General features: G+C 46.2%; 2 protein-coding genes, 2 long non-coding RNA genes and 1 pseudogene across 5 annotated transcripts; 3 read left to right on the top strand and 2 right to left on the bottom strand.

The window, feature by feature from the left end:
• Window positions 1-5,716: 5,716 nt before the first annotated feature.
• LOC134476071 (uncharacterized) lies at window positions 5,717-9,407 on the bottom strand. 2 transcript variants are annotated; one of them, XR_010047516.1, is made up of 2 exons: window positions 8,011-9,407; window positions 5,717-7,258 (listed from the first exon to the last, which is right to left on the bottom strand). It is a non-coding gene; the product is annotated as an uncharacterized LOC134476071 (long non-coding RNA). The 2 variants fall into 2 exon arrangements; XR_010047517.1 differs by having other exon boundaries at window positions 8,108-9,407.
• On the bottom strand, window positions 8,853-8,953 carry LOC111753537 (U6 spliceosomal RNA; annotated as a pseudogene).
• A 23,671-nt stretch (window positions 9,408-33,078) lies between the features above and the next one.
• On the top strand, window positions 33,079-46,866 carry Prnp (prion protein (Kanno blood group)). Its single transcript, XM_003476602.5, has 3 exons — window positions 33,079-33,229; window positions 36,595-36,678; window positions 44,523-46,866. The coding sequence occupies exon 3, from the start codon at window positions 44,533-44,535 to the stop codon at window positions 45,265-45,267; it is 735 nt and encodes a 244-aa protein (XP_003476650.1). The 5' UTR covers window positions 33,079-33,229; window positions 36,595-36,678; window positions 44,523-44,532; the 3' UTR covers window positions 45,268-46,866.
• Window positions 46,867-52,635: 5,769 nt separating this feature from the next.
• LOC134476070 (uncharacterized) lies at window positions 52,636-56,322 on the top strand. The gene is made up of 2 exons (XR_010047515.1): window positions 52,636-53,298; window positions 54,779-56,322. It is a non-coding gene; the product is annotated as an uncharacterized LOC134476070 (long non-coding RNA).
• A 1,768-nt stretch (window positions 56,323-58,090) lies between these two features.
• On the top strand, window positions 58,091-65,324 carry Prnd (prion like protein doppel). The gene is made up of 3 exons (XM_013159573.3): window positions 58,091-58,423; window positions 59,481-60,254; window positions 62,651-65,324. Exon 3 carries the CDS (start codon window positions 62,662-62,664, stop codon window positions 63,190-63,192), a length of 531 nt encoding a protein of 176 aa, XP_013015027.1. The 5' UTR covers window positions 58,091-58,423; window positions 59,481-60,254; window positions 62,651-62,661; the 3' UTR covers window positions 63,193-65,324.
• The last annotated feature ends 5,948 nt before the right edge of the window (window positions 65,325-71,272 follow it).

The raw sequence follows: 71,272 nt of genomic DNA, 5'->3' as shown, positions 1-71,272 counted from the left end.
GAACTTACGGTTAGCATCAAGAAGTAGTCTTGTATAGCAATTGTAACCTCAAATTTTGTAGATTGGCTAAATCTAGAGAGTGAACTAAGCCAAGTTCCAGGCTGAGATGCACACTCTGCCTTTCCTAACATGGTTGCTTTATGTTGCCTAAAGCCAGTCCTGAAACTATGGGGAAAAGTGTGCCCCTAGGAGCTCTGTCTCAGCCCTTGTCATTTGTGTTAGAGGGGCCATCAGAGTCTCTTCTGCTTGCCAGGAGAGAGACCAGACTGCTGGCCCTTACCCCTTCTTTACCATTGTGGGATATATACCATTTCCAGCACATACTTCTTGAAACCTCTGGTGTGAAATTCAATCCACTTCTTGCTGAGATTATTTTTCCTTGCTTTTCATACTTACTTGACCATTTCAGAATCATAGGATCAATCATAGGGTGGTGATGGAGTCAGATGGCAGAGGAAATTATATTGAAGCTCTAACAAGAATACATGGAATACATCTAAAACCAGAGTTACCTAACTTATAAAGTAGCATGCACTGGGGGAGGGGAGCCACTGGAAAGCCAGACATTTATTTTAGGATTTTCCCCATCTATTGATTTTCTCCATATCGGCCTTGCCCCTTCATTTAAATATGCATCCACAGCCAATCCTCTTCCTTGCCTCTCCAAAGAACTGGTTCTAAGTATGAGCTCACCATAGAGACAGGAGTTGCCAACAATAGAACAGATGGTGTCCATGACACCCGGAAAAACCCAAGGTAGTGGCTGATTTTAGCCATCTGGTTCTAATCTTGTCCTTTATATTTCTCTTTTCCACATGGGTTTTGCTTATTGCCTTATTAAAGTGCTATCACACTGCCACACAGAAAGGCAGACAGGAAAACGTCTGTGCTGTCTTTGGGGAGAGGAGGCACAAGTATCTCTGTACAGTAGATGCTCTGTATAAAGTTGAGAGTAGAGATGACCATTTCCTGCTAAAGGTGTCAAAAGGGCTCCCTGGATTTTTCATTGCACTCAGCCTTCAGGATGATGACTGAGTTTTTCTGGGGGCCATTCCACAGTGGGCATTCCAGGATATCACCAGTATGCCAAAGTGGGAAACGGAGGAAAAGGGAAAGCATGGCCCTGAGGTGATGATAGGATCACACTGGATTTTTTTAAGGACAGTGTGAGGGGAGAAAAGCAAAAAATGGCTTCTTATTGTGGACCATTTTGAATGGTCAACTGAAGAGTCTGAATTTCAGAATCAACTTATAAAATAGAGTACAGACCCTCCCTCCACTCTGGATATCAAAATCCACAGATATTCAAATCCCTCATATAAAATGATGTAGCATTTACACATGATCAATGCAAAACCTCCTCTATCTACCACAGCATAACTATCCCTAGATTGTTTACAGTACCTAATACAGCATAAATGCTATTTAAATAGTTGCTAGAGTGAGGTTTTTGAAAATAATGACAAGAAAAAGTCTTCTCAATATAAACACAACTCTAAAAATAAATTTAAATCTGACTGCTTGAATTCATAGACGTGGAACCTGTACCTGTGGAGAGCCAGGCATAGTTGGGTATTTTGTCTCCTTGAGCTATCTGCTTACCTCCTCCAGAAGGCAGACGTGGTCATTTTCTGCATCACATCATCTAACACAATGACTTGCCTAGTGATAGTCCCAAAAGATGTTGAGTCTAGTGATACTGTTAGATAGTTAATGAGAGATCCGTGATTACTGAATTCAGGACAGAAAAATAGCTATTAAGAGAACCCAGGACCTACAACAGTTTGTCTTGCTTTTTCACCATCCCTCAGGCCCTGCTTTCCAAGCTTAGATTATGTGATTCACCTTAATAAACACTGCCCTGCATATACCATCAACTGTCTTCTCCCACTCAGCTGGCAAGATACCAACCCTGAGTTAACCCAACTCTCACCCAGGCAAGCATTCAGTGCTCACCTTGGAGGAAGCCGAAGGCAGAGCTAGTCTAGACAAACAAGTTAGGGCTGGATGCTAACTTACTCACCATCACTGGGATTCAACCCGAGGAGCACGTGCACAATGATCTCTAGCTTCGTGGTAAAGAAGGATTTATCCATCTGAGCAGTTTTGAGAAAACACCAAACACTAGGCTCCAGTATGTAAAGAGCTCGGAAATCCTATCCATAGGTACAAAAAAGTTGAACAAATTGAAGATAGTTACTTTTCTTGGAACCATCAGAGGCCCTGAAGTCATAGGGCAAACCACTCACCTGAGCTCTAGCGGATGAATACACCCTTAGAGAGGCAAGCCTTGGCCTTTATTTACCTGGACCAGAAGCCATTAGATTCCATGAGACGGCTGGAGCACTTACATTATTTTGTCGAGTTGCAGGAAACTGAGTGCAGGCTTGGGCGAAAATGAGATTCTCCGTGGGGCCTGCAGCAGTAAAGGAAGGGGCCAGGCTTACATGGCTACACTCCAGGAAGCCCATTAGGTTCCGGTGGAGATGGAGGAGAAGGATGGCCTCCTAGTCTGGATGGGCAGGGAGGAAAATACCATCCTCAAACCACTCATTCATCTCCTGGGGGGAGGAGCCCTGATTGAGGAAGAAGCAGGGATTACAGTGAGCGTCTCATCAGAAGCCATGCAAACAACAAGGCAGGAAAACGGACGGAACCACCAAAAGACTGAATTTCATATCCAGAGAAATCAGCCCTCCAGAGTAAAGAAGTAAATACTTTCTCGGGTGAGTAAATACTTTCTCAAGTTCTTCAAGCAGCAAGAACATTACTTATGCCAGAAACCTGGATCTACTTATGGAAAAAAAGACAATAGGAGAAGAAAACAATAAAAGTGGGGTCTTTTTATTCTTAACTGCTCCAAAGCTGTTTAAAATAGGAAGAGTAACAAGGTATTCTGTGCCTGTGGCCGATGGTGGAATAATTGGAATGAACGGAGGCAGTGTCACAAGGGTAAGGAGAGAGGAACTGGCACCTTCTGTGGCACCAGTACAGTAATTATCTTCAATTATCTAGTCATTATATCCAAGTCATCCGGCTCCCCCCCCATCTATGGATAGGATGATTTCTAAGCTCTTTATGTGTTGAAGCCTGGTGTTCAGTGTTTTCTTAAAATTACTTGGATGGATAAATCCTACTACACATGAAGGGATATAATCTTTAAAGGTGCAGACAGATGCTTTTTAAATGGATATTATAAACCCTAAAGACAATTACTAGACCCCTACCTCACATCCTACACAAAAACTCATTGAAAACTGGATCATAGAACTAAATTCAAGAGTTAAATATGTAAAATTCCTAAAATAAAAATTTTAAAAGAGAAATATTCAGGTTATGGGGACAATGCACAAAAATGAGGAAAAATAAATGTTAGACTTCATCAAAATTAAAAATTTTTTACTCCCATGAGCCAGAGGCAGTTGTGGGCCAGGAGGAGAACAAGAAGTCTGCTCACCCTTCGACAGCCATGTGGGCCGGGAGGACAACCAAGAAGCCCATCTGCATCCTCCTGTGAGCCAGCAGCAGTTGCGGACCAGGAGGAGAACCAAGAAGACAACCCGTGTCCTCCCATGAGCCAGCCAGCTCGTGGGCTGGGAGACAGGCAGGGTACAGTAAGCAACCAATGATTCAGAGTAACACAGAAGTGTTACTCACAACTAAAGCTAAAAAAAAAAAATTAATGCTTGTATTGTTCGATTAACTTTGCTGGCCTAAAACCAAAAGTCTTAGCTTCTATTTAGAGGATGACAATATGCAATATAGCAACTATGGGGAATTTCCTTCTGTCTTGTTTTTGTTGTTTTATTCCTTTTTTAAAAAATTAAAAATATTTGGCTTTCAAAGATATTATCAAAAGTTGAAAAGATAATTTAGAAAATATTTCAGAATCGTGGTACCTGTTAAGGGTCCAGTATCCAGAACAGAGGTGGAGAACCTTGGCACCCATGACTCCAATGGGTGTCTGTATCATGGAAAGCTCTAAAAACTATCACTGATCTAGAATATATAAGGAAACTTACAACACAATAGAAACATGAATAACCCAACTCAAAACTGAGCAAAAGGCTGGGCACAGTGCTGCCTGCCTGTGGTCTCAGTGCTCAGTGCTTAGGAGGCTGCGTCAGGAAGACCACTTGACCCCAAAGAATCCACCAAAATCTCCTAGAACCAGTCAATATAGCATGGTTGTGGTGCTAAGTACAATAATCACTTGTTTTCTTGTATGCCAGCAGTGAAAAACTGAAATGTGAAATTTTAAAAATAGCACTTAACAAGAGCACTAAAAAAAAAATGGAAAGACCCAAGTATAAATCTAACAAAATATGTACAAACTTGGTATTTGGAAAATTACAAAACACTAATGAAAGAAAACAAAGAAGACCTAAATAAAGGGAGAGATATTCCATATTCCATTTTCATAAACTGAAATAGTATTGTCACAAAATCAGTTCCTCTCAGTGTGACCTCTAGGGCCAACAAAATCTCATTTTAAATTCCCATGTCCTTTTTGTGAGTAGGTTCTAAAATTTATAAGTAAAACAAGGGACTTACAATAGAATACTGAAAAAGGACAGATTTAGAGAACTCACAGTACCGATTTCAGACTTATCTTATTGCTATTGTAGTCAGAATAGTGTGGTTTTGGAGAAAGAATAGATACAGTCAACAAAAGAACAGAAGAGAAAATGTAGGCCCTCTCAAGTCCAGAGAACTGGTTTCTGATAAGAGGGAAAGGTGATTCAAGGAGAAAGGGTAACCTTTTCTCACGAAAAACAAACAAAAGAACCTAGGCACAGCTATCACACTGTACATAAAAATTAGCTCAAAGTGGATCACAGACCTAAATGTAAAATAAAAACATTAACCTTCAGGAAGAGAACAGGAGAAAATCAGTATAATTTTGCTGAGCAGTCTCTGGCTCTAACACCAAAGTACAGCCCGTCAACCCTTGTTGGGAATACAGATTGATAGGGCTGTTTGGTGGGGACAAGAAGGCAATATTTATCAAATTTTAGAGTGTATAGTATGCTTTAATCAAACAACCTCATTCTGAAAAAGATATTCCAAAAGAAATACCTGCAGTGGGCAAAACAGTTCTGTTCGCACAACCCAGTCTGTAGAAAACAACTGTGGTAAGCCTGGGACCCCCCACCTTGACTTGTGTGGAGTTCAGGAGTCTGTGGTAACAACCTGAACTTGGAGTTCAACCAGTGTTGCAAGGACAGAAAATTGGGACACAGGGAGGAACCCCAGGGCCCTGGAGGTGGCTCACCAGGGAGACAGGCAGGACAGGAATAGACCCTGCAGAAGGGTCTGAACATCTGTGGTGCTTGTCAGTGTGAGCTGTCCTTGAAAGAGGCCTCCCCCTGGGGAACCATCGCGCTCAGGAACCAGTCATGTGGTACAGTAAAAGGGGTTCCTCTCTAAGGGGAGCCTCTCCAGAGGCTCTAGGAAATCTGTCAGGGAAGCTCCAGAGAGCAAAACCATGGCTGTGATGAGATCCCACTATGCAAGATCTAGTGACAAATAGAGAATGATCTTCGAACAGCCAGAGAAGGGAGCGCTCCCTAGAAACTTCAAGGAAGGTGACTGGTGAACATAGAGAAACAAAAGCTCGGTGGAGGGAGAAGAGGAGGGGCCACAGATCTGGGGAGCAACTCTCCCTCCCTCTTCATCAGCTCTGTGTGTCTGCCATACTTGTCCTGGGACTCCCTTTGCCCTCTGTGATCTCCCCCCTGAGGACTCTGTTGTCCACCTGTCCTGCCTGTCACCCTGTTGGGTCAGACTCATGGTTCAAGCTCAAGCAGTGGTCCCAGAAATCTGCAGGTGGAACACTGCCAGAATCTTAAATGTCATGAAATCCCACCCCCACTTCCCATCCTGCCACTAGACAGCATTCTGCTTCTCAAACTCTCCTCTAAATGGGTGTTTCCCACGATCCCATTTCCAGGAAGAGAACAGCTCATATTGGACACCAATATGAGAGGCAAAGCCCTCTCAGAATAAAGAGCAAAACAACAAAGAGACAAAAAAGATGAGAGAGGAGATGAGTGATTCACAAATATAAAGATCAGATTTCAAATCCCAACGGCAGAGTGTGTTTCCAAGGCAGAAGCAAAAACAATTAGGCTGGAACCCAGGATCAAAGTCATCATGAGGGAAACTGTTCCAAGATGGGAAAAAAGTCTGAAAATCTAGGTTAAGGAAGACTGTACATTGTAGGAAACACAAGTGAATAAAGTTTCGTAGGGTATCTTGACAGTATTATTTGCTTTGTTGAAAAAAAAATTCACTTTCCTATTACTAGAAAAAGGAACATTACACAAATGTTATCTTGAAAAATACAGACTAGCAAAAGGAAGAGAATAAAAAATCTTCCACTGTACCACTGCTCAAAGAAACTTGGCCAACATTTTCATACGTTTCTTTCAGTCCTATTAATGTACATGCTACTTTTGATGTGATCATAACTCATAGAATATACATATATTTAAATGTTCTGTCTTCTGAAACACTTTTTAAATCATTACATACATAAAGTTTAGAAAGTAAATAAATGAATGAAGTTTAGACTGGAGAAAAACTATAACTAAAAAAGTTACGCAGAACCCACTTACCCAGAGTTAACCACAGTTAATATCAGGGAGCACTTCCTCACAGCCTTGTTATTTGTGCATTTTACATAGCTGTAAGTAGGAACTCTGATCTGATTCTTGCGCACAGCTAACACAGAGGAGCCACAGAGCAGATGAGATAGCTTCATGTGAATAGGACAAGACAATTTCGTACAAGACGATTTAATAGTCTTTACAATCAGTTAAACTCCAATTATCCCATCACTCGGTATTAGTTTCAAAGATGCAAAAGTTCCTGAGAAAAATGTAGCATCTCTGTGGAGCCTCTCAGCAGCAAGGGGAGTCACAGCACACACTTTGTCTTAGATTCTGTGGAGCGAGGCAGCTTTCGTGACAAGCATGCTTTCTGGTTCTGCCAAAGCCACAGACGTCGAAGAGGAGGAAGCCAGAAGACCAGACCTCATTCCTACGACAGACCCGATATCTGAGTAGAATTTGGACTTAGGGGTCCAGGCTGAATGCATCCTTTCGTGCTGTGACATCTTTGTGGAGGAGGAGACAGAGCAGGAGCTGTCTCCACAGGAGATGCGTGACCTTAAACACTCTCATTGTTAAATGAGGAGGAGTGGAAAGGTTAGCCACGCACCAACCAACATCCTGAGGAAGATGGAGGGGAGAATCTAGCGTAAAGTAGAAAATAATGAGACAAATGAAAAATCCATGAAATGATAAGTCCACCAAAGAGCTGATTTCTGGGCTATGGGTCCCTTTAGTCCCTCTCTGGCCACGCAGCTTCGTGCCTTATCTCCACTTCAGGGAGAAAACGGAAGCCAAGGGAAGTCATCCACCTGCTCTTTCCTGGCCTGGTGCTCCAGCTCCACAATCCCAGCAGGGCTGGCCCTTGCTGCACTCTCTGCCCCAGCCCTCTCAGCTACTCAGGGCATCCCTCCCTTTCCACCATCTATGCACGCATCTATTGCTGAAAGAAACCCCTAGACCACGTCTTCCCCCAGCCCTATCCTCCACATCCTTCCCAGGTCCAGTCTGCCCAGAAGCCTGCCATGGCAGGGTGGGGGGAGCTGCACCAGCTCTACTGAGAAGACCACACACATAGACACACACACACACACACACACACACACACACACATATACACACAGAATCTCAATCCCGGAACAAAATCTCCATGAGGATCAAACCTTTATCTGTTTTGTTCTTCGCTCTTATTCTTAGGACCAAGAACAATGATCAATAACTAGTTTGTTGAATTAGTATGATCAAAGAATACAAAAAGAAATAGAACATATGGAGGCTGGGGGTTTAGCTCAGCAGCATAAGCGCCTGCCTTGAAAGCAGGCAGCCGTTAGTTCAATCCCGGGTACCAATGAAAAAGACAAAAAACAACAAAAAAAGAAACAGAACATATGCCTACCCAGTGAGTATATCTTGAAGGACTATTTTTCCTCTTTGCTGATTTTGGCACAAGAATAACTTTAATAAAGCAGAAAAGTGAACATAATTCCACTTACACCATCTCTTGTAACTAATACATTCATTGAGAGGCTGTGCCAGGTTAGGTTCACTTTTTCCCAGGGCTGCTGATTCGGTTCTTCTTGGTAATCTCAGCTTCTTTTCTGATCCTGGCTCTGGAATCTCATGATTGCTTCCGGAGTCAGCCCATGGCCTCCTACTTATCCTCACCAATGCTGTCACTTCCTCCATCCATTGAAGTCTTTTGCTGACCAGAGTGTGATCCTTGAGTTGCTTTTACATCCTGCAGAAGAGTCACATATTCTTCTTTATTCTTTGCATCTTCATCCTGAAAGGTATTGGGAGTTGTGCTGGCATCCTGTGCTGCTGCTATAGGCAGCCCACCAAATTCTTTATTCTCTCTTTCTAACTCGATCTTGACTTTCTCTCACGCTCTCAAAATGTCCAGTCTTTTACTTTCTCCAGAATCCCATTCAGCAGCACCAGTCTCTTGCAAGATTGCTGCTAAGTTCTAAAGAATTCAAAGATTTTGTATAGCCCCAAATTTCTTATGAGCATGGACTTGTTAAGATCACATGGGAAAATTTGTAGCAAAGCTGTGTGCTGTTAAAGGCTGATTGTATTTGGAATTCTTGGCCTGAGGACATAATCCATTGGGTCTTGTTAGATTTGCAAGCAGCTCAGTAATATTCATGATATCTACTGCAGCTAAAGGAGACTGCAAGAGCGTTGGCCAATTTTTGCAAAGTTGAAAGAAAAGCTTCTTCAAAGTGCTCCTGACTCAAAAATATGGAACACTTTGTGCATTTCATGTCGTCCTCCACAGGGGCTCTGCTGACCTTCTGTATGTCGTTCTAGTTTCAGTATCTGTGCTCGCAGAGCAAGCATAGGACCACGTTTCTTAAAACAAAGATTTAGGCAATAGATAGTATCTTAGCTCAGGTTGCTATAGCAAAATACCATAGACTGAGTGGCTCCAACAACACTTACGTTCTCTTCTTCTGGAGGCTGGAAGTCCCAGGCTAGGTGCCAACACAGTCAGGTCCTGGAGAGGAGTCTCCTCCTTGCAGACGGCATCTCCCTCCACACTGTGCCCCCATATGGCTGTTCATCAGCGTTGTGCTGGAAAGACACTCTGCCCTTTCATTCTTAAAAGGGCACTGACCCCATTGAGAGGGCACATCTCCTGACCTCATCTAAGCCTATTACTTCTCCATCCCTGTTCCAAATAGCCATTAAAAAGCTGGTTAGGACTTCAACATCTGAAGGATGGCAGCAGGGATGCGGGGAGCCACAAGCATTCACTGTGCAACGGATCTGTTTTAAAAGACTATGTTGGGGGAGCTGCACGCTCTACTGAGAAGACCACACACATAGACACACAAAAACACACACACACACACACACACACACACACACACACACACAGAGTCTCAGTCCCGGGATTGAGACTGTGCACAATCAATGCTGGGATTAAGTGTGCTGGAATTAAGTGTAGGTGACCGCTGAGTCAGTGCACTGATTGGACTGGCACTGCCCTGATCGCCGGGAGACTGCATGCAATGTAAGGGACAGACAGAGGCTTGTCTCGTCCTTTGGCTCTTGCTGCTTTTGCTGTCTTGGGCTGCCATGAACTGTTGCCTCTCTGCCATTGCTTCTCTGCCTTGGAGCAACCCGATTATGAATTTAAACCTCTGCAAACTGTGAGCTAAACAAACCATTTTTTCCTTTAGAAAAAATAAAAAGCCAGTTTACCATTTGATGAATTAGTCCCTTCCTTGAGTTAAGTGGCTTCCAGTAAATTGGTTACTTCCTGTGCTTGCAGATGGGCAATGTAAGGCACATGCTAGGCTGTCCTCGTCAAGAAAAATAATTTTAAAAGACAAATGCAGTCATCCACAATCATGTATTCAACACTACCTAGTGAAAATATTTGGGGAGACAGCACATGTTCATTTTCTTGCCATTATCCCCTTAACAGCGATGTACTCAGCCTTTCTGCTGTGTCGGGTGCTGTGAGTAACCTGGAGATGGGTTCACGTGGGGAGGATGGGCCTGGGTAACGTGCCATTTCATCCAACGGGTCTGAGAACTGGGGTGCTTTGGTATCCAACGGCCTCCTGGAATTAATTCCCTCGGAAACAGCGGAAAAACTTTACGTGAAATGGGGAGAAAATGTGTAGAGGAAGACAGATCCACCCGAGAGAGCCCCGCCCCTGCGGTCACACAGAATGTGGGCCGCACAGAGTGAGGCGGACTGTCAGGTCCAGGGCAGGCAATAAAATGAAAGTCCTCTCCCCGCAGGTGCCCATCAGTGTGCCAGGCAGGAAGGGGGGCGAGTCCTTCTGAACACTGACAGTCACCTGTTCTTGCTGCTTTCCAGCAGGCACCCACTGCCATGAGCAGCCTGCTTCATGGGGGTCTCCCTAAGTTGCTCAGGCTAAACTCAGACTTGTGCTTCTCTGCCTCAGCTTCCCAAAGTGCTGGGACGACAGGCACGCACCACCACACCCGCTAACTCCATGCCCTTCTGAGATTCTGTTTGTGAGGAAAGCAGCAGCACAGCACCTTCAGATACCAACATTAGCCTCCTGTAAACTTCCTGGCAAATGCTCCTTAAAGGTGTAACAGTGGTGAATCAGACAGCTCACACAGGGAGAGAAGTCTGACGGTTAAACAGGAAGTGGATTAAAATCTCTTCCATTTCTCTCTGGAAATGATAATCATTATATCTCCACAAAATATCAAAATAATAAATAATCAATGATAGTTGATTACAAATCCAACGATGAGACAGCACAACGGTAAGATAAAAGGAGAAGGGGAAGAAGGAAATTTACAGATGGACCCTGATTCATGCCATTATCATTTATGACAGAGGACATCAACATGCATGCTTTTATTTCTAAGCTTGCTGAACAAGAAACTTCAAACAGTATTTTTAAATATGTAAGCCATTACTGGCAGAGCTCAAACCAGACTTCTGCTGAAGAAGGTGAAGACAGAAGCTAATTGTATAGTAAGGAGAATGAGGACAAAGAATAAAACATAGGAAGTAGGGACTGTGGCTGAAAATGTGGGAAACAGTGAGAGGAGCCAGGGCTGCACCCCACAACTGCCTTGGAGCCCCGCCCATACCCACCTCCAAGCCAGGCTGTCTATGGCGCTGGCTCACAGAACAGCCAATGCTCCCTCAAGAACAGAACTGAGATCTGTAGGGAGATGGGTCAGGATTTTCCCTGCACTCCGCAAAGCAAATAAACAAATGCTATTTCTGTTACACATCCACATCGCTTCTCACAGTCTGATCCCTCTCTGGCTCCCTACTGCCAGGTTTTACACTTCTCAAAACAACCTAGCAAAAGCAATGAAATCTTAACACGGATAAACTTCAACATGAATAAACTTCAGAGATGTGACGGTGAGAAGGGACAAAAATAAAAAGGAATGGACTGGATGATTTCAACTTTAAAAGAAGTTAGAAAGGGCAAAAACAGCAATGACAGCCAATCAGTAACTATCTGGGGCTGGGAGAGGGTCAAGGGTACTAGGAAATTTAGGGTGACCATATCTTGACTGTGGTGGGGTGTCCACAATCACTTACAATTACTGAGTTCTTCAAATCTACACAATTAAAACTGGTGAGTTCTAAGGGATATAAGCAATATCAATAAAAAAGAGAGAAAACATTCTCAGACCACCTTGAAAATAGTAAAAACTGAAATATTGCATATCAAAATTTGCAGACTGACTCATTTTTAAAATATTTAACTTTTTTAAATTCAGAGATATTGTGTGAATTTATCATATACAACATGTTTTGAAGTGCACATACATTGCAGTTAAGTTTAACTAGTTAACAAATGTATTACCTCACATAGCATTTTTGCAGGGACTTTTAAATGATTCTTTATATTTTTCAAGCATATAATATAGTATCATTAACTATATTTCATCTTATAGTCATCTTTCCATACAATCCATCTCTTGAGGTTGACTCCCCCAATCTAACTGCAATGTACCTTTCACCAGCATCTACCTCCCCCCAAACACTCCACCTTCTGCTAGCCACCATTCTGCTCCCGGTTTTGATTCGACGTTTCGAGAGTCCACGAGTGAGTGAGGTCACGTGGTGTTTATCTTCTGCTGCCTGACTTACTTCACTTTGAGTAGTGTCATATGTGTCTGACTGTGCTGTCACAGAGAGGAAGCTTCACTCTTTTCATCCCTAGGTGACATTCCATTGTGGACACGTGCCACCTGTTCTTTATGCATGGAGCCACTGACAAACACTGGGACTGATTGTGTATCTCGGCTACTGCAGAGAACGCTGCAATAGACATGGGTGAGCCCATGTCTCTTCAACATCTGCGTTTTGTTCTGAATATATACCAGCAGTGGATTTACTGGATTGCGTGGTAGCTCCATTTTAAAAATTTGCTTAGGATGGTCCATGCCATTTTCTATAATGGTTTAACCTATTTCATTCCCAATCATAAACTGTGAGTTACCTTTTCTCCACATCCTCAACATATTTTCCTTTATTTATTGGTAATAATTATTCTAAGCAGGGTAAGGTGTTATCTTCTCGTGGTTTTGATTGGCATTTCCCTGTTAGTGACACTGAGCTTTTTTTTTCTTTTTTTTTTTTTTTTTTTCTTTCTCCACATTCCTGTTGGCTACTGAGTGTCTTCTCTTAAGAAATGTCTATTTGGGTCTCTTTTTTTTTAATTCAGTTGTTGAATTGAGTTCCTTATCTGTCCTGGATATTGGCCCTTGTCAGATGTATAGTTTGCTAATATTTTCTCCCATTCTGTAGAAAGTCTCTTCGCTCTGTTGATTGCTTCCTTGGCTGTGCAGAAGCTGCTTAGTTGGATGTAATCCTGAAAACTGTCAAAGACATAGCAACCAAGAAACGCCAGTTCTGTCAGCTCCAAGAGTGAATTCTTTCTTTTCTCACAGTAGTCAGACTCCCGCTACAAAAATCTCTATTCTGAAACTGCTAATGACAGCATAGGCACTCAGGCACACTTAGGAAGCCCAAAACATGATTTCAACTTAAATATCAGCAAATACGATCCAGCAGCCATTAAAATGATAACACACTATTGGCTAACTGGATCAATATTTAGAAATTTATGATCATTCATATGCTAATAAATAAAAAGATAGATAAGAAAATATGATTTGATAAAATCCAATATCTGTTCTTAGGTGTATTTAATCTTTGGTAAAATGGTAAAGCTAAACAGACCTTGGTTAATGGGGTTAATGGGGCTGCCTTAGAAGTAGCCCCATTAGATGTAGGAATGAGCAAGGGGGTCCATTAGCACTGTTTCATCTGGCTGTGAATGCCCTACTCAATCCGATTAGAGGGAGCACAAAACAACAAAAACAATACACAAATAAAAAGAAACCTCATTATCATCATTTGTGAAGGCTATGATTGTACCCTGATGTGAAAGAATCAACTAGAAACATTTCTTGAAAAGAAGTAAGAGACAGGAAAGGGATCTAGGAATGGAGGGAGAAGAAAAGAGAAGTTAAAAAAAAAAAAGATTCAGATGCAATTTGTACACATACCAGCTCTCCACAATGAATGTGGAGAGTATGTGTACCATATTAACAAGAACTTAAAAAAATAAGGTAGCATTTATGAAATTAACATAAAAACAAGTAAGAGCAATTAATACAAAATAAGGCTCTTCTATAATCAAAGAGAAACTAGTTAAAATATAATGAAAGTGTTATACTCACAAATAGCAATAAATAAGATAAAAATTTATAAGTATTCTTGATAAGAAATGAACATGATCCATACAAAAGTTAGTATGAAAAGTCGAAGCAACAGCCAGGCATGTGGGCACACACCTGTCATCCCAGCACTCTGAAGGCTGAGGCAGGAGGATCACCACAAGTTCAAAGCCAGCCTGGACTACATAGCGATCTCAGGGCCAGCCTAAGCCATATAGTGAACTAGATCAGCCTCAGAAAAAAACAAAGCAACAAAAGGATTTTAGTAATCCTAGTCTATGAATATTAGCTCTCTTATATTCTAGAAGGGTAAGACAAGAGCCAAGAAAATTCTAGGAGGAAGAAGAAAACTAGGACAGCTGATGTAGGCATAGCAGATATTAAAGGAAATGGTAAAGCTACAGTGACTGTTTAAAAGAAGACAACATGGCCTCGGCAGACAGATAAATAGAATGAAAGAAATCACAATTAATTCCAGTGCATATGAAAATTCAGTATATTAAAGGTGGCATTTCAAAGGAACGGAGAAAATCTGTGTCGTCTGAGAAAGCCTGCAGGAACAATCTGTTAGCCATTTGGGGAGAACAAATAGGACGACTTCTTTTTTTCACTTAATTGAAATTTAATTTATATGAAGCCAAGATTTCATTGTTTTAATGCAAGTGAAAAGCACTGTTTTATGGGTGCGTTTTTTTAAAGGTGGGGACAGGGGAACCAGTACTTGAGCATGAACATGAAATCCAGAAGCCAGCAAAGACCCAAGCAGTAAACGTGATCACCTGCTGTACCTCGAACTTGTCCTCCAGCGTTTGCGCCTTAGAAACTGCAAGAGCTGCAGTACTGCGAGGTGTGACCTGGAGCGCTCGGCTGTCCTGAACGCACAGGAGCGGCTCAGCGATTGCTGGGCTGAATTCCCGACCAAGTGGTGAATTCACACTCTGACCTCATGCACACGTGTACTCTGTTGCACCTCTGCCTGCCTCTGTGGGATGATGCAGCAGTGTGGGGCCTTGGCCTTGGGCTTCTCAGTCTCTAGGATTGCAAGAAATCTCTGTGCTTTGCGAACTGCTCAGTCTCAGGTATTGTGTTACAGCAGCACAAACTGGACAGGCCTGTCTTACTTACTTGTCTTATTGTGGGGACAAAATACCCAACACCCAAAGTTTAACAGGGAAGGTTTGTTTAGCTCAGTTTGGTGGAGCTTTCAGTTCATTACTGGCTGGCTCCAAGGCAGGTGGCATGGCAGAGGGGCAACTGCTCATGGCAGTGGAAGACAGCAAAAGCAACAAGAGACCTTGGCAGCATCTTTCTGCCCCCTTTATACTCTATCGATGCTGCTGAGATTAGAGTGGTACCAAACCAGTCAGTGAACTGATCACATACCCTGAATCCCAGTATCACACACTCTAGATTCAGGCCCCTCTGAAAAGCCTGCCTCCTGCCACCCCCATGACTGCATGAGCTTTGGTGGGGCATCCAGACACAAACCATAATAAGGCCCTTCCTGACAGTTTTAAATGTCTGTACTGTAAGGGTGGAAATGGTCATGAGTGAGAAAAAGAGTATGTGTCTTAAATAAAATCAAAATCAAAATATATATATCATATATAAAGGAGACCAGAATTAATTCTCCATTACCTAAAAACTTGATACCAACCAGTAATGAGTACCTCAATGAAAAAATAGAAAAGTATATGAACACATTAATTATGGGGGAAAAATTCAAATGGCCACTAAACAAAAAAAAATTCAACCTTCTGATACTGTAAATTTGAATCACTTAACTTTTGCATGTACCCAAATGCCAACATTTAAAAGAGTGCTAATAAGTACCTCAGGGAAGAGCCTGAACTGTGTGTTTTCAGCACAGTCAGAGGGAATACAAATGAGGCTACTTTCTTGCTGGAAATGTGGTGATGTCTGCTAAGATTCTAGCCATACCCACCCTCAGGCATTTATTCCATAGAAATGACTTGCACAAGTAGGCAGCAGTAACATGTCCAAAGCAGGGTATTGGGTAGATGCATAAAAGGTTGCTGTCAGCTGTTGGAGATCACTACCCAGCAGCTCTGAGCAGGATTTAAATTTTACCAATTGGCTTTCTATGTTTATCTGTGAGTCTGTCCTAGGCCTAGGCTCCATGCCTGGCAACGGGAGCTGATTATAAGTGAACCTCTACGAATCAATGGTCCTGGCTGAGACCTGTAGTGGCCTGTGAGGCCAGAGATACCTCAAAGGGCACAATAAGGCCACAGCTGCAGACACTTGGCTCAAACATCAGTTAAGTAAATAGAGACTGCAGCTGCAGGAATTACTCCTACAGTCTCACTTTTACCGTGTCTTCATGATAACACAGTTCTACTGAATTGACTCGATTCATTCCTTGGAGACGTCCTTGAAGTGACTCCCGAGGTCCTGCTCATTGCCTGTGCTTTCCTCAGTTTCCCCGCCCCTTGTGGGACCAAATAAAGTGGGCAGTCCAGAGGAGTCTTTGTCTTATTCCTCAGAGTCTTGAGCTCAGCTAAAGGGTTTTGACCCTCCTGGAGCCCTAAAACCATACCACATGTCTCATTTTATTTAAACCTCCACCATACACTTGTTTGGGAGATCAGGGATCTAGGTCAGGACCCTATAGTCAGCCAGGAACACAGGAACCCAGCCCACACCTTTAGAGCCACCAAGCAAGGAGTCCCCTGTGCTACCCTGACATCTCCTGCCTACCCTTAGGTCTCCATGGTCAGCTACTCACACCTGGACTCTTTGAAGCTATGAGTAAAATGTCTCCGGGAACCTTCATAAGCCTTTGTAACCTCTGAATGTTGTTGAGCCCTACCTCAGGAAACCTTAGAACAGTTTCTTAAAATTCCCACCACACACACACACACACACACACACACACACACACACTGTCATCATCATCATCATCTGAGGAGCTGGCTCGGAGGCCGCGCTTTGGTTCTGTCTGAGCTGGGCCTGAGAGTCTGCATTTCTAATAGTCTGCCCCTCAATGATGCTGGCGGTTCTGGTCCAATTTGTACCAAGGACATGAAACATACCTTGCTTTAGACCTGATGTGGTTTGGAAGTGGTTTGTCCCCCAACTGTCCCTGGGGTGGAAGGTGGCATGGTGGGAGGGGATTGGGTCACCTGGAGCACTGCCCTAGGAAGTGATTAAATTCCCAGTGGAGACGGAGTGAGTTCTCTTAAAGTAAGCTGTTATAAGCACTAATCTGAAGTCTGGTGAGGTGGCACACACCTGTAATCCCACACTCCAGGAGGCTGAGCAGGGGGGATCCCAAACTGGAGCCCAGCCTGGGCAACATAGTGACTTAGTGAGACCCTGTCTCAAAATAAAAACAGGGTGAGGATACAGCTCAGTGCAGAAGCCTTGGACTCAGTCAATTCCCAGTTCCCAGCTCTCTCCAGAAACACAGCCCTGAGGGTTGAGTTGCTCCCAGGCTTTCTGCCTTGCAATGATCGCCTCTCCCTTGTGCACTCCAAAGCCATGACCCATTCCTCCAGGAGACCTTCAGCACGGCCCAGCAGAACCCAGTGGTAGGCCTGGCACCTGAAGGCCCTCAGCTAAATCTGCCTCTTTTCTTTGTAAAGTTACTTTGCCTTGGATATGTTGTTATCATTTTAGAAATGAACAAACAAGCCGGGTGTGGTGGTGCATGCCTGTAATCCCAGCACTCAGGAAGCTGAGGCAGGACAGTCACAGTCAGTCTGAGGTCAGCCTGGTCTACAGAGGGAGTTCAAGGCCACCCTGAACTACATAGTGAGACCTTGTCCCAAAAAAAGATTGGGGGACAAATACAGTACCTTAGTCCTGGTTATGTGTAGGCATGGTTTCCCCAGCAAATCTCCAGGAAAGAAGCGCTGGCCGCCCTCCTTGGACTCTCCTGTCCCTCAGAAGGCCATGACCTTGTTGTGCTCTTAGCATCAACCTTTGTACCACTGCACCCAGCTGCACTGTTTGACCATCTGGTCGCTATAGGGCAGCTGCTTGGGGCTGGCTGTCACCACCACAGCTTCCCGCTAATGCCTCAGCCCAACTAGAAATTCGGTGCTTTGGTGGCAGAAGGGAACTCAAACTGCAACCCTACTTGTTGGACCAACACATTCTTTTTTATCTGGGACCTAACATCTCTAACCCTATTCTAATTTCACCCTTTCCCCAAACTCCCAAAGCATCTTCTCTCCCTTTACCCTTGCTCTGACCCCTTGGTCGCTTACAAAAAATCTCTGCCTTAAAAGATTTCTTTGGCAGAAGTGAGAATAAGATTAAGAGGTTAACATCAAAGCTCGTGAGTCTGACTTTCAAACATGTAATCGTGAATTCTTAATCACTTCCCCTTTGGCAGATGATTTGGCTCCCGGGCCATCTGGGAACCAAGAATAAAAGCTGGAAGTGACAGGGTTTAGCCTCCTGCCCTGCCTTCCCCTTAAGAGACCGGGGAGTCCCACAGATAGGCAGACCCTATGTCCTCCTGCTTGGGACTCAGACAGAAAGAGGATAAGCGGCAGTTCCACTGCGATGCATTCCAGAAGTAATGGAAATCCACGCTGCAGTTTGTCTCCGGGGGAGCCGCCCAGTGCGCAGGAAATCCCGGGGTGGGCGAGGTTCCTGTTCCACCTAAACGTCACCCAGGACAAGGCCACCCTACGCATCCCCTGGCCAAGACTGGAGCGTGACTGCATGCAGGGGACAGAGAGAAGCTCTTCTCAAACCCTCTTCCCCAGAACGTGGAACGCTCAGGCGGGAGACACTCCACTTCCTCTGCCTTTCTGGACCCCCAGAGCCCAGACAGGGCTCACTGGCTTTCCCTTCTCAGCATATTTCCATTAGCTCAGAACCTTTCTCTACTCTTATTTTTACATGACTGCACTTGCTACATTGAACCCAGGTGTAAAAGCAGATAGTTCAGTGGTGGATGTGGTGCCACATGCCTGTAATCCCAGGATTCAGGAGGCTGAGGCAGGAAAATCTCCAATAGTTCAAGGCCAACCTGGGCTGTCTAGTGTGTTCCAGTTCAGCCTGAACTAAACAGCAAGATCCTGTCACAAAAAACAACATAATACCCTGGATCTTTAATCTGAAGCCTCCTATGTCACATAAAGCCATGATCAAATAAATTTGTGGTGGCTTTCCTCCTGCTAATCTACCAACAGTTTACTTCAGCAAGCTCAAATACCCAACCTGCAGAGGGACAGTCGAAATTTCCCTGTGCCGTGGTCAGCTTTGCTAGAACGAGAAGGTAAATTATAAGCAATTAGTTTTAAATGTCTGTTGTGTTAGTGAATACATTTCCTATGATAAAAAAATAAAACTGAAACATGATACTTTGTGGAATTCAGCATATAAAAGAAAAATATATAGCACAAAATGATACAAATGTTGTATTGGAGATTTAAAAAAAACAAAAAAAAAAACAGGTTTGCAAGGTCCCTGAAGACAGAGACAACATTTGTTGTTATCCCCACAGCTTGGGTAGCATGTGGCAGGAAGCGACAGGTTAGTGGCAGGTGACTGACAGTAGGTAAATACAAGCATGGCCACTAAAATCGCAAAACAGAAGGTGCTACTACTGTGACACTGGAATATAGTAAGTATATATGTTTGGTCTCCGGCCCTGGTTCCTGGCACTGAGACCCTAAACCCTTGGAAATTCCTGAGCTACCTTGGCATTGGGGGCATCTTTTGTTCTAGGAGTCTACTTCCTGGTTCCTTAGGAAATTCCCAGTGGTGGGAGTGTCTTGGGCTTTGATGCAGTGACTTTGTGAGCCGGAAAATGGGCCCTGCCCCCCAGAAAGACCAAGCCCAGATGAGAAGCTTGAATTTTTCACCCCCATGCCACACCCCCAGAGAAAAGGAGAAGGGCAAGAGGTTGCGTTAAGCATCAACCATCTCTAAGTGATGAAACCTCCACAGAATCCCTCCACTTCTGGGTGCAGAGCTCTTGTAGGCAACGAACCTGAGGGGGTGCCTGGAAGGTGACCCTTCTAGAGCACACAGAAGCACCCCCCTCCCCACTTCCCAAGTCCTTGCCCAACATCCGTCTTCCCTCTAGCTGTATGTCTGCATCCCTTTCTTCATCTAACAAACCAGTAAGTGTGAGTGTTTCTGTGAGTTCTCTAAGCCACCGTAACAACTTACTTGAGTCCAGGCAAGGGTTGTGGGAGCCTTGATTTACAGGACTTTGGTGAGAAGCACAGGGCTTCTGAAGGACCAGCACCGGATGCAGGATCAGTCTTGCAGGACTGATCTGTGGGATCTGTGGGTTATCTCCAGGAAGCTGGGTTCAGGAGTGAGTTTACATTGTCTTGGCCCCGCATTGGTGTTTGCTGGTAGGAAGAAGAAATCCCTGCACATTTTGGTGGCCAGAGGAGAAGTATTCTGTTATGAAAGTAAACATTTTTAAAATGTACTTTCAAAACCTCTTGCATGGTAAAAAAAATAAACCTAGAAAGATGTCGCGGCATATGTGATATTTGAATGTGAAATATACAAAGGATTCCCTCCAGGTGGACAGAGATAAGAGAAATATCCAAAGTTGAGAGAATTATTTACACAAATTCTGAGAAAGGATAGTGTGCTCTTGGGTGGTAAATCAACCCCAAATCAAGTAGCATTCAACACTAAAAATCTGTGTTCCCTCATGCATCTGCAGGGAGATGGTATTGGGCCAACACAGTCAGCAATTGGCAAGCTTGGGGCTCAGCTACAGGTTGGGTCCAAGTGTATTTCCATCATCTCTGGTCCAAAAATTTCCTGAGGCAGCTGTCTGCAGGAGAGAGAGAGAGAGAGAGACAGAGAGAGAAAGAGAAAGATAGAAAGAGAGAGAGAGAGGACAAGGTGGCATACATTTCAAGCCTCCAAACGCATTATGCCCAGTGGCTTGCTGTGGGCCAGACTGACACACATGGATAAGCAACCTCCCTGGGATTTTGCTCAACGTTACTCTTGAGCAATAACCCAAACTCTCCCCAGTGTGTTTGGGGAACAGCACGAGCGAGCGCCTGTAACCTCTAGACTTTTCATTTGCATTTCTCGTTTCCTTTATGGAATGGTTAGCCAGGAGCTAACTGCCAGAAGAAACAGGACAGTCTTAGGAAAAACGAAATTTGCTACACTCACAGTCTTAGAGACAGGGCGCATTGCAGGTCACACAGGGCCACAGGGAAAGGAACCAGAAGGCCCAAGTGGCAGAAAATGGGGTGAGGGGAGGGCAGAAGCCAAAGCCTCTTGGGGTCCACTCCGAACCGGAACCGCTAGGACTGCTTAGGTTGCCTAACCGGCCAGGCTGTGACCTGTGACCAGGGATGTCTCCAGTACTTCTACCTGAACCCCAAATGGTTAAGGCGCGTGACTTTGTCTCTGGTTGTGCCCAGGTGGGCCAGATAGGGAGCTATGGAGTGGGCCTGGGTACCTAGAACCTTAAAGCCATGTTTGCAGCTAGTCTTCGCCATCTCTAAGAATTGAGTAGCCCAGTAAGGAGCCATCTCTCCTTAGCCAGAAATTCTTTTCAATATGTGAAAACATCATATGAGGAAAAACTGGGGAATTTGGGATCATGTGGTCCTCCTGCGCCTCAAAGCCGGCACTACTCCCAGCCTGTAAGGAGGTGGCAGGCGCTCCTATGGAAAGAATGTGAGTTCTGCAAATATTTATGGAGCTCCTGCTGAGATTCCAGCTGTGGAGGTGTGGTAAAATAAAAGGAAAAACTCTACAAAACTGCAAAACAAAACAGAGGCTGTGGCCCTTCCAGGGGGAGAACCAGCAGCATCTCCTGAGATCCGCGCCATGTTGGAACTGAGGACCCTGTGAAAGCAAATGACCATCCTGCCTCCCTGCTTAGCAATAGTGAACCTACTGCTACATGGCCTAGAGTCAAATATCCCACTTCCCCTATCCTCCTCCTTCTCCCCCCCCCCCCGCCCATTAGCAAATGGGAACCAGAAATCTGAGTATCTCCTGGGAGGTTGACCATAGCAAATAAGTGGACTTCCTTCTACCATTTGTTTGAAGGCAAATATTTTTATTACTGTTTTGCTCTTTTCTGATTAATGGTACTGATTAATGGTATTCAATATTCTGTTTTGATAAGTTTTATAGTGTTCTGTATTTCATCTTATTTTGATATACGTGATTGAAAGAACAACTATTATAAAGATAACAAAATATACTATGATACCTATTACTGTTACCCCGGTAACCTGCTGTGAAGTTCTGTACCAATTTCACTGTACAATCTTAGTTGGCTTTATTCTGACTTGTTCTGTTGTATACTTTCAAAATAAAATAAAAAAGAAAAGAAAAACTGCCAGCTGCTTCTCAAACAGAAGACTAATACCTAAGATAAAGAACTCACAAAAATTAGATTCCTCGCCCAAATAAAAGACCCAATCAAAACATAGGCAGAAATGAATAGACACTTCTCAGAAGTAGAGAAATGCAATTTAAAACAGCAGAAAAGAATGTCTTACTGCAAAAAGAATGTCTAATACCAAGAAATCAGTTAATAACAAAAGTTGGCAAGACTGCAAGGAAAAAGAAATCCTTCTGCACTGTTGTTGGGAATGTGAACTAGTACAACCATTGTGGAAATCAGCATGAAGTGCCTCAAAAAACTGAAGCTAGAAATTCCATTTGACCTAGCTATTCCTCTTCTAGGTATCTTCATTAAAAAGCTGAAGACATCATATAATCCATGCATACACGTTTATGACAGCACAATTCATAACAGATAAATGTTGGGAGCAATTTCTATTTCCATCAACAGATGACTAGATAAAGAAAGTATGAACTGAGAAACATCAAGCCCCAAATTCAAAGACTCCCTCCAAAAATGGGGTCATGAATAAGTGTTCACCATCACTGGACATTTGAGAAATGCAAATTAAAACAGTACTGTGTTTCACCCCAGAAAGAATGGCTGCTATCAAGAAATCAACTAATAACAAATGTTGGTGAGGATGCGGGGAAAAAGGAACACTTCTCCACTGTTGGTGAGAGTGCAGACTGTGGAAATCAGTATTTTTTTTTTTTTGTCTTTTTGAGATAGGGTCTCTTTATGCAGTTCAGGGTGGCCTTGAGCTCACATTGTAGCCTAGGCTGATCTCTGAATTTTAGCACTGAATTTTAGATATTTTTATTTTTGTTAATTTGAATTTAAATAGCATCTGTGGCTTATAGCTATCACATGGGACTTGAAGCTGTAAATACTATACCACAAAATCAATCTTTTGATCTGAAGGCCTCTTAAAAAATCAATTTTGAAACTGTAGTTTTCTGTGGTTCTCTTATGAATTTTAGGATTTCTTTTGATGACTTACTTAATTTTGTGAAGCTCAGAAAAGGCTATGAGGGCTATACAGATCAAATTAACCCATTCCTGGACAAAAACTATTTCCCTGACCACATCCAGTATCCTTCTCAAAGCATTTTCCTGGGATAAGAAAACCCAGAAGAGTTTGTGTTCAAATTAAATTCACATTACTAGAAGAATAATTCAAAGCCAAGCAGGGTGTTGTGGTGCATGTCTGTAATTGCAGTGCTCAGGTGGCCAAGGCAGGAGGATTTCCATGAATTTGAGCCCAACCTGTACTAAATAGTGAATACAAGTCCAGCCTGAACTACAAAGCGAGACTCTGGCTCAAAAAGAAAAGAAGAAACATTACTCAAAGTGAATCACTTGTGGTCAACATCAGATTGTCACAGAGACGTATTACTCTCCTCTCTGTATAATCTTATATTGTTGTTGCATATAATTTAATTCCATGAATATTAATCTCTCTCCTAGGAGGGATACAGCAATTCCAATCAAATATAAAAGTAATATGTGCCTCAGAATGCTTCTCTATAATTTTTAAGTGTCAAAATTCTTTGGGTTGTTTTTTCAAAATCTAAGAAAGTTGAAAACTAACAGTAAAATAGAAAATTACATCCTCCCACCCCAGTAGCTTGGTATCTATTCTTTGGAGGAAAAAAAAAAGAAGTAGGAATTAAGAAATTTGTCACAGCTGAAATACAGCCTCTTACAAAGAGTCCAGTGAAAAGGAAAACTTACTCCAGTGAAGAATACCCAATAATCCGGGCATTGTGACACACACCGGTAATCTGTAATCCCAGCACTTGGGAGACTAGGCAGAAGGACTGCCACTAGTTCCCGGCCAGCCTGGGCACAAGGGCAGCCTGCAATACAAAGCAACACCCTGTCTAAAAAAGAATATTACATGTCTTATTTTTGCTGAGACAAAATACCTGACACCCACAAGTTAAAGGAGGGAAGGTTTATTTCAGCTCCCTTTTCTGTAGAGGTTTCAGCCCAGAGTCCCTGGCTCCAAGGCAGGCAGCATGGCAGAGGGGCATCGCAGAGGGGAAACAGTCCATGGCACGGCAAGACCTCTTTCTGCTTCCCGTTTGTTCTGCCCAGGCTGCAAGCCTACTGGTTGGTGCTGTCCACATCCAGTGTGGGTCCTCCCATTATCATGTACCCCAAACCCACTTCCACACTGGCACAATCCATCCACCTCTCAGAACCACCAATGAGCATGTGAGCCTTTGGGGGGTGGCTATGTATAAACCATATATATAAGCCATAATGTTACACGGCAAAGGTAAAGCGTTTCAAAGCTAAGACAGTTTCTCACAAAAGTCTGCCCAGAACCAGGTGCACACCTGTGATCCCAGCACTTGGCTGGTTGAAGCAGGAGGATCTCTGCCAGTCTGAGGCCAGGCTGCCCTGTAAGTGAGTTCAAGGCCAGCTTGAACTACACAGAGGGACCCTTTCTGAAAAAAAAACAAAATTCTGACTTTTAACATTTTCCTGTCATAATCTCACATTATTCTCTGGCTCATTTATAACAGAAAAAATATCTTTAGTTTTACATATTCACAAAGAGTGCCAGAAACATAGTTATAAAATCAGTAATAAGAGTATCTGGGCTCTTTTATTTAGTAAGAAAAAATAAAGGGAGACCAAGAAGCCAATAGCTAGTGCCTGTTAGGAAATGCTTTCCCTTTGCTTTATCTTGAGGTCCTTTGTAAGAACCAGGATTTCACAATTAATTTTACAGCATTCAAAAAGCATTAATCATGCAAAAGTGAATACCATTTTTGCTTATCAAATTGGGAATGATTAGAAGTAACTACACTTTTGCTGCGACATTCAAGGCACAGTTTCATGCTATTATAAATTGATACAACCACTTTGGCCCTGTTTCTAAAGCTTAAATGCACACCCATCCTTTTTTTTTTTTTTTTTTTTTTTTTTTATTTAAGAGGGAAAAGAGAAAAACACAAAACAAACCAAAGCGGCGTAAGGGTACACGCAATACAGAACTACAAAACAAAACAAAAAACCATAACAGTAAGAAATTACCTGCTAGTAGATTACACACTATTTTCTTGAAAATAGTTCCTCAAATCACAGTATCAAAGAACACAAGGTGGACATTCAAACAGGGAGACTGCAAACAGCTGTGTTCAATGTTCCAAAAACATTGATAAAGTCAGCTATTTAACACCCCCAAACACACTTGCTGTTATATCCGTTAGAGCTCCTTTTCTTTTTTTTTTTTTTCCCTCTCTTTTTTACAACAAAATTTACACATCTTGGATTTTATTACTCCTTAGTGCTTATTACTTTCTTTGGGGGGGGGGAAGAATACAGTCAAATATGGCAAAACAAAGCTGTCAGTCAATACCAAGGATAGACGTAGCACATGGTGTAGAACAGAGTACAAGTTTATCAACAATGGTTATCAACGTTGTCCCTTGTTTCCTTAAAAAGAATTGTCTATCTTATTAGATATTATAAAGTTGGACAAAACAGTAGAGAACAAGACCAATAAAACTTAGGCATTGTAAACATTACAGGACTTCCAAAGAAGACAATAGTCAAACCAGAATGGGTATCTTAGTGAATCTTATTGTCTTCAAAGTAGTTGCCTATGTCTTCAAACTTGATACTATCATATAGAATGGAACAGAGTCTAATCAGTCAAAACAAGATCGTGGGAGTACTACAGGACTTCAAAACAAGTTAATAGGAAATCGAAAAGAGTTACTATTTATATATCCTAATTTTTTTGAATTTTTTCTTTAATTAAGACAAACATAAGAAATGACTAAATAATTTTTTTTGAAACAATAAGGGGGAGATTGAGATAAAACAGGACATAACAATATAACAATGGAGGTCACAGCATGACTGTTTCAATAACCTAGTACTTCACCACCTTATAACCTGACTTAATAGTAGTTACCATAGTGTCTTTTTCCTTGAAATATTTGGGTAAAACTTCATATACTCTAGCTTCAAATATTTTCATATCAAGAAGCCCAGAATAAAGCCTTTCTAATTAATGAGTGAAAACTTTATAAGGCTTCAAGGCCACCTAATGGGGAATCATGATTACCACATATTTTTATATATTTGAATCATTACTTACATTAGGGAAACTATTCGGTATTCACACATGCGAGATTGATTTATTTCACTTATGAGTATGGTCTCAAGCTGTGCCCATTTATTGATAAATATCTCAATGTGATCCTTCTTTATAGCTGAATAATACTCCATTGTATAGAAATACCACAACTTTTTTATCCATTCCTCAGTTGATGGGCACTTGGGTTGTTTCCAAGATCTGGCGATTACAAATTGTGCTGCTATAAACATAGGTGCACATATATCACTGTGGTATGATGCTTTCAGTTCTTCTGGGAATATGCCTAGAAGTGGAATAGCTGGAATAAATGGGATTTCCAGTCCCAACTTTTTGAGAAATCTCCAGACAGATCTCCACAGAGGCTGTACCAGTCTACACTCCCACCAGCAGTGCAGGAGAGTTCCTTTTTCCCCACAGCCTCTCCAGCATTTGTTGTCGGTTTTCTTGATCCTGGCCATTCTTTCAGGACACCCATCCTTTCTGCACTTTTTATCCCTGGCAATTTACTTAGCTGCAGGAATATTCTTCCCACCTGCATAATGAAGTGCTGCACAGCCATCAAAACAATGTCACAGGGTGTATCGTTACTTGGAAGAAACTATTTCAAAACTTATGATTGTGTCTAGGTAAGAATTACATGTATGTAAAAATGTGAAAGGGGAAGATTTATAAATATTTGTATTTTCTTTATTATCTCTATTTTCTAATATGTCTATGGAAGATGTATTGCTTCTCCAAGGGGAAAACTAACAACTAAAATGACCATCAGAAAGGAAGCCAGAAGGATCAAATGTTTAAATGCAGCCACCAGAGCCTGGCATCCTGTGTGGTAGTTGTCATCTAGTTGTTGTGTGGTAGTTATTTGTTTCACAAACTACCTTCTGCCCAAGCCGGGTTGAACAGCTTCTCTTCCCTAATGTCATAATACTGTCTTGTTCTCTAACCCAAACTTTGAATCATCTGGAGATGCTGGCCGAAGATGTGTGGTCTACCACCATATCCACCACCCATAGCTGTCAGATTTGGGAAACAAAGTCAAATTCTCAACATCTGTAGTGGCTGAATCCATCTAGCTAAATGTGTTTGTGATGGTACCGCAGAATACCACAGACTGCGTAATTTAAGAAATTTAGTTTTCATAGTTTCTGAGGCTCCAAAGTCCAAGACCAAAGCATCACTAGACTCAGTGTCTAGTGAGGGCTGCCCTCTGTTTCCAGATGGAGCCTTGATGCCGAGCCCCGTGAAAGGGAAGAAAGAACACTGTGTCTTATAGCAGGGCAGGGGCAGGAGGGCGGAGGACAAAGCACGCATGAAGCTCCTTTTATTAGAGCCCAAATCCCATTCCCGAAGGGAGTGAGGGCCATCAGGGCATAATTGCCTCTCAAGCTCCAGCCCCCGCAAACCATCACATTGGCATGCTTTGGAGGAAACACTTTCAAACCACAGCATTACCTTACATTGTCTGTATCTTTGGGTTAAGCAAAGATGATAGGTCTTATCATCTTAGACAGAGGTTCTCCTTTGAGCCAGGGCAGGGCAACCCACTGTTAAGCACACATTGCTACTGCTACTGCTCCAAGACATAGTGCAAATAGATCTGTCTGCATTAACCACAGAGGTGGGCTTCTGGCTCCCCCTAGCCCGTGGAGCCTCCAGGTCTTCCCCACTTTGAGCCTCAAAGTGCTTCTCCCTAGCAGAAAAATCAGGAGCAAAATATAGATAAGAATAAATCAGAGATTTTCAGAGTAATTACTCAGATTGCTTCAGTGGTAGCATTTCCAATACTGGTTTGCCTGATTTTATTAATTTAATAGAAAAAGGAAAGGAAAAAAAGCACTATTGCACATCAGCTCTGACAAAACCCTCAATTGTTTTTACATGGATGTTATTTTGCCATTCAATTTTGTTTCCACAGCATGCTATTAAATTTTTTTCAGATGTCACTCATTAAAAATATGGGGCATACTTTCCACTGTCATCCCAGACAAGAAATTCAAACTTACATAAAGCCAGCCCTGCTTTGAGTGGATTCTTGGCATAGCCACATTCAAAGAAATGACAGAACCCATCAGGAAATTAAAACAATTAAAATCTTTCTGTGCCAGTCAAGAAAATACTAAAGGGCAAATGAACAAAACTTCGGAAGCAAGCCTGAGCCTGTAAGTACAAATTTAGAACTGTATCGTGTGACACACTAACAGTAAGTCATACCAAGGCTTGTAATGGTGTTGTGATCAGAGCAGCTGGCCTGGAAGCTGACCCTGGCTGGCAACATTCAAAGTGAATAGACAAAGCCCTAGCTGAGCGAGGAGGCCCAGAGAGCAGCTGTCACAGTTCTGCCAAGGACCTTCCTTCACAGGGAGAAGCTGGGCTCCAGGAGGAAGCAGCAAGCTTTAGAGGCCCTTGAAGGATGCTTGATGGTACCCTTTGCAGGGCTGGGGATTTAGCTCAGAGGTTCAAGCCCTTACCTGGTAGGGGTAAGGTTATGAGTTTGATCCCTGGTACCCCCCAAAAAAGTTATGTCTTGCAAACCCAGCATTTGAGACCACAGACCTACAAAATGTGTCAATTCAAGAGTGTCCCATGCCACAGAATGATTATTTGGCAAACATTCATGCACCTTTGATGCATTTTCACATTTTTATTTCAAAAAATAATGTTAAATTACATACACACTCTCAGGAACACATCAAAAGCAAGGTCCATTTATAATGCAGTTTAAAATAACTGTGTGACTATAGCATAGCTAAATTGCATTTTTATTACCAGAAAGAGTGAGCCTAAGAAGAGAAAGCCTAAGAAGAGAATGCTCCCCTGATAAATCCTTCATTTTTATTGTCTCCACTAAGATAAATAAAGGGCTGCAAATAAAATGTTAATGCACTAAAAATAGACTCAGGTAACATCTGGGTTCTCGTTGATTCACATAGGGTCTGGTATCCTACAAAACATCTGCACATCTGCCATGCAGGGCTGCGGGAGGTGTGTTCATGTGTACGTGGTGAACAAGTCCCTTTTGCAGACTCCAGACCTGTTGGCATGACCACAGTCACCCTCGCTGAGGCTCTGGATTTACCGGGGTCTTCCAGTTCCAAGCCACACAGTGCCCCCAAGCAGAAGTGAAAACATCTTTGCTTCCTCCTTCCGTTTCTCCAGACTCCTCAAGGTTTCCAAGAAAAGTCATAAAAGTTTCCCCATGTTTAACATCTGCAGCACCCACAGTACAGGACTCGAAACTCTGTGCCAAGGGCTGGACCAGGAGGGACAAAGACATGGGACAAATTGCCTTTACTGCCAGGTCAAGGTTTGCTGGTAAACACTCTCACGTCCCAGATGTGCTCTCTCCCTAGGACTCAGGGCAGGCCCTGTCATTCCCATGGACCCTGCTGGGACAAACACTGAGAGTCTCCAACCCTCCCCTCCCCATACACCAGCTCCCCCAGCACAACAGCCACACTGAACAAAACCCGTAAGGCACCGTAAGTGCCAGAGGGCTGGCTTCTTGGGCCACACCTGAGGCAACACAGCCAATCTCCGAGGAGAATGCCAACATGAAATAAGTTGGGGGTTTTTTGTGTTGGTTTGGTTTTTTGTTTTTGTTTGTTTGTTTTTGGTACTGGTGATTGAACTCATGACCTTGTACTTGCCAGGCAGGTGCTTGTGCCGCTGAGCTAAATCCCCAACTAGTTTTAAGTTAAAACAAGGAGTTTAAAAAAAAAAAAAAACTAGAGACAAAAAGTGCCTGAAAAGCCTATTAGTATCCCAGAACAGCCTCTGAGAAGCAGACAGATGTTCAAATCCCTTTGCCCTTTAACGGATAGTCGGGCCACATGTCGCCTGTGAGGCATGGCACTTTCCATTTGGGGTGACTTTGGGTAGCCAGCAGTGTCAGGTACCCTTGAAACACAGGGAGTCTCTGCGGTTGGGTCCCACACCCACCTCCCCACTCAGGACCCTCTCCCCAGAGCTAGCCGGCAGGATGGTGCTTCCCACAAGCAAGAACTTGCAGTCTGCAGTGTGAGTCCTTGCCCCTGCGTGTGGGGCACAGTTTTGGGGCACCGATTCCCTTCTCCATACTTTGGTCACATGTGTGTCCTACTCTGTCATGTTCTAGGTATCAGAATCCTCTTTGATGCCTGGGGTCAGAGATTGTAACTGATTCCCATTAGATGTTCAGTAAATTATTTGTTGGATGAAATTTTTCCTTGTGTGAATAAAGTAAATTCAAGGGTTGACCTCCACTTTTTATTTGTTTAATTCAAGACAAAGTCCTGCTAAGTTGCTAAGTTGCTCGAGTTGGGCTCAAACTCACAATCCTCCTGCCTCGGTCTCCCAGAGTCCTGGGGTTACAGCAGGCACCACCACACCCAGCTACGAGCTGACTTCTTTCCCATCTCCTTATTTGCCAAGGAGGGTCCATAGGACAGTGAAAGTTAACTTTAAGCTGTGACACACAGATGTGAAGAGAGTCTTCCTACCCATGACCCGATAGTGCTGTGAACCTCAGCACAACAGGAGTCAGTCGAGCACCCCAAAAACTCTAACCTCCAGGCCCCACCCAGGCCAGAAAGTGATTTTCATCCTTAGAGCATGAAGTGGGTGGTTGTGGGGATGGGAGAGGCAATAGCAAGTGAGCCTGGGATGAGGACTGATGCAGGCTGTGTGCAAAAACTCCCTCCCCTGCTGCTACCATATTTTCTGGAAAACAACATCAGTTCTTATATTAATTTTTGCTCTAAAAGATACAATAGGGCCTATTTTCAAGGGGTGTCTTATTTTTTTCATGTACAAGTTTCCCTTAAATCAACTGCTAATGGCAGATGTATGAGACAGGGGTGGCACCAAAATGATGACAGTTAAGAATGATAAACCACACAAAAGCGACCAAAATTCAGAAAACATGTATTTCACAAGTGCATTAAGTATGTCCATTACAACACACATTATATCGAATTATGAAGATTCACATTAGACCCAACCACATCCATTAGTTTTTATTCATGCATCATGTCTGTACTCCAATTGGTCCTTTCCAATAAGTCTCCAGTTCATCTATTTACATAGGCATTCATTTCTCATCCAAAGGCACCCATGTGGGTATTTCCAAATGCTTAATTGTAATTTACATTACCACCTACTTTAAGTATTAACAACAATATTACTCATTTATATTACTATTGTTTTATAATTCAATACATCTGTCATGTGTTACAGCAGACATAGAATTCATCTTAACGGGTACTTATGTTGGGGGCAGGTTTATAATAGTCATGCAATGCTTATTTTCTAGTTAGGTCTTATTTTCAAAGAAATACCATATTCATGAGATCAACGAAAGCTCTTAAGAATCTACAAACCACATCACCAACCCCAGTTTTTAAATAGCCACAGCTTCCTCAATTCTCTTCCCACTGAGAGGGAAGTCAAATCCCTACCTCTTGAATTTGGGTGGATAGATGACTAGTCGGTAACACACAGCAAAAGTGACACTGAGATTCCATTACACATGCTGAAAGTTGGAGGCCTGAGACACTGAGAAATCCGTCTAAGCCAAGATTGCTGTGCTTGGAGGAAGCCGAAACACACAGAGAAGCCAGGCCCAGGAATCGGCCCAGCACTCCCCACCTTCCAACATCCCAGCCCAGGCACTCCCCAACTCTTCCCAACTGAGACCCCAGCCATTATGACCAGAAGCAAGCCCCACTGTGCCTGTCGGACTCCCCATGCCTACACCCTAGTAAAACAGTGGTTGTTCTAAACCACTAAGCTCTGGGCCACTAAGCTTTGTGCTAGGTAGCACAAAGCAATCACCAGAATATAAGGTCAATCCCATTTGGTCCCCACTTCTCCCCTCAAGAAATCCTTTGCCTTTTGAGCTGTTTGCTGGTGAGAGAAGAGCCAGTTGTTAGATTTAGGATTCTTTTGAAGAAAAAGCTAGGTTTTGGTGTCTTCTAACCAGGCTTCACCAAGCCCCCTCTGCCAGGGAGAACCGAGCCTTTCACCCAGGCTGACCAGTCACACACAGTTCCAGTCCCACCCGAAGGCCTCTGGGATGCTTCACTTCTTCCTTGAAGGTCAGCCTGCAGCAAGCTACCCCTGGGGAACTAAGGAAGCACTGATTCCAGAGGTCTGTCAGCCTTGTCACTGTTTGTCACCTCTTGGCCCTTTTCCCTCAGGTCAGTCCTGGTTTATACCCTGCACTGCTCAATACGGGCAACAATTTCTACACCTCCCCAACCCTCAGTCCTGTGTGTCTATCACTCCATCCACAGGGGTCCCAGCAGCGGTCCTGAGCCAGGACACAGGCCCTTCTAAAGTCAAGCAGGGCGTGCTCTCCTCTCTGGGTCGTTGGTATCATAATCTAAAGCTTCTCATTTGTGTGCTACAAGGAGAAAGTGAACAGATGCAGGAAGCGAACGCAGATGGCCAATGTCATTTCTAGGCCTCCAATTCTGTGTGACAATTCGTAATCACTAGACTCAATCTAAGGTAGCACGACCTTCCTCCTTAGAAATTTCTGATTACCGAAGTTCCAGAGATTGCTGTCTCACTCCGTGCCTCACCCTTCATTTTCTCCAGTTCTCCATTACGTAACAGAGAGCTGGGGCTTCGGCCGAAGCTGCCCACCAGACACGAGCAACGTCACGGAGCGCTGACACCGGATGCAAGTGTTTAAGTGAATCTCAACTCTTTTATTTATTTGTTTGCTTGGTTTTGGCGGTGACTCATTCCTGGCCCTGCTCTGCAGCCTGCCACCTTTTAAGGTGACCCTGGGCTGGCGCGGCGCGGGCGGAGGCCAGGGCGCACGTGGCCGCACTGCCATTGGCCCCCGCCGCCCTCGCGTCCCCGCCCTGCCGCCGCCCTACGCCCCGCGCGCCGCGCGTCGCCCGCCCTGCGTGCCAGTTGCTGACAGCCGCTGCGCCGCGAGTTCCTCTTCTCCGCGGGAGGCAGGTAAACGCACCGCGCGGGCAGGGGGCGCCGCGATCCGGGGGCGCCGCGATCCGGGGTACGGCAGGGGAGCGGGACACCGAGGCGCGAGGGCGCGGCGGCCTGGGCGACCCGGCATGGGAGAAGCTCGGCTCGCGCGCGTGGCGCGTCTCAGGCCCGGCCGGGTGCCCGGCTCTTTGGATGACGCCGCACGGTTTGCCTTTCTGGCTAGGAGACCCCCCCTTTTTTATTCAGAATGAGGGGTTGGGAGTGACCTCCGGAGAGGTATTGTTGATCCCGGGATGTCTGATTCTCCCTCCCTTGGGGTCGCGGGTGGGCTTGGGGTATCTTAAGGGGAGCCAAGAAGGGCCGCGCGCAGCGCCGCTAGGACGCTCGCGGGGAAGCAGAGGAGGCGTCCAGACTCCCCGCCGTTTGCGGTTCTCGGAGGCAGCGCGCAAGGCCTGAGCCTCTTGGCCAGGTCGGGCAACTCCCCCGGGGCCCGGAGTGCTAGCCGCCGCCGCCTCAGGAGGCCGCCCAGCCCGGCATCCCCAGCCCGACCATCCCAGGGGCCCGCAGCCGCGAACCTTGGTCACCTTGGGGACCCAGCCGGAGCTCGGGGCGGGGCCTCTAGTCCCCACGGGCGGCTTCTGGGCAACCTCCTCTCTCCAGTTCGAGTGACCAAGCTGCTGGGGATGGGAGTCTGCGACAAGGCCTTAAGGTCTGGATCCCACCCCAGCTGTGCCTGTGGACCCACTGCTGCACTGGTCACATGTGCCCTGTCCTGGGGGAGGGGGATGACCCGGGGATTTGGGGGCTGCAGAGGAGAGGACTGGGTCCTCTCAACCTGAGCAGCAGGCATCTATCAAAACGACAGGAGGCAGACTTAATTTTTACTGCTCTTTTGATTTTTCTCTTTTTTCTTTACGGTAGTGGTAGAGAAAATAATTCTACCACGTGATTCCACCTGCATCACTTTCTTCCTCACCTTCCCAAAATATCTGCTTTCTCGTTTTCAGTGTCAAGCACAACACAGTGCACTTTCCTCCCTGTACTGTGAATTATCCTGATGGCTACTGTGATTTTCGTGTATTTAGCATACCATAGCTTACTAAGCAGTTACCCATGTGCTGAACATTTGATACGTTTCCATGTTCCTTACCAAAAAAAAAAAAAAAAAAAAAAACTCCAGGTAGAGTAGGATTAAAAATTTATATAAATCTGATTATCTGAAAAGTAGGAACAAAAATTGATTAAGAATAGCAGGTATCTGGAGAAATTAATGACTCCGTTTTGAAACAGGAAAAAAAAATCACCAAGGAAAGGAACAATTTTATCTACACAAACACTATGATTGACTTTGGTGGTATCGGAAGTTGAACCCATTCCTTTTGCACTGAGCTACATTCCCAACCCTTTTAATTTGTTGAGACAGTGTCTCGCCAAATTGCCCAGACTGAGGTTTGAACTTCTGAACTTCCTGCCTCAGCCTCCCAGAGAGCAGGGATTATAGATGTAAACCACCGTGCCCGCATCACTGATCAGATCTTAATGGGAGAAAGCATTGTTAGCCTTTCCAGAAAAGGGAGAAGCAACAGGAATGAGGATGAGATACATACCTTACTGGTATCAGACTCAAGTTTTCCTTATTTGTGAAAGGAAAGTAACAGACTATACTGTTACTTTTTTTTTTCATTCGAACTCAGGACCTTGCACTTGACAGGCCGGCCCTTGTACTGCTGAGCTATAGCCCCAGCCCCATACTCTTAAATGAAATAAATGGGACACATTGTCTCTCTGGTGTGAGAAACAGAACATGCAAATAAGAACCAAAATGCATAACAGATACTGGGAAATAGGAAGAAATTGTTCAAATGGGAAATGGAACTAGGAAGGGGGAAGAGGAAAGAAAGAAAGGGACAAGAAAGAAAGGAGAAAATGGAAGCAAACCTTTGTAAACAAAGAGAGGAAGAGGAATTGAAAGGAGGGAATGGAAAAAAGAATCAAGATATAGCATGCACAGGTACCAGTTTCCTATGATAATTGTGATCATTGTGTGCCTAAATTGTACCATAAGATTATTTTTTTAAATGATGAGTAAGCTACAGAATAAAATGCACATTAAGGCAGGTTTGAGTTATTGTTTTACATCCATTAATAAAAACAACCTTAAGAGTAGCTTCTCCTGGCAAGGTGGGGGAAAATCAGCATGGTCAGCTATCGGGGCAGGGCACGGGAAGGGCTTTGTGGTTAGACTGACAGCTCTGAAAACCTTTAGTGGCTATGGACATTTTACCTAGTTTCCTGACTTTGCTGTGAAAAGGAGAAAATGGTACCTGCTTCCTGGGTGTGTGGCAAAGATTAACTTTAATGGTCTATGTAAAACTGGTACAAATGTTTGTATAAATGTTTGGTACAAATGTTTCTTCTGCTCCCTGTTCCCACTCCACTGGGACCTTGTGAATCAGTGCAAATGTACAAACCTTTTATAAAGCAATTGGGTGACACATGTTAATTGGAAGCTATGACCCAAAAACCCACTTCAGGGAATTTACCTGTGGTGGAAGAAACAAACGAGGAAAAAAAAGAAAAAGCCAAACACAGGCATCCATTCCAAGCAGAATATTCTAAAATTAGAACCTCAATGTATAACAGCATGGCAGCTAAGAAAATCATGACACATAGCTGAGAGGAACATTACATAATCATCAACACGTATGGCTTTGGAGCCCGTGCTGCTTGGAGAAAAACCAGCAAGTCAAAGCATGGGTCACTGAACCCTGTGCCTGTTTGCCCATACACGAAGCAAGAACCTGGAAAGTGTTGATGGAAATTACATATAATGATAGTGGCCACTGATATATTGCTTTTATACTAATGTTGTTTTTAAGTAATTCACAAGTTTTAGTTTTTAATCATTTATTTACTCGTTTCCAGTGTGGGGTTTGAGCCCTGGGATTAGTTTCCATTTTTAAAATAAATCCCTACTAGTGAATAGAACACAGGGTCAGCCAGCACTCAGGAAGCTGACCAGGAGGACCGAGACCAGTCTGGGCAGGTTAGCAACTTAGTGAGACCCTGTTTCAAAATTTAAAAATGGAAAAGGAGCTGGGGGTGTAGCTCAGTGTGAAGGCCCTCAGTTTAATCCCCAGTACCACAAAATAAAAAATGAACCCAAAGATTTCTGTGTGTTAGAGAAAAAGGGAGCACTGGTTATCGTGTTCTCTTCCTAGAATAAAACATTTTCAGCTGACCTTGTTTCCTTTATCAGATATCATTCCATTATGCTGTCTTGGGTAGATTTATTAGGAATTATTTACTAATTTTTTTTGGTAAGAATCAGTTCTTAGGTTCATTTAACAATTCTGCTTTTTATTGCTGTTGTTTTGAAGGACGCCTGAGTATATATTTCAAAACTGAACAATTTGAGCCAACCCAAAGGATTCTGTCTTCCTAGAGGCACGAGTCAAGGCCAGGTGAGTTACAACAGATTGTGTGCACCCCGGGGAATCCTGCGATGGTTGGAAGCCTCCACCTGTTCAGGAAGTGGGAGTGGGAAAGGTTACGATAACAGCCCTTGCTCTGGGGAGATTGGGTAACACACTTAGCACATTCTTGTTTCTTATAAAATCAGCTTGATTTTCCAGAGCAAGGACCGCAGCTTGCTCTAGAATTATGCTGAATTGTGTAAATGAGCAACTATTTTGAAAATTGTGTAATAAAATAATAACATAAATATTTCTGCCCCAAATTGACAAAGCCTATGATTCTCAACCAACTGACGAAGCTAAGGTAAAAGGTTTTTCTAAACTGAGTTTTAACTTACTGGTTCCATTCTCCCTGTCCAGATCTTATTTCTTTTCCAAGGCAACAATATCAGCTGTGAACTGCTGCATATTAAACATTCAAAACACGTCTGTGGCAAGTCCCGGATGGCTATAGCATTGTAAACCTCAAATGAATAGCGTGTGTAGCAGCCCTTGCAATTGGAAGAGTTTTTCCCCCAATTTGTTAAATAATCCTATTTGTCCTACTGAATTCTACATTGCTGTTATGATAGTGTGTGAAACGGTCCTTTTCGTGCTACGTGTTATGCTATTGTGTGATCACTTCTAGGAAGTACGCTTTTATGAAAGGCAGTAATACATGTTAAGTGTTAGAATCCTGGGAACCTGGCTATGAAGCCTGACCAGTCTCCTGGGAAGCTGTTATTGCCCATAAATCCCTCTGCTGGACTCTGTGTGGCTCAACTTTGTTGGGTTCTAGGAATGTTGTTTTTTAAACATTTGCTCTTTTCAGTTCAGGGCTGGGCTATAAGGTACTGGTAAAGAAAAAAAAAAAAAAGCCTGCCTTGATTTTTCTTAAAAAGATTGCCTGGCTTGCATCAAAGTCTTTAAGGGTCAGTGGCTTAAGATAAAAGTATAACAAATAATGGGCTGGGGATTTAGCTCAGTGGCATAAGTGCCTGCCTTGAAAGCACACGGTCATGAGTTTGATGCCCAGTACAAAAAAACGCAATAAAAAAGAAAGTATGACAAATAGGACTCAAAAGAGACAGATATTTCCCTGAGGACGCTGAGCTACTGGTGGGGACAGTTTGGATCTTTGTCACTTCCCAGTTGAACCAATGCAACTTCAAGTCATAGTGTGTTGCTCTAAGATCAGGTTTGGCTATTAGCCACTGCCTTGCTGGGCTAAAAGACTTTGCTTGCTGCATTTGGATCTTGGCTCCGTCCTCCTGGGCTGTTGTGATCTTGGAACAAGCTCTGACCTGTTCTCACTCTCAGTCCCCATTGATAAATGAAAATGGGATAAATGGGGCAATTTCTGGATCTTTCTGTACCTTCTCTATAGTTCCAGAGCTCTGCCATTCTGCTCTTGCAGCCAATGTCACATGATTTTATTGTACTTTTGCATTGTAATGTCTGGCAAACCTGTGCTCTCTGAATTTCCATCTCATTCAGAATATTTGCGGTTATTTGTTAAGTACTGGGGATTGAACCCAGGGCTTTATGCTTACGAGGCAAGTACTGTATGATTGAGCTACACCTCTTGTCTACACCTTTTAATTTCTAATATAATTTCAGCATTTTTTAATAATGCTGTTTGAATTTTTACAAGACTATGTTGACCGTAGAAATATTTGAAAGTAAATTTGATACCTTTCAATATTGTTTTCTATGCAAAAACTATTCTCTTTTTCCAGTCCTCTTTTATGTCTTAGTAAAATTTTATAGCTTTCTTCTATAAGTTCTGCTGTTTATTTTGAAGATAATCCAAGGCATTTTAAAGTTTTATTGCCATTGTTTTACTGCCAGTAATTCTTTGAAACAGTTACAGCTGACTTAGGGACTCTCTGGGCTTTTTGTATGTTGATTTTAAAAATTATCGCCTTAATGAGCTCACTTATTTAAGATCTTTTTGAGCTGTTGTTCTGGATTTTCCAGCCAGAAAGTTACAGCTATATGAACTTTCAGAAGAATCTAAAATAACAGCAGCAATAGGCTACATTATTACCTGGTTCAATACATTAATGAGACTGCCTTGCCTGATCAAGTTCCCTTGGGGTGCTGGCTCTGCATCTATGATAGCCCCTCTTGATGCAAAGGGACCGACCCTACCAACCCTATACAGACGTTTCTGTGTGCGGTGCTGGACACTGAACCCAGGCTCCACCACTGAGCCGCACTCCCTCCACTTGTAAAAACCTCTTTGTTCTTTTTGTATTTTGACAATGCTGGGGATTGAAATTAGGGCCTCGGCACGCTAGGCGAGCACTGTAGCCCTGAGCTCCTCAACGACCCTTTTTATTTTATCTTGAGAGTTTCCAGGCTGACCTGAATTTGCAATCCTCTTCCTTGAGCCTCACAAACAGATGGTATTACAGGCACATGCCACCAGGCCTGGCTTCCTATACAAAATTTTAAAAATAGCTTCAATTTTTTAAGAAAATCAGAAATTGATGTTAATTTTGCTTGAAAACTTCTCAACATCTGCAGAAAAATCTTGAGCTTTTCTTTCCTTAACCCGTTAATGGATTCCCTGATTGTTGAGCCAGTTTTTAATTAGTGAAATAACCCTTACTCGTCATAGCCTATTCTCTGTAGCTGAGCTATTAAAATTGGTTGGATGGTGTTGCCTTTTGGCCATGCCCACCCTGTCACTGGAGGCTAGACAGCAGGGTGACTGAGTGCCAGCCTTCACACAAGGGTTCAAATCCTGACCCTTTATCCCGATGCCTGTGAACACTCACCTTCAGGTGAAGACACCCAAATACACAGGCTCACTGAGCTCTGGGTTCCTACAATAACAGTCTATAATGATACTCTCACTTAAGTATCCAGAGATATGGCAGGGTCTGCATGTCCAAACTAAAACCCTTGGGTTTGTTACCTAACAACAGCCTCCACCCAGTTTCTCTTGGTTCAGAGGTATTGTCGCCATCTACCTCCCTGATTATAAAATCCACAAGCCTGAGCAGCTCTCATTCCTTAGTCATATCAACAAGTCTGTTGATAACAACACTGGCTGTTTCTGCAAAATACATCTCATTTATTCACAGGTCATCGGCCACATCTACACCATCCCAGGGAATACTGCCATCTTCCTCCTAACTGGTTTCTCTGTTCCCTTTCTTACATCACCACATTTTCTTCTTTGCGCTATGATTAGAGTGAGCTCTTGGAAACACAGTCCTGTTCTGTTACTCTTCTAAGACAGTTAACCACAGCCTAGCAGTCTGCTTGCCTTCTGTCTCTTAAGGCTCCAGACCCGATATCCTTTCAGTCCTTGAACCCACCAACCTAAATATTATACTCACTGTTGTGAACTCAGCCCCTCGCATAATACTGGAACCTTAGACACCACTTAAAATATGTATGAAACTATTAGGATTGTTTTGTTTTCTGTTGCTATAACAAAATACCTGAGGTTGAGTGACTTTATGAAGAGAAAATTTTTAATTCTGGAGATTCCAGGGCACAGAGCCAGCATCAGTTTGGCCCTTGTAAAGGCCTCGTGCTGGATGACATTACAGTGGTGAGAATGCACGTAAGGAGGAGAGATTATATCACCAGACAAGAAGCCAAGAAGTGATGCAAAGCTGGGCTCACTCTTAGAGGAACTCCCTTTCCAGAGAATTAATACACTCCTAGGAGAACCGCCTTAACCCCTGCTGTGGCAGCATCTCCCAATGATGCTTCCAATAATCTTGATTTTATTTAGAGGGTGACATCTCCTGGGTTTTATTTATTAAATTCTATTTTTATCTCTATTATTTCTTTATTTCTGTGACAGTTTATATGAATTTTTGTCTTTGTGGTGTTTTGCTTTGTTTGGTTTTTTTGAGTCCCACCGTCGTCTGGCTAATTCTCATGCCGCGTGCTGAGCTGTATCCGGCGAGCCACGTGGTGCCCTGTAACCCCTCGCCCTGCTCTCTTGCTGTCTTTCCACTTCTCTTTGTTTTCCCAGCTGCATGCAGGTGATATATTGTTTTTGTCTCATTTATCAAATTCTTAATATTTTGAGTATCTTTTTATAAACTCTAAGCTTCTCACTTCTGCAAATTACCGGTTTATATCTTTTGGCCATCCGACCAGTAGAATTACCGTCTCTTACTGCTTTGCGAAAATTCCTTGTAGATTCTAGAAATAAATGAATCCTCTGTTGGCTTTAACGTCTACAAATACTTTTTACTTCTGTCTTCACTTTCTTTTGACTTTATTGACAATGCTCTGCATAATGTTAAGCAAGAATTCTTAAGTTTTATGTAATCAGACTCATGAATTATTTGCCTTTGAGTTTGTGCTTTCTGCCTAGAGAAAAGCACACTCCTTCAAGTCACAAAGACATGTGTTTGTATTTTCCCCCCAAATACCATAGTTTCACTTTTTCATGTAGATCATTTGAAATATGTATTTGTAGAGTGAGAGTTTAGAGTGAATCATGTGGCTCTTCCTAATTTTACTACAAAGAGAAAAATACTCTTACAGCTCTCGTGTAAGGTTTGAGTCCCTCTTAAATGATCCTCTAAATGAAATGATCATTTCAGTTCTTTTCATAATTAAATGTTGCTTTTCTTTTCTCAACTGATTTTGAAGTGATAGATTCTGCACCCAGCTTATCCAGTTAGCAGTATTTGGCAGAGCGGCAGCTCTGCAACTCTGCCATCTGTTATCTCTGCAAGGACAACTCCCAGAGGTGGGGTTCGTGGTTGTTCCTCAGCTCCAGACCCATGACACTCATGTCTGCTGTTATCTCTGCTCCCACATGTAGTGTGACAGCGTTGCCAAAGCCACACCTTTTCTCCATCTCCCTCCAGACCGGCTGGCCATTCTGTGTCATGGCCACACAGTTGCCTAGTCCAGAAATGGGGTGCCAGTTCACCTCTTCCAGTCCCCAGCTTCCAAGTCAAATCCTGAGCTTGTAGAGGTCCCTGTGGGTCACACTGCCATCCCAGACTCTCCTTCCCCTGGCCAAAGCCAACAGCTTCTTTTACCTCCCTCCCTGTACCAGCCTGGTAACTAGTCTCCCTGCCTCCTGCTTTACACACACATGCACACACGTGTACACACACTTGAGTCTCAAGTCCATTTCCCACAATGCTCTTCCTGAAAGAAGAACTCAAGAACCCAACCTCCAGTGCCTTTAGCTCTAGACCAGCCTCTCTCTCGACTTATGATTAGGCTGACATACGGCGCAGCATCCTGCTGGGACGCTGGGCACTAACAGTGTTGGCACAGGAGTCAGTACCTGTCTGCCTGGCCTGACCTCCACTGCTCCCCATGACGTGCTTACCATTGGTATTCTCAGTTTTTCATCCACTCAGGATTTATTTTGCATGTTTTTGAATCCAGTAAAATAATAAGCATAGAGTAAATAAGATACTGAGTAGCCGTGACTGCTTTGGAAAGAAATGTAGCAGGATAGGGTGAGGGTGGGGACACTGACTTAGGTAAATCGGCATGAGGACCGTGTCAGTGGCTGGGGGATAAGCCTTTTGGGCCCAGGGGACAGCAGGGGTAAAGGCCCAGAGCTGGAGTCATGCTTGTTGGGTCTGAGGAAGGGCTGGAGGTGGAGAGAGGGGGGCAGCAGAGCTGGGTCGAGTGTGACCTGGCCAGCGTGGCCAGGACTTTGCATGGAGAGCACCAGTGTGGGCTGGCGAGAAGCAGGGAGGCTGTGAGGACTCAGAGAAGTGGGAAATGGAAAGGCCCAGGGGCTTAGGATTTACTCAGGGCAGATCTGCAGATAGACCACACTTACACTGTGAGAGGAAAAACTCAAGAATAACTAAGATTAGGAGCTGGGGATTTAGCTCAGCGGCATAAGCGCCTGCCTTGCAAGCAGGCAGTCGTGAGTTCGATCCCCGGTAGCGATAAAAAGTAAAAAGACCAAAAAAAAAAGAATAACTAAGGTTGTTGGTGGCATTTGGCTCACTAAGGTTGAGTGGAATGAACAGATATTGATGTAAGAAAAAAAAAAAGAAAGAAAGAAAACTCTTGGAACCAGGAGCTGTAACCGAGGGGACAGTCCCCTAGTTGGGTTCCCTAGGCTGTGTGAACAGCATACGCTAAGAGCTGGGGCCCATGAGAAATGGGGAGTCAGTCATGAGGCCTGCAGGACACTAGGCGGTGAGGGCTGTAGGAGCAGGGACGGGGACTGTTTAGCCTGTCCCCAGCCCTGCCCCTGTGACTGCCAGCCAGCCAAGCCTTCAAAACGCTAACTGGTAAGATCTGAGTAATCTCACAAGGTATAATTTTACTGATGACCACTAAGACAGCACTTCTGGTTTCAGTAAAGCTAATGGAAATGTAGGCAGGATGTGAACTCATTTCTTTGTTTAGTGATTCTTCCTGTAGATATTACTCAATTTAGTCATTAACTACGCAGGATATGAAAACTAATTTTCTAATTCTTAAAAATTCTGTAGTAACCCTTTGCTGGGTGTGGCAGCATGTGCCATGCTAGGTTTTGTGACACACGGTGATATTCTGGAGCATACGATTTGACCTAGTGGACAGTAGATACTGTTGGTATCTTCCTACTCTGTGTCTTTGGATGTAGCCCTTGGAACTGAGCACTAAGGCAATGAGATCTTTAATCTGAAAGGAGGTTTGTAATTTGATGAAGGCCATTCTGCAAAGGGTCATAAGTTATGATATTTGGTTCATCTGTCAGTCTCTAAACTGTGCTAGTCCTGCTATGTAAGATTTCTCTTATACCAAAAACTAGAAGAAATCACTTACAAAATATCAAATGCTGAACTAAAAATCATTCAGCAAGTATGTGACTGCACCTACTGTCCGTGCTGCCCACGGTAAAGAGCTCCATGCCTCGGTCTATAGAGAGCAGTGAACTTACAAGTAAACTTGTACAATCCTGGGTGTTTCCTTTTCCTAGTAAAATCATACTGAGAATGCCTTTGAGGAAACCTTTCTTGGCATTTTCAAGTTCAAGGATACTGATTGCTTCACTTAACAAAATCTAAGGTGTCCTGCTGCATGCCAGTCACTGCCCCCACCCCCAAGGGCACGGCCACAAACAAGGAAAACTTCCTCCCTCCCTGCCGACATCCCTGCAGAAGAAAAGAAGTGCAGCTGTTCTCACTGGGTGCTTCCTAACTAGCACCAGGCTTAAGCCTTCGTGGGCCACACTTCAGATCCACAAGGCAGCCCCCACTTCGGAGTGATCTCTACCCCTAGCACCTGCCTGTGACTGCTTAGGTTCAGGAAATAAGATGCATATTGGAGGGATAAAGAGATCCCCCTGGTATAGCAGGCCAGTGGCCTTTAGAACCTGATATCCAGGGGTACAGCTTCCAGGGTTCCCAGAAGAACAAGCCCAGTTCCAAGAATCGCTTTTCTAAGAAGCTCAAAGCCATGCCCAGCCCACTTGGTAAGGGGAAGGGAGAACAGTTTCTCCCAGACAAGATGCAGTTGGCCAGTTGGAGGCTCTGTTCCACTGAGCGATGCTGCTGACATTCCGCCTTATCAGATCTCCAGGAAACAGCTAGCAATTTCAAATTTGCCTCAGTGAACAAAAACGAGATACAGGAACAACCCACTTTCTGGGCCCACTCCTGTCTTTCTTAGGCAGAAACTGTCTTTCTCTCAGTAAATATTTCCTACTCTTAAAAAAATGAATTACACTTCTCTTTCCTTCTGATCGCTTTTTGCCTCAGTGCAGTCTGGGAAAGGCCCAGGATGTAAGATGTGTGTGACAAGGGGCTGGCGCTATTGCTGCGCTCTCATCCGTCAGGCAGCAACGTCAAGCGGTTTCAGTGTAAATTCAGGACGCTGATGCCCTCTTCTTCCTTTTGCAGAGCATTCATCATGGCAAATGCCGGCTGCTGGCTGCTGGTTCTTTTTGTGGCCACATGGAGTGACACTGGCCTCTGCAAGAAGCGACCAAAACCAGGAGGAGGGTGGAACACCGGGGGCAGCCGTTACCCATCCCACAGCGGGGGGACCTGGGGTCAGCCCCATGGAGGTAGCTGGGGCCAGCCTCATGGTGGTAGCTGGGGCCAGCCCCATGGTGGTAGCTGGGGACAGCCCCATGGCGGTGGCTGGGGCCATGGAGGTGGCTCGTACAATCAGTGGAACAAACCCAGTAAGCCCAAAACCAACATGAAGCACATGGCGGGGGCTGCGGCGGCCGGGGCAGTGGTGGGGGGCCTTGGCGGCTACATGCTGGGGAGCGCCATGAGCAGGCCCCTCATCCATTTCGGCAGCGACTATGAGGACCGTTACTACCGTGAGAACATGTACCGTTACCCCAACCAAGTGTACTACAAGCCCGTGGATCAGTACAGCAACCAGAACAGCTTTGTGCAGGACTGTGTCAACATCACGATCAAGCAGCACACGGTCACCACCACCACCAAAGGGGAGAACTTCACCGAGACTGACGTGAAGATCATGGAGCGCGTGCTGGAGCAGATGTGTACCACGCAGTACCAAAAGGAGTCCCAGGCTTACTACTACCACGGGCGGGCCGGCCTGGTGCTCTTCTCCTCCCCACCCGTGATCCTCCTCATCTCCTTCCTGATCTTCCTGATAGTGGGATGAGGGTGTCTTCCTCTTTTACCATCTTCTGCATCTTGGTCCAGATTGGAGGAGGGGTGTCCAGCAGCAGCCCTTTTAGTGGTGGCATCTCATTCTTGCTTCTCTCTTTGTCCCCCATAGGCTAATACCCTTGGCACCAAAGGGCACTGGAAAATATAGGGTAAACCCAGATGCTATGTGTTCAAGGCCTCTCTGAGTCCCTCTTGGGCCAGTGCAGGCCAGTAAGAATGTAACAGCAAATAACCATCAGTTAATGTAGGTTTATTTTCGGTCTGGTGCCCCAGGTTAAGGCGGAAGCAGGTCTCCAGTTGTCACACACCTTTGTCTGAATGGCTATGGCTGCTTCGGCAGCCAGAGCTCAGGGCATAAATGTTCCAACTTAGCAGCAATTTTATAGCAGTTTGGAAATTTTTTTCTCTTCCACTTTAAGAAAACCTGACAGCATTTCTGCCACATTTGCAAAAAGGCCACGTGATACTCATTCAAAAATCTGAAAAGCAAACAGTAGAAATTCTTCACCTCGGGCTGCAAGCTCAGCCTGCTGGAGTGCATGTCCTGTGCCCAAAGCCTTTTGCGGCACGGGCTGCACAGCAGTTGCTGCATCCAGAGGAAAATAATTGTGCAATCCTAGGCCTCCAGGCAGAGGACACAGTCACAGAAGGTGAGCATAACTGTCACACAGACTGAAGGCTTCTGGGACTGAAAATTCCGCATTTTCAAATGTTGCCTTGGAAACCGCCCTCCCATTTGGGCTGCGTAAAGCATCCGCATGTGGCACCCTTTCTTTAGAGACATAACACAGGTACCTGAGGCAAAAGTTAAATTACTTGCTACACACTGGAGGCAAAGCTTCTTTGTTCAAAATTTACTAAAAAGTGGAATGATTTCAGCCTCGTTTGGGAAGGAACCAGGAGCTGATGACTCCAGGGAAGCAGCAGGTAGAGAGCTCAGGCTCTGGAGGGTTGTGTGATGAAGAAGTGGCAGTGTGCAGACTAGAAGTGCTCACAGTTCTTCATTGCTGTCTCAGAATTGTGCAAAACCAGAATTAGGTCGAGTCCTTAGTTTCTGTAATTTGTTTTTAAATCCAAGAACAAGGAGACAATCTAAAAAAAAAGTTGTAGAGATCAGAAATATGTTCCATTCCAAGTGGAAAAAGAAATTCTACTCCTGTTGTCAAATTAAGGCCAACTCTTCACTAAATTGTTCAATACTGTCACCTAGCAAACATCCGTTACTATTTTGCAATGTTATTGGCTTGCACTACGTGGGTATTCTATGTAAAACATACGTATAAAATATACATTGCATATGGCAAACTTAGAAGTTTTGTTTAGAGCAGTAACATCTAAAGTGTCTAATGCATTAGCCATTTCATAAGGCATTAAACCTAAAATGTGGGAACCCTCTGGCGTGGCCCCTAGGCTTTACAATGTACACTGAATAGTTTTGTATAAGAATCCAAAGTGGACACCACTAACTAGTCTTTGAAATCCGCATGTACTTTATATTTTCTATATTTGTAACTTTGCATGTACTTGTTTTATTGTATAAGAAGTTTGTAAGTGTTTACTATCTGACTGAAATTAAACCAAGCAAAAAAGACCCCGGCCCATTGGTCCAATTGTTTCACTGGTGCCCGCCCTGCATGGGCAGGATGGGTGGCACCTTCAGGCCCCCAGCCTCAGCTGCCTGCCCTCATCTTGTGCCTGCCCCATCCTGCACCCGTTCTTACTTCTAGCCACATGGACCAGCTCAGCTCTGCTCCCCTCTTTTCTAAAACGTCTGAGGGTGCTCAGCCCTGGGTGAAATGCAAAGACCCCATGAGGCAGGGAAATGGGAGCCTCACACTGGGGACATTTTTCTGTCCTGGATTTAGAAATCGATTTTTTTTTTTTTTTTTTTTTTTTTTGGTAGTATTGGTGACGGAACCCAAGGCCTCGTGCATGCCAGGCATGTGCTCTAACACTGGTTACAGTGAAACTTAAGCACTGAAGTACATACATAACTCTACCTGTAGGGTATTCTCAGGTCCTGGGACTCCCAATGACAGTCGCTCTTCTCACCTTCAGATCAAAAGATCACTGTGATTGTCACAGTCTTTCTGCTGGTACAACTACACAGGTTCCACTTCCCATTCTGCCACAGTGCTGTGGTGCTCGTGTTTACTGTTGGCAGTGGTTTTCTTAGGCAGCTGTTATTAACCACAGGCAGGAAGTAAACACACAAAATGACAGTGGTTGGAATCACTGTATTCCAGTGGAGGAGCAAGTCCCCCAGGAAATCACACTCAGGCCACAAACAGGGATTTAAGGTACTCACAGGTCAGAGAGAGAGATCCCACCCCACACAGACACCTGTAAGAGAAGGACTCAAGGCATAAATTTAAACAGGCAGCTCAAGAGAACCCCAGAGAGGGAAGGTGTGGGCAGCGCCCACACTAAGGCCAGGGTGGAGTTCACACGAGGAGGCTCTCAGCGATTCCACTGGCCCCTTTGAATGTCACCAGGTTAGAGTCCAGTGGATAAGAAGGGGAACTTCAGCTGATGCAGCCTTATCACCCATTGAGACATCAGAAAAACATGTTTAAAAAGTGCACTTGGGGCCGGGGGTTTAGCTCAGCAGCATAAGTGCCTACTTGGCAAACATGAGGTCGTGAGTTCGATCCCCAGCACCAAAAAAATAAAAGTGCACTGTGCAATGTCAGTTTCCTGCAGTAATCAGAGGATTGACTTTGTGTTAGGACAGAGTGGTGAGTCAATTATCCTGAGATCCATCACTCAAAAAGCTGCTGAATAAAGTGACACGAAATCCCAAAAGCATGACTCTCAAATGGGCCTCTAAGTTGATCCTTAAGAGAATTTCCAGAGCTATTTCCACTCTATCCTTCTGACCATTTTCCTAATTATTTAAAGGTAAGCCATTCATTATCTGACAATCTTCATTTCTCAAAAATAGCCCACCTATGGGCTGGGGATTTAGCTCAACGGCATAAGCGCCTACCTTGTAAGCACGCGGTCGTGAGTTCGATCCCTGGTACCGATAAAAAAAATATATATATATATATATATGTATATATAGCCCACCTAGAGTTGGGCTATACCTTAGTGGTGGTGCATAATGTGCAGACCCTCAACTCAACCCCAGCACACTCACACTCACACAGAGCTATCTAAGAAGATAAGTCTTTCAGTGCAGAGGTATTTGTAAAGCCAGAATGAATCATAGCCATCTGTGTCTTTCTCAGGCTCCCATGTTTTCCTTTCACCTCCAGTTCCTGTGATTTGTACAAAAGGAGTGTTTACTCAGAGAAGAAGAAAGAAATTTTAAAGTGACCCACATGCAGGTAACTGAGTGATCCCAAGAGCAGGTACTTCAGGGGAATTGCTTGGGGGTGCCTTTGCTTCCTCTTCCCTAGGAATGAACCCAAAGAAGTGTCCGCTACCCCTGACTTCACAAGCACCCCCAGAGGTTTGGATGCCCAAATGCTGATGTTTGGCCCAAGAATTTGCATTTCAAATAATTTCCAGGTGATGCTGGTGTGGACATGACATACGAAAATCCACTGCTCTACAGGAAGATGCAAAAGAACCAGAAGGCTACCCAGCCCTGAAATATGCCCAGAGCTGTATAGATGCCAAGTCTCTGCTTGGAGCAGAAAGCTGGGAATTCTCCCTACAAGGGGAGATACTCAGATCCCACTGTCTGCTTCCTCAAACACATTCCAAGGGCCCAGCAGGTCAGAATTCAGGCCCAAATCATCCGTTTATCCACCTGTCCTCCCCAGGGTGGACAACACCACAGGTGTACACACCCAAGGCTCCTACAGGTAGCTGTTTGGGTGTGGCTGTTTGAGGGAGCCACAGAGAGGCTTAAAAGCATGGGCTGGGGGTCCACACCCGTGAACTCAAGGCCCTCACAGGGTGGAGTGGAGCCAGATGGGAAGAGATGGGTGGGACAGGCTGAGGGCCTCCCTTTGGGCTCCACCTCCAGGCCCTGCAAATGCTACAGGTAGTCCTGCCCGGAAGCTTCGGGGGAAGAAACAAAGGATTTTACAGTAAAATCATTAGTTTGTACAGATGTCTCCCAGTCATAAAAGTGTTTGTAAATTCTCCATAAAGCAAGAACTGGTCACATTAGGTTCTGGGCGTGGTTCTTGGCCCCTCCCCACCAGTTCACACCCTGGACAGTTGTTCCTCGCCTTCTTCCAGGGCCTCCATCCAATCGTCCACTTAGACCCCTGCTTCCAAGTGCCTTCGTGTGACCCTCTAGAAGTAGCCAGAGTTGCAGAAAGCTCTGGAGCAGGTGCTCAAATAATGCTTTCACCAGGCAGTTTGCTAACTCTTGCTGATCCCAAAACCACTGATGGTCCATCAGTTCAATTTAAAAAATTATAGTCAGACACAATTTAAACTGTAAAAACATAGCACTTTCCATACAATATTTTTGCGTGCTGCATGACAGCTAAAACTTGTGCTTTCAAAGAACTTTTCATTACTAGAAATGTGCGTAGTAAAATTTTAAGTGAAAATCAAAGTATGAGCCTTATGAGAGTAGGATAAGTATTTTTATGTAAAGCAAAGAAAAAATATGCAAAAATACAGGAAAACAAATACCAGAAGTGTATAGGCCTTAACATTAACAGTGATTATTGCTGGGTAGTGATAACAATGACTTTTACTTCCTCCTGCATTGTTTTATATTTTTCAAAAATAAACTCACAGCCAGGCATGGTGATGCTCACTTGTAACCCCAGCACTCAGACGACTGAGGCAGGAGGGTCACTGGGAGTTCAAGGCCAGTCTTAATTAACTACATAGCGAGACCCTGTCTCCAAAAAATGAATACAAATAAACTCACAGAGTAATTGTTAATTTTATGTGTCCAGGGGCTGGGGATTTAGCTCAGCGGCATAAAGCGCCTGCCTTGCAAGCAGGCAGTCGTGAGTTCAATCCCTGGTACCGATAAAAATTTTTTAAAAAAATTTTATGTGTCCATCTGACCGCGTCATGGAGTGGCCAGACTGAGCGATTCTGGGTGTGTCTGGGTGAGATCACCCATGAGTCCCAGATGGAATAAGCGGATCAGGTAGCCAGCATCCAATGGCTCTCAGCCCTTAAGAGAACAGAAAGATGGAGGAGGAGGAGTCCACCCCTCTTTGCTTCCTGCCTGGCTGCTTCCACTGGGACATCAGTCTCCTCCTGCCCAGGGACAGGGATATACTCTTGTCATCTGGCCTTTGGACTTGGCCCAAAGCTGCACTCTTGGCTTTCCGGCTTGAAGACAGCAAGTTGTGGCCTGGGGTTCTCAGCAGGAGCCAATCCCTAATGATGAACGCCTTCCTGCACGCGATGTCTTATTGGTTTGGTTTTTCGGAAGAACTCTAATACATACAGGTGACCAGATGAGTTGCTATTATTTTTAATTCCTTTCATGGCACAGAGCATCCCGTCCCGGAGGCCTCAGAGGCCCTGTCTCTGCTTTCTCAGAAGTGTCACAGCCGAGGGGATCGCGCACCACCCCCACGCCTGGCACTTGCTGTCCACAGCCTTGCCAAACCTCAGTGATCCCCAACCCGAAGCACCCGTTAGCATCCTCCCCTCAAACACCGCAGAAACGCTTTGCTGTTGTTTGTGTGGCTACTAAACAGTGCGGCGTGGAGGCCTTCCCTCTGCGCCTGCCTGGCTTCTGGTTTCTTCTAAGGACAGTCAGCCATCCGCCTTCACTTCACCTTCATCACCATGTTACATGAGATAGGACAGAAGAAATGAAGACAGCGAAAGGAAAATCACAGTTTCAAAACTGTGCTTTTAAGACAACTGCAGCTTGAGGCTGGAGATGTAGCTCAGTGGCACAGCACCTGCCTGACAAGCACGAGGTCCTGAGCTCAATGTCCAGAACACTCTTGCCCCACTCCCCAAAAAAAGAAGACCGCAACTTCAGGAGGTAAAGTTACCCAAAATTGGTATTGTATTTCCTTGGCTTATTTATGATTCTCTCCAGGCCCATCACAACCCAAATCCCTTAAGGAGTCTGTGAATCTATAAATTAACTTAGTTGATAAAATAAAGGGCAGGAACGTGATCTTAAAGGAACAGAACAGATTGATAATTCAAAGAACAGTTTTAAACAAAACACCTTGGATCACTCATTTTTTTAAAAAAAATGAATGGACCATTCTCTTCTCCTGTAAACCAAGATGGAACTTCATACAGATTCACAAATTCTGAAAGTTTCCATCCCTCAAAACCTAAATAGTCCCATGTCCACAAAACAGTGTATCTCCTCCTCTGAACACCTGCATTCCCTTCTGTGTATACTTTTTTCTTCTAAATAAATCTTTCCATGTCCCTTTACTAACTAGTCTTGAAAACTCTTCAGAATTGAGCTTCTTCACTTCCTCTTCTGGGACTCTCTCTGGACCCTGTCCAGTGACACAAAGATCCTTATCTCCAAATACAGTCACATCCTCAGGTAATGAGGAATTTTGTGGGTACACAATTCAGACACAATCTTTCTAGAAATATCCCAGTGTGCACTTGTGTACCAAGACCACGAGGATCTCTGGGGGGCCCTGAGAGTCTCCTACTGAAAATGGCACTGGGTGGGTCACTCTGTACCCTCAGGACGACAGGGTCACTGCCTGGCACTGGCCTTAGGCGTGCCCGTTACAGAGCAAATAAAAATGCCTGCATTCTGGACACAGCTCCTGAGCAATCCAGGTGCCCACCCCCCAGGGCTGGCTCCAAGTGAGGAGTTTCATGATCAACTGAACATGTTTAGTTTGGCTCATAGCCATGAAGTTGCAGGAGGCTGAGCCAGATACTGTTCTTCCCACACTGATGCATTGCTAAACACACCTGGCATGGAGCTGTGCTGATCATGAGTTAATGCAAAGTACCAGGTGTTCACCGGAATCCCGTGGGTGCTGGAGGGGGCTGGTGGCATCCCCAGACATCACACTGCAAAGCCCAAGGGCTGGAAGTGCCCTGTGCGTGGTGGCCACCCACACATAGAATGTGGCCACCCAGTTTCCCTCATGGCCAAGCTCACCTTCATGATGTCCCAGCTCCCCCACATTGGAGCTCGAAAGCCCCCAAGCGTCCCAGCTGTGGGCTGCTGGCCCCACTTGCTCCCCAGAGAACCTCAACCACAATTTCTTTCGCTAGCCCATGCCTTATTTCTCCTTTCCTCCTGCACATCTCTGAATCTGCTTTTACAGACACTCCTTGTTTAATAACCGAGCTCAGTTCCTGCACCTGGGTCAACTGGTTCGTTAATTGGATCCATCCCTAAATGAAGAATTGTATTGAGTTACATGCACTACAATATTCATAACAGAGAAATGGTCAAAAGAAACTCCACTTTGATGACTTCACTTTTATTTGCATAACTCTTACCTGCAGTACTATAATATATAGCAGAACATAAAATTGCAGACTGTACTGTACAGTACAATCTGCAAAAATCACAGTACTGCATAGACATGATACAGTGCACGAAAGGAGACAGTGAGGCTCTATTGACAAGATGCACAGAACTGTACCCGAAAACAGGTGTGCTGGGGTTAATGGTGATTGATAAACAACTTTATGAGCTGTGTGAAAAATCCCTGAATACACACACTGAAGAGGTGATGCTTCTGTGGTGGGAATCATGTGATCCCAGCGAAGCTGTGTGTGACTTTTCTTAAGCACAGAATTACCTCCCTATGAGCAGAGGCGATGCCAGCATTTGACTGAAGCTGAGGCTGTGTAAGCACATCTCTGCCACTTGCGTTTCTCACCTTTCTTCCAGAAAACAAGGGGAAAACATCACTCCCAATCTGAAGTCACCTGCGTTTATAACACGTCCTCTCTGGCACTGCGCAGAAGGGTCAGTGGCTATCCAGCATCTTCCACCCACTCTGGGAAACATCTGTTTCCTTCCATACTTCTTGTCTGCCCCGCCCAGCCTTCTCCACCTTACAGGGAGTGGTGCAGATGGGTCAGGACATGCCCGGTGACTCCAGCTGCCATGGAGAGATCCAGACGCATGGTATGACACAGGTCTTGCGAAACCGAGCCCCACATCACATTCCCACCCTCATCTCCACCTGCTCGCCAGCCCCAGAGGCTTCAGTAGGGCCTTTGAGAACAGAGCGTCTCTGTCTGAAGCACAACGTGTGCCATGTCACCCTTGCCCAAAGGCCTTCTGTGTCCCTGTCCTTCTCACCGGTGTCTCTCATAACTGCCTGGAACTTCCACTTGGGGTCAGGAGAGCAGCAAAGATTCGAGAGGGGCCTTGGCTCTGGGTAGAAAGGCTGAACCGTTTCCCTGTGGTTGCTAAAGTACAGGAGGATGCAGTCCCCAGGTCAAGGCCATGCATGGGGGAGGTAGGCCTGGCCTGGGAAGGCACCCCATTCACTCTGAAGACCAGTCAAATCGTTCCAACTCACCCTGGTCTGCACCTTAGGGCTCCTCTCTCAGTCTGCTTTGTGCCGTTACAGTAGAATACCTAAGGCAGTGTCATCTATGAGGAGCATACCTGTATTGGCTCACAGCTGTAGAGCCTGGGGAAGCCCAGTCCCATGGGACCTGTGAACCAGGAGGGCCTTCTGGGTGATATCACATGACAGAAGGCCAGAAAGCAAGAGGGAGCCAAACCTGACCTTTTACAGTGGCACAAATCCCACCCATGAAGGTAAAGCCTTGTGCCCTGATCTCTTTTGTTTGAGACAAGGTCTCATGAGACACTTCAGACTGGCTTTGAACTCCCTATGTGGCCCCCACTCACAGTGATCCTCCTGCCTCAGCCTTCCAATTGTTGGGATCACAGGCATGTGCCTCCTTGCTGTCTACATAGTCTTGAGTCTGTGAAAATGTGCTGAATTTTGTACTTGTGGCATGTGGCCTTTTATCTGCATGTACATTAGACTTTAACATGTTGGGTCCCCAGTTGCATTTCTTGCAGGATCCAGTCTCCACAGCTATCACTGCCAAAGAGGGATGTCCTGCTGCATTTCCCCAGCAGGGCAGGGGCGCCCTGAGCCTGGTCACTGCTCCTCTCCCTGAGCTGCCTGAGGGATTGCTTAGGTCAGCCCCCTGCCGAAGGCCCCGCCTCTGGCACCAACCTCTCCATCCTTGCCAGTTGCCTTCAGAGCAGCAAAGGCCTCATTAACATTCCTGCTGGGCAGGTAATTAACATGTGCGCACAGGCCTGTGGACTCACAGCAGCTTTTAGAGCACAGTTCGTGTTCTTTATAACATACGCAGGAGCACACAGAATTGTGATTCTAACAATGCAGCCCTGGATAAGCTGGGAGTGGAGGATTTGGCCCCCCTGGGACTGAGGGGAAGACTTCGTCTCAGTGTGAGCTTGGGGCTCCCCCAGGGACACCCAGAAAATGCACCAGCTGCCTTCCACAGAGAGCCAAGGCTGCAGCTGCCCTCCAGTCAGTGGTGATGAAGTCATGACAGGTAACGTGAGACAGGATGGGGACAGAAGTGACCTGGGCTCATGGCCACTCTCTTTGCAGCAACCACAGGCCTCCCTTGAGAATGAGACCTCGTGGGTCAATGTCACCACCTGAGACAAGAGCTGCCATCACTCACCACTTACCCAGTCCAGGTCCTTGGAAAGCCTTCCTTCTCCTCTAGGACATTTCCTTTGTTTACGGGAGAGAAGACACACTGCAAACCAAATTATCAGATTAATCATGCTTTGAACGACAGAGACAAGAAGAAAAGGGTGGGGAGGCTGAGGAGCTCTCGTGGACACCCTGAGAGACAGATGGCTTAAAGCAGGACTTTGCTGCTGTCACTCTGCCCCAAGCTTTGACTGTGCTCTCCAGAACCGACCTCCTCCTGCGCAAGTGGTTGCCCAGGCCTGCAGGGATAGGAGCTCCCCTCGCCCAAAACCCCACCTCCCTTGATTCTCCCCCAGCCAGCCAGCCCCCAACCCTCCACCCCAGCTCTGCCCTGAATCCTCTGAAACGCAGCCCCCAACTCAGCTGCCACCTGGCCAAGGAAAGGCGGACTGCAGAGGAGACAAGCCCCAGGAACACAGCATCTGCTTCTCCAATCCTGGTCGTCGGTGGGCTCAAGTCCTGCCTCCAGACCACTGCATGCCACAGAATTTTAACCCCAGCACGACAGGCCTTCTCCACACTGCCCTTGTGTGTTTGTTTTGTTCTGTTCTGTTTTAACTGCGTCCAGCTTTCGCACTTAGACCTGCTCAGAGTTCCTCTCCCTGCTTGTATCTGTCTCATCCTGCAGTGCTGTCACATGTTGGGCCTGAACCCCGGCAACAGCCTACTTGGGCAGCTTTGATCCATGCACAGATGTGACAATGTTGTCCTCACCCGGGTCAGAGGCAAAGAAGGGGTAAAGGGCATCGAGCTGCATTTAGGCCCTGGGCACTGCACTGGGTGTAAGGCAAACACTCAGAAGGAGTCACAGTCCTGCAGCTCCCGGGAGCCAGCAGAGCCCATGCCCAGCAAGGCCTGCATAGGGTGACAGCTAGAATGGGCTGTGGGGACTGTTAGACTAAGATGCTGAAAATTAAAATAATTGATTAAAAGATAATTAGCAAAAATAGTTAGTTAAAAGGATAGTTATTAGCAGTATTGTCATTCTGTACTGAGCTCGTTACCCTAGTAACCAAGCACCAACCACAGAGTTATAGATTAACTGAACGCATCGTCATGCTGTTCTGCACACTTCGTCCCCCTCCCCCCCCCGAAATAACCTGTGTGCTATGTCAACCTTTGTCCCCCTTGTAAGAGACAAATGACGCTGTGTCAACCATTGTTCCCTTTATGAGAGACAAATGTTCCTGGAATTGGCAGACCAGGAGCTATAATTGGCTAACCACCCACTGTGAAATGCCTCTGACCTCAAGCAAAGGGGACAAAGGCCCACCTTGTTTCTGTTTCTCATCGCTATGTACTTAATGATCAATGAGCTAATCATAAATGAACTATAAAAATCAGTCAAAATTCTAACTCAGTTGCACAGCTTTGCAAATGCCATCTGCACTGTGTCGCTGGGCCAGCTAAAATAAAAGCGCTTCTTTTAGAAAGACATCTTGCCCCATTTATCATCTTGGGGGTCTTGCCCTGTTTTTCATTATGGGGCCTTGTTTTTTGGGTGGGTTACAACAGGGACCCACGGCGGAGAAAACAGAGTGGGCCCCCTGTGACGGGAGAGGACACATTCTGCACAAAACAATAACCTACATCTAAGAATATGAAAGGTGAAAGCAAGTGAATGTCGTGACCCAGTGAGTCTGATACTGAGAGAACACACAGCAGCCAGTGGGAAGGTGCATGCGTGCTCACAGCAAGAGCCAGGCAGGGTGCACACACCTGTAACCCCAGCCTCGGGTCTGAAGCCAGGGGATCCCCGTGAGTCTGAGGTCAGCCTGGGATACACAGCAAGACCACATCTCAAAATACAAACAAACAAAAATACTGTTCATCAAAGCTCAAACCAGACACCACCCAAGCGCCCTCCAGAAAGAAGGGATAAGTGAATCCCTGTGAAATACTCCCACAGTGGCACAACTAATGCACAGCCTCTCGTGCTGTGGGCAAGCCTCCCAGGTGTACTGTGAGTGGGAGATTATGTTCAATATTATTCACTGATGGACACAACATGCATGGCATAGGAGGTAGGGTAGTGACCCAAGGGCCCCATGAGGACCCTTGGAGAGCACTGTGATGCTCAGAGTCATAATCTGTGCTCAGTTTGTAGAAATACATAACGCTGCACCCTTGCAAATGTGCACCTTTCTCATGGCTGCTAGACTTCAAGACCAAAATTATTACATCAATTCCTGGTCCAATGGGCGTCTGGTAAGAAGATGTTATAGCCTGGTGGCTTAGAAACAACACGAACTAATCCCTCACAGTGCTGGAGGCTACGAGGTGCAAAATCGAGGTGCAAAATCAAGGTGCAAAAGACCACTGTGCCTGCAAGGCCTGCTTCCTGCTCCCAGAGTCACTGTGCCCATGTGACAGAAGGGACGAGACAGCTCTCCCCGGCCTCTCTTATGAAGGCACTAACTCTAGACTCAGGGGCCCCACTCTCAGGCCCTGACACCTCCCACAGGCCCTCTCCTACTACCCCACCTTGGGGTAAGATCTGACATAGGGATTTTAACAGGACATACATGGTCAGGCCCTGGCAGCTGCCAGCTGTATAACGAGGACGATTTTCCAAGACGGATTTCATTCTTTCTCTATCCCTGGACCCTGAGCTGCTTTGCCTGGTTTATGCTCTGCCATTCGTGGCCCACAAGCCTGTGATCTCTCCACAAGCGGCCTCTCTGTACACGGTTTGGCCCACATGGGAGGTGCTGCCCTAGCAGCCACAGTCTCTGTGTTAAGGTACAAAGGCTCTTGTACGGCCCCTGCAGCATGCAACAGCAGCCCCCGTGGCATCTGCCCCACCCTTCCTGTTCTCCGCAGGAGGCTCCAGACACCTCAGCTCCCCTCCCACCCGGCCTCTAGGCTCATGCAACACTGCCTGCGTCCCAACCCCCGTCCCCGACCTCTGTCCACCCTGGCAGGCCTGGAGCGGCTCTGCACTTGCATATACTAAACAGCTCCTGGCCTCGCTGCCGCTGTCTTCCAGAACCCGGCCCACGCCCACCCTCAGCCGCTCATCAAACTCCTCTGTGCCTTGAAAACAGTCCTTTGTTCCCAGTCAAGAGGAATCTGCAACTTCATCAGCGCAGACCCAGCCTCCCACCATCCTCCTGGGTGAAGCCTAGGAAGGGAACAGGACGCAGCAGGCGCAGCTAGAGATAAAGGAGCGGGGCAGCCAGCAGGCTGGATGGATTCAGGGTCAGGGTGCAGCGGTGGGCCTGCTGGGACCACACTGTCCCCCTAGCTGATGACCTTGGGCCTATCTGGACCCGTGATCTCCCAGGGCCAGGGAGCTGGACCAGAGGATTCTGTGTACTTTCCCAGCTCTGAACAGGCCGAAGCCTAACCAGCCATTTGCACTGAACAATGTCCTTGTCTCTGGGTCCTGAAATATTCGCTTTCTTTTCCTCTTCTTTGGTAGAACTGTGGGGGACCGGCGGCGGCTGGAAAGATAAGAAGTATGAAATATAAATGACCGGGGCTGGGGATTTAGTTCAGCAGCATAAGCGTCTGCCTTGCAAGCAGGCAGTGGTGAGTTCGATCCCCGGTACCGATAAAAAAGGAAAAAAAGACCAAAAAAAAAAAAAAAAAAGAAAGAAAGAAAGAAAGAAAGAAATATAAATGACCTTTATTTTGAGAATGTGAGGAGAGACATCCCCGATCCCCCGTGGTGCGGCATCTCCACCCCCGGTCCGCGATCTCTCCGTGGAACACGTGGAGTGGGGGCCTATATGTGGCTTAGGTTAGGGGTGGTGCCTGAGGGGGCATTAGGGATGCACAGGTAGCCCATTGGCACAAGTTTGGCGCCAGAGGTAGATTCCTAGGGGAGGGGGAGATAGGAGCTCCTTGGCTTTACTGGCTACAGTGTCCTGTCTGGGCCCAAACCCTTTCATTCTTCTTTGCAAATAACCCATTACTAAGGTTACACTACTTATCTGTTTGTGATTACAAGCACAAAAAGTCTGTGGCTCTAAAAGTCTGTGGCTGGGCACGGTAGTGCACACCTGTAACTCCAGCACTCAGAACGCTGAGGCAGAAGAATTGCCATGGGTGTGAAGGCAGCCTGGGCTACACAGCAAGACCTTGTCTCAGAGATAAAGAAAAAAAGAGGAAATAGAAACATCTTTTTTTAAAAGAAGGAAATAAATCAACAACTGTGGTGGTGCACATCTCTAATCCCAGTACCCAGGAGGCTGAGGCAGGAGAGTCATCACAAGTGTGAGGCCAGCCTGGGTTACATAGCAAGACCCTATTTCTGAAAGAGAGAGAGAGAGAAATTTAAAAACTAAAAACATAAAAGAAAACTCCAGGCTACCAACCCCAAACCCATGCAGAGCCCTGTATCTCTGCAGAAGTGCCCTTAGCAGCGGGATTTTCCCACCTCCAGGCTACAGTCTTTGTGAGCTCTTCTGGCACCACCTGCTGGTGGTTTCAGGAACTACCGCTGAATTTGGTTTGCCACGAAGCTCTGAAAGCAGTTAGCGCTGAACGGTGGTGGGGTCGCACTAGGATAACGATGGCATTTTAGTTACAGGCACATTTACCCTATTCTCATCACCAGAACTTACTTTTTATTTTTTCCTTGCAGTGAGGAACGTAACAGGGACGTCCGAACCAGTCCTGGCACGGTAACTACGAGACTGGACCATAAGAAGTCCAGGAAAGGTCCCGGCTGCCCTCCACACTGCGAGGAGCATTACAGAGAGGGGAACAGACTCCTAGGAGCACTGTCGGCCCCATCTGTGTGGTGTCTTCTCGCTCTTCTCTGCCTCCTGGTCCTATAGCTCTGAACATCTCGCAAGGCCCGGAGCAGCCCGCAGGGCTCGCCCTCAAATTAGCCCTGCTCTGCCTCCTCCCCTGGGCAGGGACGGAGGCCCCTGTTCCCGACTGCAGTCTCCTGCAAGGAGGGCCTGGTGGGCCTGGTGCACATGCCCTTCTTTCGGAGCTGACCCTCCTCCCGAGGCTGCGAGGCTGCCGGAGCTGCCCCTCTGCAGTGGGAGGTTGGGGCAGGGCAGGGCAGTAGCCGGGCCCGGCCGGGCTTGTTTGAGCCCCTCTGCAGCAGACCCTGAAAGCCTTTTCAATTCCAGCTCCAGGGGCTCCTCTCTCTCGGGCCTTTCTAACTTCAGGATCCTCACACGGTTGTATCAGTCAAGAGTAAGAGGAAGGCCGGTCCTTCCCAGGATGAAGGAGGGGCCGGAGCAGCAATTGGTCCTGCCAGGGAGGGCAGGGCTGCTGGGGCTGCCTCGAAGCCCCCTCCCCCGCACTCCTATATAGCTGGGAGGCCCTGCTGCTGGCAGGCAGTTGGGCTGCAGGACTTCACAGGGCAGGCTGCAGGGTGCTCCCAGCCAGAGAAGACAGCCAGGTAGGTGCGGGAGCTCGTCCACCACAGACTGAAAACCACGCGGTGACTGTATGGACCCCTGTCCCGGGATGGGTCCCTGAGCCATTCTTCTCAGTAGGGCAGCCTGGCTGGGCTTTGACGCTATAATTCAATGCCAGTTTTGGATTGGCTGCTCAGGAATTCGTTCTACTCTTTAAGCCTTTACAGCACAAACTAAATTGTTTCTTGAGAATTCTGTGCTAATTTTTTTAAATTGACTCACCTAAGTCTTAATCATGTTGTTTCTCTCATTTAAGATTGCTCCTACCAAGCGGTATGGGCTGGGGACATGGGTGCGACCCTCTCTTTAGGAGACTGATGAGTGCTTGCTCTCAGGAGAAGGTGCTCTGGGTTCACTGTGGGAGGGACAGAGAGGGGTGGGTGCTAGGGCTGGAGGCTCGAGCTCACCTGGGGGCAGAGACCAGCCACGTCGGAAGCAAGGACAGGTGAGCAGGGCCTCTTCACAGCCTTGCAAGGGTGACTGGCTGTGCTCTTGGGCTGTATTTTGCCCCTGTTTATTTATTTTTGCTTTTCATCCTTGAGACGGGGTCTCACTGTGTAATTCAGGCTTCAGGCTGGCCTTGAACTTGCTGCAAGGTTCCTGCCTCAGTCTCCCAGATGCTGTGATTGTAGGAGTGCACCACCTCGCCCAGCTCCTCATCCCTCTTTTTAAATGTAAGAACCAGTGGTGCACCAGAGCGGAACATGTTAGCAGGGGAACCTTAATCACCTTTGCAATGCTGCAGGTGGGATAGAGGGTGTGGGTCTAAGCAAGGTCTCTTGGCATCCTCCAGCTCCGGCTCCATGCACTCAGCCTCCCCTGGGAGACAACCCAGGCACACTCAGCTACAGGGACGCCTCTGTGTCCCTGGTCCAGGCAGACCAAGACCCAGGTGCAGGAATGCCCCTGACGGTTGGCCCTGAGGGTGGATTTCCACAATGGCTATTGTCTTCTCAGGAACCAAAATCTGGCAGGCTCCCAGGAGGGGGTGGGCATGAGCAGCACTTTGGGTACCTGGGGGCCATCTTGAGCCAGGACTCCCCCTGGAGTTCCCAGGGCCTCCTAACCTCCCCTTCATCTCCAGGATCCCCTTCGTCACCTCCCGACCTGCCCTTGCAGCTCCCGGACTCTACTCTCTGCTTGGTTTAGGGGCCCTTATGCCCCACACCTCCTGCCAAAGCAGGGGACACAGTGAGTGGCCCCCAAAGTCTACCTCATACAGAGTGTGTGTAAACCTGCCACCTGCTGCTGTTTCTTCAAAGATAGGGATGATTCCATATCTACCCCATGTGAGAAGCAAGTTAGGCAGTCACACAGAGCTTCACGCAGGAGCTGACACGATGGGAGTTCAACAGTGAGCCATCAGGGTGAGCAGGGGGTGGGATTGAACAGGGCGCCTCTAGGACACTTTTACCCCTTGACTGGGGAACCTGGGATTCCATAATTGGAATTTGGAATCCTTCTTTTCCCCTCTGCCCTCCTCCTCTTCTCCTCATCTTCCTCTCTCTCTCTCTCCTCTCTCTCTCTCTCTCTCTCTCTCTCTCTCTCTCTCTCTCTCTCTCTCTCTTGTAAAGACCTTTAGGATCAGCTGCCAGGAGTCAGTAACTTTCTCTAACTGGAAGATAGACTGTGCCTGACACAGAGCTAATCTAGAACAATACGGGTATGGAATGGCATGAACATCCTGTCCATGGGCAGCCATGTTTAATTCCAAATTCTTTTACCTCCCAGGAACCTTTGAATGGAAAGCTTGGGAATACTAATGCAACCCTGTATGTGCTAACTCATTACTCATTTATTTTCCCATGCATGTTCAGAGGCTTCATAGTTGTCAGTTGCAGCTTCTTATCTCCTTGAGAAAGCCAAGATCAGGCCCCGAGCGGACTAATTCCCAGCAAAAGCAGAGAAACAGAGGATCTGAGCTGACCCTGTGCAGCCCAAGCACAGGAGTACTGTGGTGCTTTCGGGAAAATGGAAATGATGCAAGGATGCTTTCTTTGCTTGAAACCTGCTACACACGAGGCCTGGGCTGTGGCTCATGCTCAAGCAGTTGCCTGGCATGCATGAGGCTTGGGTTCAATAGAAGGCATACTGGGGCACACCCTGGGAGGCTGAGGCAGGAGGACTGCAAGTTTGAGCTCAGCCTGGAAAATTCAGTAACTTAATGACACCCTCACTCAAAAGAAAGAAAGAGAAAGAGGGAGAAAGGGTGAAAAAGAGAGGGAAGAAGTGGGGCAAGGAGTAAGAAGAAAGGGAAGGAGGAAGGAAAAAAACAGGGAAGACCCTGGGTCCAGTCCCAAGAAAAGAAAAGAAAAAAATCCTTGGAAGGCCCGGGAGCCCAGCAGAGATGTTAACCGCAGGTCCTTGTCTCCCTCAGACTCTGCCGTAATGAAGACGTCCCTGTGTGTGTGGGCACTGGTCTGTGTCCTGCTCCAGTGCCACTTCTCCTCTGTCGCTGCTCGGGGCATAAAGCACAGAATCAGGTGGGGCCGGAAGCCTACGCCCAGCCCATCGCAAGTCACCGAGGCACGTGTGGCCATGACCCGCCCAGGAGCCTTCATCAAGGAGGGCCACAAGCTGAACATCGACTTCGGAGCCGAGGGCAACCGCTACTACGAGACCAACTACTGGCAGTTCCCCGACGGCATCCACTACAACGGCTGCTCCGACACCAACGTGACCAAGGAGGTGCTGGTCACCAGCTGTATCAACGCCACCCAGGCAGCCAACCAGGCCGAGTTCTCCCGAGAGAAGCAGGACAACAAGCTGCACCAGCGCATCCTGTGGCGGCTGATCAAGGAGCTCTGCTCGGCCAAGCACTGTGACTTCTGGGTGAACAGCGGAGCAGGGCTCCAGGTGGCCGTGAACCAGCCGGCGATGCTCTGTGGGCTGCTCATCATATGGGGCCTCGTGAAATAAGCTGGAAAGAAAGCTGGCAGCCTCCACAATGAGCCGGTGAGCAGGCTGCAGTCACCCCAGTTCCCCCACCCCTGCCCCGTGTGTCCTGAAGGTACCAAAGAACAGCACCTTGTCAGCGTCTCCAGTATCACCCCTGAGAACTCCCCCTGGTATTTGTTCGGTGGGATTCCCATTTTCCATATTAGGAAACTGAGGCTCAGAGAGGTGAAGCAGGTCACCCAGAGTCACAGGACTCAGCCGTAGCCTAACCCTGACCCTGTGTTTGCTGCTCTGCTCCCTCCGGCCACCTTCTGATCTCTCTGTGGCTTGCAAGGCGGAGCAGGCTTTCTCTAAGAAAACAGATTTAGAAGTAAAGACCTGACCACCTGCTGTGTGCTTTGATATCTTGGTGCATGGAAGTTGAGTTTAACTCATGTCATTAAGCCCAAATCTAGTGAGAAAACTGATCTAAAATAGAAAAGAGGCTGGGGGTCAGGCTGCGAGGGAATTCAGCCCAGCCGGCTCACAGAGCAGAGGGCTGCAGCGGGTCACTGTGGCATTTGGGTTCTGTTTCACAAAAAGGGTCAGTGCTTGCTGTTCCCCTGTCAGCAATGGTCTGTGTGCTCAGAAAAGCATCCTTCAGTGACGGTGTTTGCTTGCAGTGGTCCCCTGGCCTTATGTGTATCAGTTTAGGCACATTCTCCAGAGAATTTTTAAAGAGCTTCCAGTATGTGCCACTCTCCGTGATTGCTGTCGGTCCTTGGGACACCACATGGGCTTTGGCGAGGGCTGTTGTCTCTGTAAATCACATCTCACAGCAAAAACATAACTACTCACCAAAAAGGGCAAAAGAAGTGGTGTCTTAGGTTCCACTGAGGAACCTGTGCCTGTCACCTGCAAGAGTTGACCCAGCATCTCACTAGTTTTTAAAACGTGTTTTTAAAAAATGATTCTCTTTTAAGTACAACATGAATCTCATGCTCTGGGATACTCCCACATCTTCTGGGGTCCTGGCAGGAGTGCAGAGCGGCCGTGAAGACAGCAGGGCGCAGCTGTAGCGGGTTTCACATGGAAGGAAGGCGTGCGCTGGTGTGGTTTCAGCCAGGACTGCCGCTCTCAGCTCTTCTCCAGGACACACTTGCAAAGTTTTAGCAAGGAAGGACCTGGGGCAGTGCAGCCTAGGACAAAATCTTCCCTGCAAACCTACATTCTCCTTGGGTTTCCCCTGCCTCCTTAGGTCCAGATCTGAGTGCAAAGCTGGGGAGTTAAATCTTGCATCCTATTTTTTAAAATGATAAGAGTGCTATTAAAGAAAGAAAATGTACTCAGAGTCTGAAGCTGGCCTTGGAACAGCGCGCTGGCTGTGAGTTTAATTAGAAGGGTGTGCGCAGCAGCGCCCCCTAAAGGACCTCGCATCCCACGGCGGGCGGAGCTCGAATGTGAAATTTGTTCTTAAGAGATTTTAATGGAAACCGTGTGAATTTGGACATCCTTGCTCACGTTTGACTTTGGGAGCCTGGCTTTTCACCTGAGCCAAGAGCTATGCTGCACCTGCTATGAGCAAGAAACTGTGAGGTGCTTCTGAATGATCCTTGCCCAGGTCATTTTACAATGTGAATAATTTCAGCGACCATGGCATTCTTGGCCCCCAAATGTTGGTTTTTTAAGGTCTAAGGATTTTTTGTTTAAATGAAAATGCATTAAAATTACAACAGAAATCTAAAACACAGAAAAAACCTCCAATCGTGGCATTAAATTAAGTCAGTTTTCATTTCCCTTGCAATCTCCTATTTATTATCTTCTTATACATCTGTATATAAAAATGCCTGAATTTGCTATAATAATACAGGTGAGCTTTTAGAGTCTAAATGTTTCCATTATTCAAGACTTTTTGTCCATTTTCCTATGATTTTATTTTCCTATTTCCCCAACCCCATCCCCTCCTTCCATCTTGAGGTATAGCCCCACCCCTTTTAATATGCTCAGATATATTATGCTCAGCTAACTTGTCCTTTTACATTGCTGTGTGATATTCCATGGTACAGATATACTATGGTTGATTTAATCCTTTCCTTGTCAATGGGCCTTCAGACTGTTGCCAGTGGGGTTCCCCCCCTCCACCCTGCAAATAATAAACATCTTTATATGTACAATCTTTCAATTTGGTGTTTTTATTTCTGAAGAACAGACCCACACATGTAGAATTGCTGGAACAAAGCCTGTGTGTGATTAAAACATTACTAGATGCAACCCAGTTATATTCTCACATAGCTGAAACAATTGCATTCCCTCTCAGCAGTGTAAGAATGGCGTTAATTCCAGAGTTCCTATGTCATTTCAGTATGCAGAGTTACCTCATCCACAAAAGCTGCTTATGTATTTCCTCTCCTTTGCAGAGAGCGCATCCAAAGCTCCCTAAGTAATTCTGATCCTAAGGTCCATCTGAATACCCTAAAACTGTTAGCAGTTCCCTTTCTAAACTTGGTTCTTGGCCTAAAATGTCTGGAAGAGAAACATGGAGAGAGGCAGGGATCTCTTGGGCTCCAAGCTCCTGGCACCAGGGGCAGTAAGGTTTGACCTGGCCTTTGACAAACTTTTAGCAGTGTTATTCGTGCAAGTACCTTCTTCCCAGTGATACTGTCCTCTAGGTGTCGGGATCCCTAGAGGAGCAGGTTGGGCCCACTATCACAGTGGCTGCATTCCCCCGGCCCTGGATTTGGGCAGATGATCAGATCCCAGGGCCCCTTGGGCCCCCTGGTCCAGGATGCACTGGACAACGTGAGAAGCTCCACCCCCAGGCCCAGTGAGTTTGGCTGGAGCTGCCCACAGTCCCTCCCTAAGCTCTCAAACAGCTGGCTGTGAGTGGTAGTGAGGGGGGGGCCGCACCCTGCTTCACACTGCAGTGTGGGCACGTCTCACACCTCCACCTTCACTGCTGTATACGGCTGGACAAGAACCCCGAGGTGCCACACATCCCCACATAACACAGAGGTCCCTACTAGAACACTGACAGTGGGGCCCTTGTGCCCGTAGGCAGACAGCATGGTGACAGACCACACCTGCCACATGAACTGCACTGGGTGGCATTGTGCTGAGTTTCAGTGTTGCCACCTGAAGCCCAGCCGGTGCTCTACTGAAGAGCAGCCTTCTCAGAAAGCCAGGACAGAGGCAGCCTGCCCGCCCTGCCCCCAGGCCAGGGTCATGGAGGAGGGACACAAAAATCTTGCCTTGCTGCCAGCAGCAGGACTGTTTCAGTGGGAGACAAAGGAGCCAGATCCCCCTGGGAATGAGAGACCCTGTGCACAGAGTAAGCCCCATTCCCTGCACAGTGGGGAGGAGGTACGAGCACCTGTGTCCTTGAGACACAGCCAAGCGCATTCCAGAGCATCCGACCAGCACAGAGCAGCAGGCCCAGCTGTTCCCTTTGGTGAATGGAAACTTTCACCTGGGGACGTAGGGGTTCTCTGTTCTAAGCAGGAAAAGCAACAGGAAGGACAAAGATTCACCCCGCTGGACCCCAAAACTCCAAGACCTCCTTCACACAATGAGCCTCAGAAAGCCCCAGGACCAGGCACCGGGTAACTCTGGGTTCATGTGAGAGGCCACAGATTGCAAAAGCCCCCCACACTGAGCACCCCTCCTGTTCCTCTAAGAAGACCTCCCCCAAAATGCTCATCCTTCAATACTCAAGCATCACTGTTCCCCAAGATGCCTTCCTTGTACCCTGGTCTGAAGTTCAGAAACTCCACTCAGCCACCCCGCCTGCCTTTGGGATTCCCCGATCTTATTTTCATACTAGCCCCTTTGTAGAAAAACAATGCAGATTGTTTTAATCCCAGCCGGCTTGGCTATGAACTATGGAAGGAAGTTGGCAGGAGGCCCGAGAGGAACAAGAGGAAGCCGGGACAGACAGGTCAGGGATGAGGAGCTAATACAGTGGCCCTTGCTGAGTGGAGCAAACGGGCAGGTTGGGGGTCACGGCAGGCAGAGAAGAGACAGCGGGTAGTGCGGCAGAGAATCAATCACCTGATCAGGCTCCCAGTGACCCTGTCAGGTGCATTCTGCAAAGAGGGTGCTACACACCTAGGCAATTGCTTCAGCACCAAGGAGAGCGGTTTTCACAGCAACCCGGAGTGCTGGGTCCCCACAGGGTCTGCCTGAGAGGCAGGTGCGTCCCTCGCTTTGTGCTGGAATTTCCAAATCTAAAAGGAAACCTTCTATTTTTAAAAAACTAGCTTTTGGGGGAAAAAATTAGCTTTTTGACTCAAAGCTTCTTAGCAACCAAGGATGAAATGGGGCTGGGAGCATGGCTCAGTGGTAGAATTCTTGCTGAGCACGTGTGAGTCCTCGCTTTGGTTCAGCACCGGGGAGGGAAAAAAGAGCTCATGGCATCGCTTAAATGTTATTTATCCCTCCTCTGCTCTCCTGGTGGCATAACAGAGGACAGCAGGAGGCCAAAGATTGATGGACTTTCCTTAGCTTTCAATCCAGCTGAAACAGCCACCTTGTCTAACACCCAATTTTAACAGCATTTGCAGAAGGACAGACTGCGAAAGGGGCTTCTCCTAGAATTTTACCCCTTTGTGGTCTGAAACCCTGCTCCCTCTCAGCTGCAAGGATGCTGACCTGTAGAGAAGGATGATTCCAGAAATCTAGCTGTCAGACTCTCGCTCAGAACAGACCCTAAACCCCAGTCATTTCTATGTTTCAAGCCCTCTGCCTTACACACGGCTTTCATCCAGAGTCACGGGTGGTTTTTCCTCTGGGCACTGTCATGATGCCTGCGTTCAGCACTGAGCTAATGTCCTTTGCCAACCCTTGCCTTCCTTCTACAAACACTTACTAAGGTCCTCCTGTGTGCCCATCTCTTCTGCTGCAGTCCTGACAGTGGGCAACAGAGGCCCTGACCCTGCTGTCAGGGTGTCCATGTTCTGGTGGGACATGCGCCCAAATGTGTGACCAGAGGTGTGTGGTATGCCAGTTTATGGGGGTGGAGAGTAAAGGAGAAGGAATAGATGTAAACATCTTCGCTCAGGAGCCTCCCTAACCAGCTCCTGGGCAATGCTCAAGTTAAATGCTAACTTTGTGGTCTTTACACACTTACTACCCACAAGCATTCAGCCCTGCTGAGTCCGAGCCCAGGTCTTCCGGCTGGGGTGGAACTGCTGGTGGACAGTAGCCTTCCTCCAGCTCCCTGTCCCCCATGTCCACCTGGAGAAAATGCTGCACGAGGTGGGATCAGCAAGGTGGAGATGGCACAAGGGAAGCATCACTGGAGTGCAGGGTCACTTAGCAATAAATATGCATTGACTTCCCATCACAAATCTAACAGTCCTGGGAGCCCTGCCAGGACCATGACCAATGAGTCACTGCCACTGCTTTCGAGGAGCTCACATCTCCATGGGGACATGGATAATGACCTCACAGCAGGGGCACATGCTAGACCTGGGCACTAGCAAGACCATTTCCAGGCAGGTCCAGTCTGAAAGGTTGGATGAGGGTGTCCTGTGCAGAAAAGAGACCAGATTGTTATAAAGACGAGGGTGAGGGGGCATCCAGTACACTCAGGCCATAAGTCATGCAGTCCAGTGGGGATGTGGCATGTAGAGAGGAGGCCGGAAATCATAAAAGATCCATCATGGCTCAGCGTGGCCCAAGGCACCAGAGCTGCTGGTCTGAGGACCTCACTTTGCTTAGCAATGCTGTCCATCAGAGGGGGGCGAGGAAGGTGGGAGCCATGGTCAGGCCTGCATTCCTACAGATGACGCTGGTCCCTGGGGGACTCTGGGGAGAGGAGGGCTGAGCTGAATCTGGAAGCTGCTGTTGGAGGTTTCCCCTTGGGCCCCCACTTTGTGTTGGCTCCTTGTCCCCACCACCTGCCTTCCTCCTTCTCCCCCTCAGGAGGACACTGGATTCCTCCCACTCTGGGACATCTTCTCAGGTCTCTGTGCAGCCGTACTGTGTGGTGCTTAATGATACTGTTGTATAGGAGAGGTGCTGACCTCACAGATAGCTGATTAGGGACGAACTTATTCCAGCTGGACTGTAAAAGGCTGCCCCTGAAGTATCTGTTCAAGACCTAAAGGGTAATGGTATATATTTTTAATGTATATTAAAATACAGAGTTTTAGGAGACATCTATGTGCAGTGACAAGTTTCACACACACACACACACACACACACACACACACACACACACACACACATTCCCCTTAGGCCACATAGCTTTGGAGAGTCCAGAGCCCACAGTGATGGGAACAACAGAGTCCTGGAGGGACGGACAGGCTATTGTGAGAGCTGGGGGGAGGGGAACCAGCTGGCTCTGGGAACATCAGAGACAAGACTTGGGCAGCATCCAGTAGGAGAGAACAGGTTGGCAGGGACAGGTCCTCCTCCAAGAGGGAACAACATGCCCACAGGCTCGGAGGGCCAGGAGGTGACAGTGCTGTTCCCAGGCTCAGTCTGGAGAAGTCCGGCAGGGACAGCGTGGGAGGGAGGGAGGCCATGAGGAGTGAAACAGACCCGAGGATGGGACACAGCGAACCTGGGCACAGAGAGGCTGCCAGGCCACTGGGCAGGCCTCTTTGGGACAGACGTAACTGAGCCATGGCTGTGTGCCAGCACCCAGCTGAGCCGGGGGACACGGTGGTGGGGGCCACACCCAAGAAACCCTAAGTGATCCACAGCGAGCAGTGACTTGGAGTCTTCGGCTCATTTCCTGTGTGATTACAGCCACTGGCAGGTGAAGAGGAACTAGGAATTCAAAAAAGAGTTTTTCACCAAGTTTGGAGGTGAAAAGATTCCATCATTGGGTTTGTGTTAAGACCCAGAGATTAAATGGGAAGGAGATACATTAAAAACCCACTCCTGGTCCAGGGATACAGCTCAGCATAAGGCCCTGGTTCAATTCCCAATACCAAAAAAAAAAAAAAACTCAAAATACTCCTACCCCTCAACCTGCTGGTGGTACAAAGTGCTTCAACTACTCAGAGACACTGGTTGGTGGTTTCTAATAGTTAAACACAGTCTAGCAATCCCATTCCACTCTTGGGTATCTACTCAAGAGAAAAAAAAGAAGAAAAAAACAGAAGTCCAGAAAAAGACATGCACCCAAACGCTCATAGGACTTTCTTCAGAAGAGTCTGAACCTGGGGAAACAGTGGCCACCGGCCAGTGTTGGGCTGTCACCACAGGGTATGTGCGCACCGTGAAACTGACCCAGCAGAGACAGTGAAACAATCAATGAAGCTGATGAGACAGAAGGATACGGATGAATTTCAAAGACATCACATCATTAAGCGAAGAAAACCAAGCGCCAAAAGGCACACACTCTGGAGTTTCATTTGCAGGAAGTTCAAGCTCTGCTGACAGAATGCAGACTAACCTGGGAGCGGGAAAGCCGTTCACTGGCAGGAAGATGAAGGGACTGTGTCAGGGACAGTGGTTTCCATGGTGGCGACATGCACGCTTCGATTTGTCACTGTACTGCCTTTCCGTGGAGGTCTTTGAGCCAAACACATCACCTCTTTGAATTTCAAGTCTTTGTCCACACAGAAGGTGTAACACCTCCTAACCCTGGGAGCCCCCATGAAAATCCAGTAAGAGAAAGCACATGGAAAGATCTGCTATAAAGAAAAGCAGTTACTTTGGAACTCATGGATGCATCATGGTAAAAATCAAATGCACAATCTAAAATCAAGGTCAGAAATAAACTTGGCCTGACTTAATCCTTCCTTGGTCCTCCCACGCCTTAGCTGGTAGAAATCTCTCGGCTGGCTCCTGCTGCCTTCCCGAGGCTTCCCCTCGGGGAATCCCCAGTCAGAAGGGCTGAGGGGCCGGCTCCAGGAAGCACTGTAGGAGAGGAAATGCAATCTTCCAGGGAAATGACACCATAAAGAGGGCAAGCGTCAGCAAGTCGCTGTGGGGGCCACTGAGGCTTCATTCCTGGAGTGCTCGGGCCTTGGGCCTCGAGAGTTAGCCCAGTGGAGGGGCTGGGCCTGGGGACAGTGTACACAAAGACAGTCTGTCCCTGGTTAACAACAGCCCACCAAAGGCCTGATGCTCCATTCTGCTATAAGAACAGATATTAGACCACATGGGT

This window comes from Cavia porcellus, unplaced genomic scaffold (assembly GCF_034190915.1).
Source record: "Cavia porcellus strain 051 isolate PalLab524CR breed Dunkin Hartley unplaced genomic scaffold, mCavPor4.1 scaffold_5, whole genome shotgun sequence".
In the NCBI taxonomy this organism is placed as follows: Eukaryota; Metazoa; Chordata; class Mammalia; order Rodentia; family Caviidae; genus Cavia; species Cavia porcellus.
This window is presented reverse-complemented; position numbering and strand designations above follow the sequence as displayed.

Bases quoted from the DNA above. Each gene is read 5' to 3' on its own strand.
- Prnp (XM_003476602.5), top strand. From the start codon at position 44,533: ATGGCAAATGCCGGCTGCTGGCTGCTGGTTCTTTTTGTGGCCACATGG.
- Prnd (XM_013159573.3), top strand. From the start codon at position 62,662: ATGAAGACGTCCCTGTGTGTGTGGGCACTGGTCTGTGTCCTGCTCCAG.